This window comes from Coenobita brevimanus, chromosome 8 (genome assembly GCF_032717465.1).
Source record: "Coenobita brevimanus isolate Jiangsu-jjx chromosome 8, ASM3271746v2, whole genome shotgun sequence".
Lineage (NCBI taxonomy): Eukaryota > Metazoa > Arthropoda > Malacostraca > Decapoda > Coenobitidae > Coenobita > Coenobita brevimanus.
The window spans coordinates 5,525,915-5,598,003 of NC_136961.1; the positions used below are offsets into that span (position 1 = coordinate 5,525,915).

The 72,089-nt window shown below is 41.3% G+C and overlaps 1 protein-coding gene across 1 annotated transcript; it reads right to left on the reverse strand.

Moving 5' to 3' along the window:
* Positions 1-3,931: 3,931 nt before the first annotated feature.
* LOC145406304 (putative glutamate receptor) lies at positions 3,932-43,737 on the reverse strand. Its single transcript, XM_080277468.1, has 10 exons — positions 43,652-43,737; positions 40,544-40,634; positions 33,705-33,794; positions 33,228-33,296; positions 30,310-30,457; positions 29,276-29,493; positions 15,675-15,826; positions 13,893-14,000; positions 5,011-5,171; positions 3,932-3,999 (listed from the first exon to the last, which is right to left on the reverse strand). Exons 1-10 carry the CDS (start codon positions 43,735-43,737, stop codon positions 3,932-3,934), a joined length of 1,191 nt encoding a protein of 396 aa, XP_080133594.1.
* Positions 43,738-72,089: the final 28,352 nt, after the last annotated feature.

Below are 72,089 nucleotides of genomic sequence, written 5' to 3' on the forward strand. Positions count from 1 at the left end.
CCCTGCCACACCCTGCCTCACTCTGCCACCTTCCTCAAAAACTGCAACCAATTGTTATAAAGGATTTTACTGTAGACTTGGCCACTTATTTTTGCAACAGTGTTTTGGACAGATACAGTATAGTATTTTTTATCCAAACTTTTACCAGATTTCGTACCATTTTGGCATATTTCGCGTACATCACTGAGAGAAAAAGACAATGTTTCGGCTCTACCTCCTTCCCATACAACTATTTCGTGATGAACACAAGTTTTTAATGCTAATCTTTTAGCATAGTTCAGCATCAGCATGAAGAGTTGACAGTGTTATGCCTCGTTAAGATAAAAAGAGTATAGTAAGAAATATACTTATTTGCTATTAAACGTATGCATTGCTGACTAGGTATCGGGTCATATCAACACACATTTCCGCCTAGACTTGCAAGACTCCACATCCCTGTACTATTACGTACACACGATCCTGTCCCTAACACTACTGTTACCCACATTCCCCCCCCCCCGTCCCAAACACTATTGTTGCCCACATTTCCCTCTGTCCCTAACACTACTGTTGCCCACATTTCCCTCTGTCCCAAACGCTACTGTTACCCACATTCCCCCCTGTCCCTAACACTACTGTTACCCACATTCCCCCCTGCCCTTAACACTACTGTTACTTGTTACTCACACTCCACGTGTCGCTAACACTACTGCTACTCACATTCCACCTTGTTCCTAACACTACTGCTACCCACACTCCACCAACTTCTTCACAACTACTGCAATCTACACTCCATCCTGTCCCAACACTACTGTTACCCACAACTCCACCTCTCCCTCTCACTGATATCCACACTCCATCCAGTCCCTAACACTACTACTACCCACACTTCATCCTTTCTCTAAACCCATTTTACACGCACATACTCTTTCTTATTCATGGACTCTCATGTTTACTTTCACCCACACTTTTCCACCCGTTCATTCACTCTTCGTCATTGCCTTACACTTCAGTTCACATACATTCACCCATTTTACTTTCCCTAACAGAATATACAGTACATATATATATATATATATATATATATATATATATATATATATATATATATATATATATATATATATATATATATATATATATATATATATATATATATGTATAGTACACACACACACACACACACACACACACACATATATATATATATATATATATATATATATATATAATGTTTCTGTCTCTCCGTCTCTGCCTGTGTGTGTGTGTGTGTGTATGTCTCTCTCTCTCTCTCTCTCTCTCTCTCTCTCCACGACAACAATAGCGACACAAATTAGGTATTATATCGGTGCATCGTTTCTAAAAACAATAAAATTATAGCAACGGTTCGACAAGGGATTGAGAAAATAATTTGTCGACATTAAAACGAGGTACTAAACGTGTGCTAGGAAATCCTTTATTGCAGTGAAAAGAACTGAATAGATATTTTATTAAGAATTATATATTTACCTAAAAGAAAACGAAAATAATCTTTTGAGCCAACAAACCAAATATCTTGTTAATCTGGATGTACTTCTATTTCTATGTTCAAGAGTCCTTCCGTATTTTAATTCCATAACTATGATGACATTTTTCTTATATTTCGTTCATGCTATGTGCAGAGTTTTATTCAGCTTAGGTGAGCCCTCTAGCAGAGAAGGATTTAATGAAAGTTATGTCTAACCACCCCGGTACGAAAGGTCTATCCTGATTAAATAAAATCGTATTGATATATGAACAATATAGTAAAGTAAATCGGTCATCGGAGTCAGTTGGGTAATACAATCACTAAGAGGCTGTGTTTATAATATTAAGCGATATTTCATTAACTTGAAATTGGCGGAGATATTTTTTGCACTCTTATTTCCCGCAGCTTAGTGGCAGAGTAAGGCAATACTAGGCTATGGTTGTACATCCTCTCTATGATACCGTACTTCTTCGTGACCAGCACCATCTCATAGTGTTAATCTCTTGCTACATCTCAGCATTCAAGATGGAGAGATGGAAAATCTACGTCTGGTTAATGTCAACAGAGAATATCTTCCTTCAGACGATTTTATTCGGACTGGAATAAACTTTTCGGGTTTGACGTGATAGATAAAGCCTAAGTTTATTCCTTCAGTGCTAGAGAGATTAACATCGCCCAAGAAAATCGTGCGGTGCTGCCTTGATTAAGAGAAATAGTACGGCATCGGCTCCAGTGGTTAATTCCTATTTTTATCTTGTCTTCTGGGACTGAGTATGACATGTAAGGGTTGTGTTTGTTAAGTGTACAAGGGAGTGAAAAGAAAGCAAACAACAACAGACCTACTGGTCCTTCCCAGGCTGTTTTTGTTATACAATACATTATAACAAACACAACTATAACGAATTGAACACAAGGATAGCAAGGCAGCGAGGTTACTCCCACCCCCGCACCCACCACACCCTCCAGCTGAAGCTGGTAGGAAACTGTGAGAAGGAGCACTACCACTGAGCATAGAAGAGCAGTCATGAAAATTTTATAGGAAAGAATGAGAGGAAATCATAGTCTACACTATCTTAACCTGGAAGAGAAAGTGAGAGCAGGGCAAGATTAGCCAGTAATTACTGATCTGGCTCTGCGGTTGTGTCCTTCATGTTGTGGTGTTACTCTGTGATGTAAGAATGAGGCAGGAAAGAGTGCGTTTTGATGGTTGGGACGGGGGAGGGGGTGCAGTAAACAGTAAGTGAAGTAAGTAGGGATGTGTTGTGTGAGGAGTGTCGTGTAGTGCTGAGATGTAGTGTTACTGTTTGTTGTTGGGGTTGATATATATATATATATATATATATATATATATATATATATATATATATATAGATATATATATATATATATATATATATATATATATATATATATATATAGCATCAGCGAAACCCTTCGAGACATGGCAATATGGTGCTAAGGTGTGTTAGAAAAGCGTGGTGTTACGTGGTGAGATTGAGTGGAGCTTCATGAAGGAATAGGGGTGTGAGGGGTGTGATTCTGAGGTGCGGTGTTACTATACGGTGTAAGGGTGTGGTGTTGTAAGCAGCTCCAGGGGTGTGAGAGGTGTTTTGCTAGGATGTAGTGTAAGTCTGGTATAAGACTGTGGTGTTGTATGATGGTCTACGGGATTGAGAGGGGTGGTGTTGGTGTGTACTAAGTGTGGTGTAAGGATGTAGTATTATATGAAGGCAGAAGAGTGTAAGGAGTGGTTTTAAGACGTGATCTGTCGGAGTGTGCTGTTATATTAAAGTATGACTGTGGGGTTGTGGTAATATACTGTGTGTTTTAGAGGTATGGTTGTATGGCAGGGGATGTGGAAGTTGTGATATGGGGTTGTGGTCGAAAGGTGTAAGGATGGAATAGAGAGATGTAGGGCCTTGACATGATGGTGTATGATAGCCCGAGGTGTGAAAATTGTACTTTGAATTTTGGTGGTGATGTGTGGAGATGTGAAGTTGAAATTTAGTGATGGAAATTTTATGTGCGGGTTTATGGTTTCAAGTGTGTGTGTCAATGTGGCCTGAGGCGTGTTTCATTTAGTGGGGGATGTTATAGCATCAATGTGTGGTGTGGCATTGAGGAATGATGTGGCACTGAGGTGTGGTGAGGTAGTCAAGTGTGGTGTGGCACTGAGGCACTGAGGTGTGGTGTAGAAATGAGGTGTGGTTTTCTTCTGAAGAATATGCCTGTTTTACTGTGATCTGAGATATATATAGTAGTGTTGTGTGGCATGTATCCTTGTGGCGAAATGTGTGTGATTGTGGGGTATTGTTGTATGAGAAGCAGTATAGAATAATTGTGTATGGTTGAGGCACTGAGATATAGTATGTGTGAAGGTATAACGACGAACGTAGAAGGGGTGCGTCAATCTGTGGCCGTGGGACTGGTGTGACTGTTCTTGGGTCACTTGGCAGAGGTGTGAGCGCTGATCATACACTCAAGCATCAGAACCACCAAAGCCACCAACCAACCTGAAGAGGTATATGGTTTTATCATTATAAATGAGTAGGCTATAGTGTGGTCAGGCCCATTACTTTTGTAAATCAGATTTTTAAAACTTTGGGGATATGAAATAGTTAGGTCGCACTTTAATTATCTTAATGTAATTAGAAATTAAGTGGACTGGTCAGACATGGGCTACATTTCTGTGAAATTTTTAAGAAAAGAAGTCAGTGTGAGTTTGGTTATCCATTCTTAATTTCAAGCCTTATAATAAAATGCAAAATGTCAAAAAATGGACCATGCTGCCATTCTGAGCCCAAATCATCCCTGCTCGTCATGACCTAACCTGTGCTGGATATATCAGTCCAAGCTTGTCGGACTTAGTGTTAGGTTATAATAGGCCAGAATAGCTTACGTTAGGTTGATGTGGAGACAAGTCTGAAATATTCATCGGGATTTTAACTTACCCTCTCCTTTCCACCTTCATTCTTTTAAAAGCATTGTGTCCATGCATGAATACATGAACATATATTTATTACAGCAGGCTTTTCTATAACCTTTGGGTAGGCCAAATGCTTCAAACTTTATGTATATTAACCTAAATTCACACACACACACACACACACACACACACACACACACACACACACACACACACACACACACACACACACACACACACACACACACACACACTTAACGAACCAATCACCAACCTTCAACTCAATAGAAAGAATCATATAAAAGACCAGTATATTCAGAACGTATGTTTGTGAGATTCTCTCTCTCTCCCCCTCCATCTCTCTCTCTCTCTCTCTCTCTCTCTCTCTCTCTCTCTCTTAAACACACTCATACACACGCACAAATCTTTAACTCTTTACAAAATAATATGAAATACAGATACACTCGGAATAGAGCATGTGTTTATAAGAATTTCTCTCTCTCTCTTCGTCTTATCTGTGTAATTCTGCCTTCCTGTCTTGGTATAGACGAATATAACTTTCTCTCTCTCTCTCTCTCTCTCTCTCTCTCTCACTCACCTGTCAACACCATAAAAACAGGTCCCATGAAGGCCCCTAGAGACAGTGGCTGTGTGGCCTGGCTTCGGTCTGCTGTCGGAGGCTTCAGGCACTCTGAGGTGTTACCCAGCTCATTATTTAACCACTGACTCAAGATGCCCGTATCAAGTAGATGCTGGATGCTGTGGGGGAAGGGAGGAAGTAAGTGTGCGAGGGGGAGTGAATATGAGAGAGGGCGAATTTAGAAGAATGACAGGAAGGATGAATAAGGGACAGGCAGAGAAAAGAAGCGATAGGAGCGTGAGAAGTTGGCAGCAGGAGAGGATGTGTGACAGACAGGGGTAGAGGAATGGAGAAGAAAGAAAATGAAATGGGAGAAAAACGACGAGTGAGTCTGAAGGGATATGAAAGTGTGTGTGAATGGGGAGAGAGAGTGAGAGAGAGAGAGAGAGATCACATTCAGCCGTGAGCCCTAATTCAGTAGGTCTCGTTAAAAAACAGTTTTGCCCACAAGAACAAGGAAAGATAATTACAGTATGTGGAAAGTAATGGTACAGTCCTTCCCGTTTTTTGGAATGAGTTCCGAAGCATTACAACTTGTCCATACACTTGGTATTGTAAGGTGAGCTAACTGGCAAAATATTACAACAAGTAGCAATGGAACTTTGATAGGCAAATCTTTTGTAATTTACTTTGAACTTAATTGCAGGGCAGAACAAAAAAATGATGGTAACTATGATGGTAACTTATAACTAGGACCTGAACCCAGTGTATGATTGTGAACATAATTATGTAGTTGTCAATACCTATCTGTCTACATATCTATACACATACAAATACATAAACACACACACACACACACACACACACACACACACACACACACACATATATATATATATATATATATACACACACTATTTCATTGCGTCTACTTCATACTAAGGACATGTAACATTTTCTGCATTACGCATCTTATAAACGAGTATCATCTGTAGCCAGAGGAACACACCGACTGCTTTGGCTTATATATGTCAACCAGCAAAAACGTTGGGTGGTGAAAAGAAAAGAAAGGTAGGAGGAAGCATTTCCTGCAAGAACAGAAAGGCTGCAGGAAGATGGCAAGATGGCGTAATATAAGAGAGAAGCAGAGGAGCGACTGGGTAGTTAATATGTTGAGTAGACAAAAAAAGGTGGAGGGTGAATCCCCCGTGCTAGGACCAATGGACCATATAGCTCTGCAGGGCAAGGAGAGATCTTAGGAGGGACCGCTACATCCCTCACCAGATATACGTTACCCCGGCGAAGGCTCGAACTGCCAACCCTACGGTTGTGAAGCGCGAACTCTACTACTGAGCTGTTCTGGTCCCTGGAGGAGGTGTAAGGCATGTAAAAGATATTCACAAAAGAGTTCTGTGCAGTATGTGAGGTAGTATGTGTGAGGATGAGGAGATATTAAGAGGTGCAAGGAACAGCATGATGGAATGCTGTGATGCGAGCTGTGGCAGAGAAGGCATATAAGGATGATAATATAACTAAGGACGTTGTGGAGAATGGGGAGAGAGAGTTATATGTAGAGCACGGGAGAGAGGTGAGAAGACTAGGATGAGAGAGTAAGACACGAGAAAATGAAAAGTTTGAACGAAATCTGAGAGCAAAATGAAGGGAATACAAGAAAATGTGTTGGAAGCCAAGAAGGTAAGACAGGGTGATAAGGGAAGCAGTTGAGAAGTTTTAAAGTGAAAATGGTTGAATACTGATTGAGACGGGAGAAAAAGTTAGCAGATGGAGAGAACACTTTAATGAATTGTTGGATCTAGAGAAAAGAGTGTAAATATCAGTGGCTTGGAGAAGAGAGGCGAGTTAGAAGAAAGAGATAAGTAGAACTGAAATATTGGAAGCAATAAATAAAGTCAAAATAGGGAAAGCCAATGGAAGTGAATGAGTGTGAGATAAAATGATGAAATAAGAGGGAGACTTAATAACGGAATAAATATGGAAGATGTATACAGTAGATTGGCCTGTGAGGAAGGCAGCGTCCTTGATTGGGACTCAAGTATGATTGTTCAGCTATATCAGTGTCTCTCAGATTTTTCCTCTTCATTCCCCACTTGTGGGGATCTTAACATCCTCGTGGCCCCCTTTCAGTTTTCACTCAAGCCCCTCACAAAATAATGATGATAAAAAACTTTGGTGCTTTCCGTTTATATTAATGCTTACAACCATCAGTCAGAATGCATATTTGTTACATATCAATGGGATGGATGACAATATTTGCTTTACTGATAACGCACATCTCGGATTTGGGTCCACATCCAACCGATTTCGGCTTTAACCCGTCATGTGCCAGCAGACTTTGGACCCTCATGGAGCCGTGGTGCCGGCCAATTTTCGACCTTTTTTTTTTTTTTTTGCTAGATAGGTTAGAAATTATGAGAAAACATGGAAAACAACCATAAAAGTACTCACAGAAGCCATTTAGGTCGATTTTGAGGTCGGTTCTCCCTGAGCAGACTGCTGAAAACTTCAGAGTAACCCCTATAAACTTTATCGGCCGCCGCCGACACCCATTTAGTTGAGGGAGGAGATCTTCGTTTTCTTCATCAGTAACTACGCTATTCGAGCCAAGGACACTATTGTTCTGTACACGTACGGCTCCGGCACTGTCCACAGACGTTGACACTGCCGTACAAGTACAGTTCCTACACTCGGCGGGTTAATTTATGTGCAAATGAGTGGAGAAACCAGATTCGCATAAATATGTGGAAATTGGCAAGACGACTCTTAGTGCGATTTCCTTAAGTTTTGGATTTGACTGATACAAGGAGCCCCAGAACACAGTCAGATATTTTTCTTCATAAAAGTCTTTGGCAGCAGAATCATTCTTAAGGTCAAAGTATTCATCCTGAACATCATCAAGAATGTCAGAGAAAGGAATCCTCACCAATTTCTCTTATTTCTCCTTGAATTTTGGGAGAAGGGGGTGTGAGTTGGGAGCAGGGCAGTGAAATGGCGGGGGACAGGGCGACGTGGAGGCGATTTGTTTGTGGCCACCCCGTACGGGATTGAGGCGTCAGGCAATAGATAGATAGATTGATCTTTTGGGCGCACACTCCAAGGATTTCAGGTGCTCATTTATTTCACTTTTGAGTTATGGGTCAAGCAGGTGATCCTCTTCAATCTCTTCAAGAACAGTGGAATAATTCTCAAATATGACAACATTTTCTGCACTCAGTTTTCTTGGAAACTTCGTGTACTATTGTTTACAGATGATCCTGTATGGTTAATAAAGACGAAGGGGAACTGCAAGGCTTCGAGAATGTGTCTGGGAGAGTGTTTTAAAACGAACTCTAAAGGTGATTCCATGGAAGAGTAAAGTTATGGTCTATGAGAGAAATGAAGTCACTGAATGTACAGTGAGGTTGGATGATGAAATGGAAAATGTGAGTGCATGTAAGCACTTGGATAATGTGATGAGTAGGGATGGAAGTTTGGTGGAGGAAGTGGTTCAAAGGGTACAACAAGGGAGAAAAGGTGCTGGTTCTTTGAATGCAGTGATAAGAAATTGGGAAGTGAGAATGGAAGTAAAAATGTCGCAGCGTGATAGTATTGTGATGCCAACCCTAACTTATGGAAATGAAGCTTGAATCTTGATGGAAGGGCACAAGTCAAGGGTGAAGGCAGTGGAAATGAGTTATCTTAGAAGTGCATGCGGAGTTACGTGGGGGGAAAGAGTGACTAATGAGGACGTGAAGGAGCTTTGTGGTGACTATGTGGATGTGACAGAAAGCGTTAGGAGAAATACACTTAGACTGTTTGACCATGTGGAGAGAATGGAGTGCTAGAGACTAGCAAGGAGAGTGTATGTGAGTGAGGTGGAGGGGGAAGAGAGGGAGCGGGAGGCCGAGGATGAGGTGAAGGGATGGAGTAGAGAGGAATATGAGAAAGGGGTGTGTGAGCTAGTGGGAGAGCAGTGAAATGGCGGGTGACAGGGCGACATGGAGGCGACTTGTTTGTGGCCAGCTCTTTCGGCATTACGGTGTCTGACAACAGATAAATAGACTTTCCTTTGCCGGTTCTTAAGTTTAGCAAGAAACTCACGCATTCAGTCCATGAGGGGAAATATGTTTCTTTCCTTGTCTTGTAGCTTGAGATTCAGCCTGTTTGGATGTCGGCAAGTTTGCAAGGCCTGACTCCCAAAACGCTCGGTTCAAAAGACTTAATAGATTATCCCTCCCTTTCATTTCCAGAAAAAGTTTTAGTTCTCTCCAAAGCTCACATACTCTGTTCACAATATTGCCCTCTGATAGTCATCGCCTTTACTGACGCAAAGATTATGTTAAATCATGGTAACACTGTAAGAAAACAATGTGCATATCGTGTGCAATTGCCAAATGCAGCACTACACTTTGAACAATCATGTTTAATAATTACTATATAATTTTCACACTTTCAGACATTTTGGTAGTAAACAGTAAATGTTCATGCAAGTTATAGACAAAAAGGTGTCAGACACAACAAAAGAAACATAAAATACCACATATGACTGCGTAATCATTGAAAAACATCGATAATTATAAGAAAGTAGCAAAACATAAATTCTGTTTTAAATTTTTAGCCGACTCTACCCAGCATTACAATTTCACATTGTTTGTCATAAATTTCAAGTCAGTGCTGCTAAATCTGCTTTGAAATTGGGTTTGGTGAAAGCCATTTGATTTAAAATCAATTTTACAAGGTGATTTTTTTCAGCATTGATTTTAATTCGGATCGTTTGGTGAAAGTGAATTAGTTGAATGTCATCAAATGTTTTAAATCATTTTTTTTCCTGGGTGCTGGGCCAATGATAAAATAAAATGAATAAATGAGAAAATGAATAGAAAATAGTTTATAAAGAGCATATGTGAGAGCTATATCAAAGGTAGAGGTGTGTTAAGGAAACCACTAGTGAGCTCGGAAGGCAAAGTGGAGGAACATATAAGCTATAAAATTATATTTATATTTGTCTACAGGTAGAGAGGTAGAAAAAACATGTGAATATCAGGTACACAATGCTAATATTAATTTAATATCTCTAAGTAACAACAAAATACTGTACAGAAAGCAGTAGATATTTCTAACAAATTTATATCTGTGAGCGCAAACTGGTGTAGTGGTCGAGAGGGAGGTTACAACAAGCAGCAAGGGAGACACACTTGCACCCTGTACGCAGTCGTAAGTTTGCTGGAAGAATCTCTTCTATAGAGGCAAATAGGACTTAATATATGGTTTTCTTGAAAGTTCAGTCCTGCATATTTCATAGAGAGTGTTGCCATTTAGCCATGTTTTATCTTCCCTGTTCATTGGTCCATCAGTGTCGAAACGTAGCAACTATATGCTGAAGTGAGAGGGAACAAGGCGGCAGGCTAAGGCGTATGGGCCTGATGGGGTCCCTTCTGTTGTTCTCAAGAACTGTGCCTGTGTGCTTACACCCTGCCTAGGCAAACTCTTTCGCCTTTGTCTGTCAACTTGTACCTTTCCTTCTTGCTGGAAGTTTGCTTTCATTCAGCCAGTCCCAAAAAGAGTGACCATAACCAACCCTCTAACTATCGTCCAATCGCTTTAACATCCTGTATCTCAAAAGTTTTCGAGTCAATACTTAATAGAAAAATTTCAAAGCCTCTTTCCTATCACAACCTTCTTTCTGATCGTCAGTATGGGTTCCGTCAGGGACGCTCCACTGGCGATCTTCTCACCTACCTTTCAGACTCCAGGTCATCCTCCTTTCGGGACATTGGCGAAAGCTTTACCATTGCACTTGACATCTCAAAGGCTTTCAATCGAGTCTGGCATAACTCTTTAATTTCCACACTGCCCTCTTACGGTTTTGATCCTTCTATCTGTGCCTTAATCTCTAGCTTCCTTTCTAGTAGTTCTATAGCCGCTGTTGTAGACGGCCATCGTTCTTCCCCTAGATCTATTTACAGTGGTGTTCCTCAGGGCTCTGTCCTATCACCAACTCTCTTCCTTTTATTCATCAATGACCTTCTAAACTGTACATCTAACCATATCCACTCATACGCTGATGACTCAACCCTTCACTTTTCCATTCGGCTCCCGCAACGTCCATCTCAGCAGTTACTTCAACAAACAAGGGATGAGGCTATGGCACGCCTAATGTCTGACTTGGCTCGTATCTCTGACTGGGGTAAAAATAATCTGGTTGTTTTTAATGCATCAAAGACTCAATTTTTACATCTATCAACCCTACAAAATCTTCCACAGGTACACCCACTAATGTTTAATAATATTCAGCTTAATCCTGCATCATCCTTGAACATGCTTGGGGTTTCATTTACCCGGGACTTATCTTGGAAAGATCATATTACATCTCTTGTAAAATCTGCCTCCAAGAAATTGGGTGAGCTAAGCCGACTCCGTTCCTTCTTTACCCCAGCACAATTGTTGACTCAGTACAGGGGTTTTATCTGCCCTTGTGTGGAGTACAACTCTCACGTGTGGGGAGGCTCCCCACATACAGCTCTTCTCAATAGGGTGGAGTCAAAGGCTTTTCATCTCATTAACTCTCCTCCTCTTACTGACTCCCTTCAACCTATGTCTCTTCGCCGCACTGTTGCATCTTTATCTCCTTTCTATCGCTACTTCAATGGTCACTGCTCCTCTGAGCTGTCTGTTTGCATTCCTCCTCCTCTATGACGGCGCGTAGCACCCGTCTAGCAGCAAACTCTCATCCCTTTTCTGTCCAACTCTAATGCAAGAGTTAACCGTTACTCCCAGTCTTTCATTTATGCAACAGGTCAACTTTGGAACTTTCCCCCTCTGTCTGTACTTCCTGCTTCCTATGATCTCCAGTCTTTCAAACGCAGTGTGTCCAGGCATCTCGAAATGATCGGATCTTGAATTTGGCTCTCTCTTGTATTTTGTTTTTCTCTTGGATGGAACAATTTTGCGGGCTCGCGACCTTTGGTTCCTTCTTCCTCACACACACAAAAAAAATTAAACACGTGGTCGCCCTCACCGGAGTGTAAGGCAAACACACTCTGGTTTACTACTTACACTAGCCCCCCATTGCCCTCCTAAAATCCTGCCGCGGCCCCCTTGAGGGCCATGGCTCCCAGTTTGAGAACCAGTGCACTATACGAAGGAAAAGGGGAAAAAGAAGTGTATGTGGTAGTCATAGGTATATCTGTCTTCACAGAGTACTAGAAAAAAAAATATCGTAAAAAGCTTATCGAGTATGGGAAATAATCGGGGAATTAGTTGGAGAAGAAAAATGATTTTGGGAAGGGAAGAGGCCACTGGAATAAAATATTCGTTCAAAGATGTTTAGTGGAAAAGCATATACAGAAGAGAGAGATGTTGTATGCTGCCTTCATGGATGTGGAGAAATCATATGACAGAATGGGTAGACAGGGGACGTGGAAGGCCTTAAGGATAGATGACGGCGATGGGATATTGCTGAATGCTATGGTTTGTATGTATGATGGCGTTAGGGCTTGAACAGTAAATTAAGTGAGTTGTTCGATCTGAGTGTTGAATTGATGCAGGTGTGTGTCATGTCTCTGTGGCTGCTCAGTTAGCATATAGATAGAGTTATGAAAGAGATACTAGGCAGGGAATTGGATATTTCAGTGTCTCCAGTGACAGAAAGTAGGGTGTGGAATCTTCCTGCGCTGTTGCTTGCTGAGAATACTGGGTTACTAAATAATGATAAATATGCGCTACAAAGTTTGGTGAATAAAATGGGAGTGTATGTAGGAAATGGACGCTTAAGGTGAATGTAGATAAAGGTGAAGTTATGGTCTCACAGCATGATGTACATGAGGTTGGATGGTGTGGAAGTGGATAGTACATTGAAGTACTAAGGTAGTGTAGTGCGGAAAGATAAAGTTAAGAGGATGAAGTGCTTGAAAGGACAGAACAGGGTAGAAAGGTTGCTGATTCATTGAAAGAAGTTATAAGGAATAGGGAAGTAAGCACTGAGGCAAAAAAAAAAAAAAGTCGTTGCATGGCAGTACTGTGATCCCTAATCTATAATATGTAAGCGGAGCTTGGACCCTGTTGAAAGGACACAAGTCAGTACTGAGAGAATTGAAAATGACATATCCGAGAGGAGCCTGTGTAGTTACGTAGAGGGCCTGACGGGCAAATGAGAAAGTAAAGGAGTGTTGTGGTGTTGATGTTAATGTGACTGTAAGTGCTAGATAGATGGTTTGGCCATGTGGATAGACTTAAGAATGAGAGACCGACAAGAGGAGTGTAAATGAGTTAGGCGGAGGGAGACTAAGGTTGATATGGTGGGATAGAGTTGAGAGATTTATAAGAGATGGGGGTGTGAGTTGGAGGGGGGTGGCCAAATGACGAGGAACAGAGAGACATGAAGATGATTTGATGTGGCTATCCCTTACAGAATTAGAGTGTCTGGCAGTAGATAGGTAGATAGATTGATTGATAGACAAACAGACAGCCAAATAGTAAACAATAGTGAGACGTAGGAAAGGTGAAATATTAGAACTTTTGTTCCCTGCTGAACAGTCTTGAATATACTCACACATGCCATTCCTGATATCAAGCTATGTTTCATATGTGTGTGTGTCTACGTGTACAGCAGGTATGTACGTGTACTCATGTTTATCTCAGTATGCATTTGTATGTCCGTATGCATGTGTGTGTTTCTATCTGTGCTTATCAAAGGAGTGGAGTTATACGTCTTTAATCATACTCGCAAAGACTTGCATGCCATTGGTATAAGTGTGTGTGTGTGTGTGTGTGTGTGTGTGTGTGTGTGTGTGTGTGTGTGTGTGTGTGTGTGTGTGTGTGTGTGTGTGTGTGTGTGTGTGTGTGTGTGTGTGTGTGTGTGTGTGTGTGTGTGTGTGTGTGTGTGTGTGTGCTGATACCCTCACATGTTATTGGTGGGCTCAAGGTAGGGCGAGTTACGCTGGAATGCAATGGAAACCATGCTGGTGTACACCTTCTCTTGCGCCAAATACAAATGACACTGCCCCGTTGTACTGTGGGAGAACATTATTATCATTATTGTTATTATTATTATTATTATTATTATTATTATTATCATCATCATCATCATCATCATCATCATCATCATCATCATCATCATCATCATCATCATCATCATCATCATCATCATCATCATCATCATCATCATCATCATCATCCGGCCCTCCTTTCCCACCCTAGGGAAAGGTGAGGAGTAGCAACGTCCAGACAACCCAAAGTTGCCCAGTCCAATAGGCCACTCTTCCATTCACTCACCATTCAAGCCCCCGGAATCCTGGCTCTATCTGATACGCCAAAAACATTCACCACGTTCTGTACCTTCACATAAACATATCCAGTAGAATCAATAATTATTTTTGTTATCTTTATTATTATTATTATTATTAGCAGCAGCAGCAGCGATAGCAAAGCTGGTATTGTTTTCAATCTGTGTGTGTGTGTGTGTGTGTGTGTGTGTGTGTGTGTGTGTGTGTGTGTGTGTGTGTGTGTGTGTGTGTGTGTGTGTGTGTGTGTTAGCACGATAACTTCGCAACCGCTCAAGATATCATCAAAAATTTTTACAGGTGTGTAGTAGGGATGAAAATCTCCTACGACTTGAAATTGGTGAAAGTAGGTCAAGTTCATATTCCGAGCAGCGCTAGATATGTATCGGCTCGCGGCAGGTGTGATTTCCCAGCTTGGGGGGGGCCACAGGTTATAATTATTATTATTATTATTATTATTATTATTATTATTGTCACATCAACAACAGCGTCGTAATCATGGTCATTGTTATTATCACTCTCCTCATCGTATCCATCATCTTTAACATAATAATCACAACAGGCAGTCAACATCGTCAATTACATTTTCATATCATACACATTATCACTTCTATTGCATACATAACATCCGATATAACCAAGTTGCGTCGATGACATATTTCGTATTCTATTAGTGATACCATTTAATACTTATACTCGCCTTTGAGGAGATTTACCAAACTTCAGGAGTTAGATACAGCGCTCATTAACCCCTTCACAGTTTGAGGGCTTTCATAAGTTCAATTAGTCGTTAGGGGGTAAGAAAATTATAAATACGCCATGGGACTGAAGGGGTTAATGTAGCATAACCTAACTTCACCCTAATCATCCTTCACTCTGACCTCTTCTAAAGTCCCATGATATCACTTTCATCTGCATGGTCTCGTCATATTCCGCTGTTTTATTGGTAAAAACCAATTATCTACCATACCTCTGAGCATAAGTCAATTTCAGGAATATAAAATCACCTGACATTTATGCACATATATGATCAATCCCTTGCTGGGACTAAAATTTGTTTGTACATAAAGGCCCAGGAAAGGAGAATGCAGCGTCTTCCTTTGTCGCCTTTTCCTTCCACACAAAGTAAATATTATACGTAGTTTTTTTTTTTTTTTTCTGAAGGGAAAAAGAAACAAAAACAATGGCAAGTGGAGTGCATAATCTTTCCATGGTTCAAGTAAAAAAAAATAATAATAATAATAATCCAAGTTATGGCAGGGAACTGGCTACATTTATGTCGGAGAAAGCCATCATGGGGAAGAATATTGCATTTCTTCCGAAAATGGGAATGATAACGTACGCCAGTTAAATAAATCTGACCTACCCTAACCGAACCCAAGGAACCGCTAGACATGACCTCACCTGAAGTCCCATGACATCACCTTCTTCTGCGTGGTCTTGTCACACACCGCGGCAAACTGCGCCTGTACTAGCCCGTGCCTCGCCGTCCAGCAGTCAGGAATAGTGCCGGAGTGCCCAGTGAAGGCTCTCCGCTTAAAGTCTTCCTCTGATTCCTTAAAAGCAGTTATTGATTATGAATATCCAAACACTAGTTAGCCCTTCACTAAGATGAAGTATTTTTCACTTTAAATAGCAACTACTAGATTATTTAATTGAACATAAGAAGGACCCTTGGCTGTCTCCCCCAAGTTGTATGAAATTGCCTGAAGACAGCACCAATAAAATATCTATGATGTACTCAGAGTGAAGGGTTAAGCCCTATGTGGTGGTGACATCCTTATTATATTTTTGAAACTAAAAGATGGGTAGTTATATCTTTCAGGTTAGTTTTAATCCACCAAGGTCAGACTGCTCAGAGACAGTTAGGTTTATTACCTGCGCCAAGGAGGTTACCTTATGTTTTATCCCAGGTTGGTTTGTTTGTCCGTTTGTCTGCCTGTCTGTTAGCAGGATTACTCAAAAAGTTATGAGCGGATTTTGATGAAATTTTGTGGAATGGTGGGCCATGGGCCCTGGGCCGGATCCGGAACCGCAGTATCCCGCACATCATCTCCAAAAGTCCTCAATGAATATCAATGAAATTTTGTGGAATGGTGAGCCATGGACAAAGAAAGAACTAATTATACTGTGTTTGGGGGGGGGGCCAGATCCGGATTCTATATCCACCAATCCGGATCCGGATCCTTTTTAATGGTAGTGGCAACGACGGAAAGCTGCTCTTTCTGAGCAATTTCTAGCTCAAGTAATTTAATGATCAGTCATATCATTCACATCCTATTCGACTCAGCTCCATTTAGAGCCGTTCACGACCAGCTAAGTCCAATTAGGTTTATTAATGTCACTTTAAGTTCATTGTGTCCCATCAAAATCCATTTCGGCTCTGTCAGGTGATTTGGTATCTGTTTAAGACAATGCATATCCATTTAATTCATTCAGTACCAGTTAGGCCCATTCAGTTATATTACGGTAAGGTCACTTTTGATCCTTCACACCTAGTCCTGCACAGTCATATCGTCAGGTTCATTCAGGAAACTCTGAGCCAGTTATGTCTAGGCAGGTTCATCAGCTCCATTTCAGACCTATTCAGTCTCATCACATGAAAACTTGCTTAGTTAAATCATTTCAAACCATTTTAAGATCATTCAGATTCAGTTTTTTTTTTTTTTTTTTTTTTTTAATAACAGAACGGAGGAAGGAAAAACAAATGGAGAAAAAAAATAATCCATACACCAGATTACTGGTGTCCTCTGTTCATAAAATATCTGTAACAGTTAGACTTGAACAGTTGTAGGTTGAAATTTGGAGGAAAACAACTCTGGGGAAGAGAGTTCCAGAGAGATGCAGTTCGGGGAATGAAAGAATTCTGATAGGCAGAAGTTCTGCAATATGGTTGAGTGACATTCCAGTCATGAGCGCTACCAGATGCCCGTGTAGCACAAGGGAAGGCATGGAGAGGTGGCACCATGGACGCAACTTCGTCTGAGCATTTGCCAAAAAAATATCTGTAAAATAATGCAAGGGAGGCAACATTCCTTCTTACTTGCAGGGGAGGTAGTTTATATGTAATGGCAGGGTTGTTAATGATTCTAACAGCTTTATTCTGAATTTTGTCTAGTTGTCTTAATGCAACCTCTCCACAACCATTCCACAAGGGTGAGCAATATTCAAGCTGAGAGCGCACATGACTCTTATAAATTATAGCTAACTGCTCATCGGCGAAGAAGTTACGGACTCTGTACAATAATCCAAGTTTCTTTGAGGTGGTTTTAGCAAGTGATCTGACATGAGAGGTCCAGCTGAGGGCACTGTTAAGTGAGACACCAAGAATTTCAATACTTTTGGAGATGGGAATATTAGTAGCACTGAAGGTAATGTACGAATCTGGCAATATCTGTCTATTAGTAAACTGTATATATTTAGTTTTACTAGCATTAAAAGAGACAAGGTTGTTTTGTCCCCATTCACTGATTGTAGATAGATCATGATTTATGGAGATGGCTGTATTGAGTTGAGAGGTAGAGATATTAGACTTTGTAAATGGATGTCTGAGTGTGAATGAACTATGTAGTGTTGAGTCATCTGCATATGAGTGAATGGGATTGTGAGTGACAGATAAGAGATCATTAATATGAACCAGAAATAGGGTTGGCGCCAGAACTGATCCCTGCGGCACGCCGGCATTAATTGAGTGGAAACTCGAATATACATCATCTACTTTTACTCTTATTTTCCTGTCACTAAGATAAGAAGAAATCAAAGGAACAAAAGACGTTAGTCCATAGCAAGGGAGTTTGGACAGCAGGGAACGGTGCCATACTCTGTCGAAAGCTTTAGAGATATCAAGAGCTACTGCATGAGTTTCTCCAAAAAGATCAATTGATTGATGGATGGTATGAGTTAAGAGATTGAGTATGTCAATGGTGGATCTTTCGTGGCGAAAACCGTATTGTCTATCATTAATTAAGTTGTTGGATTCAAGATGTTTAACAATATGCTTATTAATTAAAGTTTCAAATACCTTACCAAGAGAAGATGTGATAGCTATTGGTTTGTAATTGGAGGGGTCAGACGAACTTCCTTCCTTCGGAACTGGGTGGATATTGGCTTCTTTCCATGAATTTGGGAATAAAGAAGTACGTATGCATAGTCTGAATAATTTAGCTAGGACAGAGGCAAGTTCAGGGGAACACTTTTTCAAAACAATTAGCGGAATTCCATCTGGACCTGGAGCTTTGTTGGTAGGTAAATTGTCTAGGATGGATTTTACAAATCTTGTATGTATTTTAAGTGGGGCAATTTCGGGAGAATCAAGTTCCAGTACTGAGACATTCTGGCTGGTATCATCTATGGTGGAGTTTCTTGCAAAGGTACTAGCAAAGATATCTGCTTTCCCACGTGGGTCATTTGTAATATTGCCATCTGAAGATTTTAGTGGGGGAATGGAAGATGACTTGTTAAAGTTATTATTGAAAGAATTAAGAGTTGACCAGAATATTCTATTGTCATTAGGGTTGTTAAGTAGTTTTGATGCTTGCTTTTGAAGAAAGTTTGATTTAGATAGATTTAATACAGCTTTTGCATGATTTCTAGCAATTTTAAATTGGGAGAGTGATTCAGGTGTTTTTGATTTTAAGTAAGAGTTATATGCTAATGACTTTTGGGCTGTTGCTCTGGCACAATTGCCATCAAACCATTTTGGAGAGTTTGATCTTTTAGTGAATTGTTGACTTGGTATGAATAAATCCATACCAGCTAGTATTAAGTCACAAATGTAGGACTGGGTAGAATTGGGATCACTAGAGAAGAAAGACTGCCATGGAACATCAGCAAGATAATTTCTAAATCCATCCCAGTCTGCCCTGTCAAAGTGCCATCGGGTCACCCTGACAAGTTCGGAATGGGGAGGTGTAGGAGGGTTAACTAATGAGGCTTTGATGAGATTGTGGTCAGAGGATCCAAGTGGTGACAGTACCTCTATCCTGTATTGATCTGGATTATTTGTCAAGAATAAATCCAAGAGATGGGCATTATGGTCAGGATTATCAGGTATTCTGGTTGGTTGCTTTACCAACTGGGTGAGATTAAACGATTCCGCAAACAGCTCGCATTCTAGACCAGCGTCGTCAGTCCGGGCAGAATGCAATAACCATTCAACATTGTGTATGTTAAAATCACCCAAAATGGTAATTTCATTGCCAAGGGCAAGGTCAAGGTTACTCAACAGAGTGGATATGGAATCAAATACACTGGGTTCCGAAGAAGCATTGGGGGAACAATAAACTACACAGATATATTTGGTAATGTTTTGGCAATTTAATTTATATAATGAGTAATCAAAACTGGATGAAGTGAAGTTTAAAATAGTGTCAACTGCATATTGGGATTTGATATAACAACAGGTGCCGCCCTTGTTTCGAAAGTTTGTAAGGAGATGGTAACCGGGAAAACAAAATGGAGATATATCGGTAGAGGGTGAGATTTGTGGTTCTGTGAGGAAAAGGGCCAAAGGGGATATGGACTGAAGGAAAAAATGAACTGAGTTTAAATTTGTGGTAAGGCCACGGATGTTGGTAAAGAATAAGGCCGCACCGTCACCTCTTCGCCGACGAGCATTCCCGGAAATAGCAACAGTCGCTGCTGGCACAGTCGCTTGATAGCGACCGGGAGGACCCTGTGCCTCCAGCCCTACCCTGCCGGTGGTGGCAATCCGAGATACCACCTCATTTGATTGTGAGATTGCAGCGGCCATTACTAAAGATGTGAATGGAAGGTGTGATATGTTATGCGCATGTAGTGTGGTGTAGACAGTTGAAGGTAGAGGTATCATGAGAGCATGCTGGCCTACTCTCTGTGTAAATGAATGCACTGAAAATGTTCAGAAAAGGGAGATGGTCAGGATCAAGTCCTGAGGGCTGGTGAAACGGGAGCTCCAGCTCTCCCTGTCACCAGCTTGCCATCAACCTCGGGAGTACTGCCCTGTTCGACTGGTGCTACAGTCTACTCACTTAGGTCCAATTAGGCTCATGCAAGACGTTAAACCTTCCACTTTGGGTGCAGTATGGGTATGTCAGAGGTGGTAAAGAATAATGCCTCGGCTACTGCAAACACATCTTGTTTGTCTGTCTGTATGTTAGCTGGGTTACTCAAAAAGCCATGAAAGGATTCTGATGAAATTTCTTGGAAATGTCAACCATGAGTCAATGAATAAATGACTCGATTTTGGCCCGGATCGGGACCCGGATCCGGAGTAAATCGCACAATATCTCCGAAAGTTCTCAATGAATTTCAATGAAATTTGTGGAAAGGTGAGCCATGGACCAAGAAAGAAATTATTAAATTTGGGGGCTGATCCGGAGCGGATTGGGATCCTATATCCACGAATCCGGATCCGGATCCTTTTTAACGGCAATGGAATTTACGGAGGTATGAACTCTCTGAGTGCTTTTTAGTTATGCAATTATTATGCACTGGAGGCGATTAGGGAACGAAATTGCTGCTACTAGAAATCCGGTGTTATCATGAAGTCCTAAGAAAGAAGAAAACATTTGATATGGTAAGTGCATGTTCATGATCAGTATAATCGTCACCAACATGGACGGGTTAAGGTGCATTCAGGTCCCTCACATGCATTCAGACTCAGTTTTGTGAGTTCAGAACAGTTAGGCTTTATACAAGGTTAGTCACATCCGGCTGGGCTCATTGTGGTTCAGTTCGGTCCATTCACGTCAAATAGACGAGTTTCCCGTCAAAATTTTTATGAAGTAAGATACATGTATGGGTAAAAAATACGCAGAAAATAACAGTCAACCATTATTTCCAAAAAGAAAAATGTGCAGAAACATGAAAAAATAATAGATAAATTAGCTGAAAAATCATGTGACTCTAAAACTGCCTCTGATTGGTCGTGACGTCACTACTCACACTGAGGCAGCCTAGTCTACTTTGTTTACGTTTAGCCTGTATACATTCTGCTTAAATCTGACCTCTAAGAATGCCTAATGACAAGAGGAATAATTGCCAATGTTTCATTCCAATGTGTAAGTGCACAGACAAAAGCACACCAGGGAAATTCTTCCTCCGTGTACCATCCATAATAACCGAAAGCAGTGTGGCTCGCTGCTTGTCGGAAGTTCCCAGTGCTGGGTGCAGTCGTTACTGTGAAAATATTATATTCTTCACCATATAGGTTCATACACACCTAATTATCTGAAATTCGGTAAAAAAAAAAAAAAAAAAAAAAAACTATGCTTAATTTAACTGTTAATAGATTAGGATTCAGAGCGAAAACGTGCTAAAGTTAGCGCGTAAACTTGACATTGCCAACACGCCTTGCCAGACTTCTGTTTTGCACAAATACTGATTTAAAGTGCAAATAAATGCATTTATATGTTAAATTAATATTTATACAAAGCAAAAGTCTGCCAAGGCAAGCTGGTATGTTGAACTAAAGGAGAAACTCGCTAAGTTTAGCGTGCTTTCGCTGTGAATCCTGATTTTTTTTTTTTAAGTAGAATTCAATACAAAAATTGGACCTGATTTCAGATAATTAGGTGAGTCTGAAACTATATGGTGATAAAATCTACAACCGATTCGGTATTGATTTGGTAAATGACCGCCGATTCGGTATTTCGTCGCACTCTCCTGAAGGTACTTTAGGCTACAATCAGTCACTCACTGAAACTGTTCTTTCAGAAAACTACTAATGATGAGGTCAAATATTAAATATTCACGAGCAAAATACCATGATAAACTCACACAACTGATACTGTATGCCATACATCAAACACTTTCCACCTCATGAGGTGGGAGCACCGCTCGGGAATGGTGTACTGTACCTGTAAGGTACTTCTAGTCGATTTCACCACAATTAACTTACCTAACAGGTACCACCCATTTACACCATGAAAAGTATTCCTTCACAACATACATAAAGGGGGTAGTTTGGATCTACGGTGGCCATGTAGGTACAACTATTATTGCTGTTACTGGTAAACTATTGTGTGATGTATCAGAGCGTCGTCTGCAGTATGAATACTGACGTCATCGCCAACATAGCGGCTGCTTCAATCCAGCCACAAAGAATTAAAGTTATCACGTCTTGATCAGTGCAACTGATAAATTACATTAAACGATACATATACCGTAAGCTTCTAAGTACTATTGCGGACAGGAGTTCTTAGCCACCCTCGTCCAGCCAACCCGTGTATGTGGCAGCATCGCATTCACGAGCACAGAAGTTGCCTTCGATGCATATCTGTCGAAAAATATCCCTTCAGCTTTGGGCTTGTACTAATGGATAAAGCAATAGTAATATTTAATTTGAAGGTTTGACTCTGATAATACGAATACATCATAATGATTATTTAATAACTTGTTTCTCGTATAGAGCCAAGCAAGTGACAAATATATATATTTGGTTCCACTCCAAGACTTCCTATAGGTTTGAACCAGCGAACACAGAGTGAACAAGTTCGAAACATTCATTTGTTAACAAGAGAGAGAGAGAGAGAGAGAGAGAGAGAGAGAGAGAGAGAGAGAGAGAGAGAGAGCGTGTATGGTGGGCGCCTGTGAATTTTGGAATAATGAGTTGGAGGCAGACTGGCGCAGGGAAATGCAAGGGATGAGAAACCCTGGATTTCTGTGATCCATTGAAAACAGGCCGCAGTGTGAATATTTCTTCCATCAGTCACTAGAACTTGTATTGCTTTGTGAAATTTTTTTTTTAGGATTGCTTTCGTTAAAGTAATGAATTAGGAGGTAAATGCTGTTGGTTTAACAAAAAACTGTGCTTAAGAAAGTAATTTGCCTCTCTGTCCAGAGAGAGATATCCAGTTAATGAGAAAAATACTCATGAGTTTACCAAAAATCACTAGGTGCCAACCACCAGAGAGAGAAAACAATGCGAACATAAGGCATTTAACAGAAGTTACGCGGCCTGCCAAATTATTTGACAAAGTCAACTGGCGTTACCCAGAATAAAACCCATCTTTCATTATGTCCGACGAGACGTTATCCTGGGATTAAACTCCTTCGTCAGCCAAAGGAAAAATTCCCTGTTTAGCTCGAGCACGTTATTTACTCGTATAGCATAAAATCATGTGTCTGTAGCCGGAATGAAGCCCCTTATCTACGGCCTGGCAAACTCCCTGTAAAGACTACCAGGTACTATTTTCTACCTACAGACTGAGTTAAGCGGTGAGACTCATCTTTCGTGTAGGGAAATCCACCCCGCCTATGTGTGTGTGTGTGTGTTGCATTGAGAGTCATCTGACTTGTGGAGCATGGTATGCGGGTTGGTCGGTTGGTGACTGGGTGAGTGGATTGGTTAGTGTAGGCTGGTTGTTTCACAGGCGGATTAGGTGGAGTGGGTGGGGGAGAGGGAGGGGAAAGGGATGTTGGGCTGGTTAAGTGGGGTGGAGTGGGGTTCGTGCATTGTTTAAAAGTGGGGTGGGTTGTGGAGCTAATAGTAGGACAAGGCAAGAGACGGGTTTGTGTCGTCCTACTTTTGAGACATTCTGTATTGAGTAAGGTTGTGGGTATGTGCGTTGATGGGTGGGTGTGTAGGTGGATGGACGGATTGTGGGAAAACAGGCCACTGGGACTAGGTGATATGAGTTAATGTCCGAGTTGGGAAGAGTTTAGTGTCCGGAAAATCGGTCCACAGGGGATATTATTCTGGAATTATGCTGAAGTAGGTATATATATATATATATCCAGTGGGTTACAACAGGTCCATCGTGCAATACGTCTGTTGGTTAAGAGGTCTGTGTTTCAACTGCATTCATCAGTGGGTGATATAACCACGTCGGATAACAGGTTTATGGGGAAAATAGGTTCATTTATGAAAAAATACATCCATGGGTATACGACCATGTAGGAAACCTGTATCCATGGAGAGATTCAAGGTCGACGGAAAAATTGGTCCGTGGGGAGGAACTACATCAATGGGGAAAATTAGTTCGTGGGAAAATAGGTTACGTAGAAAAGTAGGCGTCTTTGAAAAAAAAAAAAAAAAAAAAGCCATTAAAGAAAATAGATCCATGGGGGATTGTGCTCCGAGTGGTGAAAATGTCCATTGCTAAAAATATTCATGGGGTGAAAATAGGTCCATAGGGGCATACACGTACTGTAAACATACATGGAATATTTAAAATAAGTGGGACCTAAAACATCCAACTTTTAACAGCGACCGTTGCCTGGAATTAGGCTTACCACTGCACACCTTGGACCCAACAACCATTAGCCAGACCCTATTACCACTTCGTCATCCAGTTATTATATTTCATAATTTACCTTCATTTAGTCATTTAGGCATATAAAGCCAACCGAAACGAAAGGAAAAATTCCTGTTTAACTGTGCTGAGCACCTCATTTCTCCACCTCATTCCTCTAAAATTCACAGGCACCCGCTACTCTCTCTCTCTCTCTCTCTCTCTCTCTCTCTCTTCTGTTAACAAATGAATGCTTCGAATTTGTTCACTCTATATTCGCTGGTTCAGACCTACAGGAAGTCGTGGAGTGGAACCAAATATACATATTTATCACTTGCTTGGCTCTATACGAGAAACAAGTTATTAAATAATCAGTATGATTTATTCGTGATATCAGAGTCAAACATTCAGTGTAAATATTACTATTGCTTTATCCATTAGTATAAGCCCAAAGCTGAAGGGATATTTTTCGACAGAAATGCATCGAAGGCAACTTCTGTGCTCGTGAATGCGATGCTGCCACATACACGGCTTGGCTGGACGAGGGTGGCTAAGAACTCCTGACCGCAATAGTACATGGCAGACTGCACTGGTCATGTTTACCCAGAACCGGCAACACGTCTTTTATGCTCATTCAACCTAATCATGTTAGATCAGTTTAGGGCAGTTAAAGACCATTTTGGTATATTCAGATTCAGGTAAATCCTTTAGGGTCAACTGAGGTTCATTGAGGCTCAGGTGGTTTCAGGAACATTTCTGGTCTGTTCACGGACTTTCAGAGCCCAGCAGGCCTCTAAGGTCCATTTAGGTCCATTTAAGACATTGTCATGCAGTGAAGCCTAATCAAATCGATTCGGGTCTAGTCACAGACATTCAGGTCAACTTAGATCCATTCCAATTATTCGAGTTCATTTCAGTTATATTTGTACACAGGTAAGTCAGCCTAAGAGTAGCCTACTTCAATCAGTTTAGGTCTTTTCACATAACTTCTGATCCATGAGACCGATTTAAGTCAGTAACAATCAGTTCAGGTCATGCTTATCAAGATATGTGATGTGACTTAGCTCAGGCATTCAAGTGACTTTTAAGATATGGTAATTCAGGTCTTTTAGGCTGAGTTAGTTCATTAAGGTCATACTGCTCACTTTAAATCATTGCAGATCGTATCACATCATTCATATGGTGGAGTGTGCCAAAAGCAAACCTAGTCAGTACTATGGTTTTTAAGATATGTTCATTCAGGTACTTTAGGAAAGGTTGCTGTGGGTGAAGACAAGTGGTTGGGACGGAGATGAGTGACTCTAATTATGGGCGTTTTTTTTATGTGAAAAAAAAAAAAGATCCAAAGGTCAGAAGCCCACAAGATGGTTCCCTCCGAGAAAAAACAACAACAGGATAACAGAAAGCCAGTTTCAAGATCCGTTCTTTTTGAGAAGCCTGGACACTGCATTTGAAAGACTGGAGATCATAGGCAGTAGGTAATACCAACAGAGGAAGATAGTTCCTGAGTTGACCTGTTGCATACATGAAAGAATGGGAGTAACAGTTAATTCTTGCATTTGAGAGCTGGACATAAAAGGGGTGAGAGTTTGTAGCCAGACAGGTGCCACATGCCCACCATAGTGGTGGAGGGATCCAAGCAGATAGTTCAGAGGAGGAGTGGCCACTGAAATAGTGATAGAAAAGTGATAAAGATGCAACAAACGGCGAAGAGACAGAGGTTGAAGGGAGCCAGTAGGAGGAGGAGGAGAGTTAATGAGACGAAAAGCCTTTGACTCCACCTTCTTGAGAAGAGCTGTATGTGGGGAACCTCTCCACACATGACAGTTGCACTCTACACAGGGGCAAATAAAACCCGTGTATAATGTCAAGAACTGTGCACGAAGTCTTCTTAGCACATCTAATCTCCTGCAAACAGATTTTACAAGAGAGGTAATATGATCTCTCCAAGAAAAATCCCGAGAGAATGAAACTCCAAGAGTTTTTAAAGATGATGCGAGATTGAGCTAGATATTGTTAAAAAGTATAGGATACTCCTGCAGAAGGCTTAGTTGGGTTCAAAGATGTAAGAACTCAGGTTTTGATGCATAAAAAAACAGCAATATTGCTTTTACCTCAATCATAAATATGAGGCAGGTCAGATATTAGGTGTGCAATACCCTCATCCTTTGTAGGTTGAAGTAACTGATGAGATGGACACTGCAGGAAGAGAACAGAAAGGCGAATGGTGGAGTCATCAGCATATGAGTGGAATGGGTTAGAACTGTACAGCTCAGAAGGTCAATGAGGAAAAGAAGAAAGAGAGCTGATGATAAGAGAGAGCCCTGAGGAACACCATTTTTCATAACTAGGAAAAGAACAGTGTCTGTCTACCACAGCAGTTATAGAACGACTGGATAGGAAACTAGAGATAATGGCACAGATAGAAGGATAGAAACCGTAAGGGGGCAGTTGGGAAATCAAAGGTGTATGCCAAGTTCGATCGAAAGCCTTTGAGATGAAAAGTGCAATACCACAGCCTTCGCTAAACCCCGAAAGAAGGATGACAAGGAATTTGAAAGGGAGGTGAGACTGCCAGTGGAGCATCCTTGGTGGAACGCATATTGACGAAAGTAGGTTGTGATAGGAAAGGTGCTTTAATATTTGTTTTGTTGAGAAAAGACTAAAAAAATCCTTGATATTCTGAATGTAAATAAATGAGCAATTTAGAGGGTTAGGAATGGTCGAACTTTTCTGGGACATGCAATGAGATCAAGCTTTTAGCAAGAAGGAAAGGTAAAAATTGACAGAAGATGTGAAAGAGCTGACTTGGGCAGGGTGTAAGCACAGAAGCACAGGTCGTGAGGACAACAAGAGTAACCCCATATTCTGCTTTGTTAGTACTAGGGCCAGTGATGGTAGAAAATACATCAAATGAAGAAATTTCAGTGTCAGCGATGATGAAATCAAAGGGGTGAAGTGATGGAGGAACAGCACCGGAATCGTCTAAGGTGGAAAAGGAGGAGAAAGTCTGAGTGAAGAGTTCTGCAATGAGTAGAAGAAATAACAACAGAGCCATCAGAATAGAAAAGAAGAGGGAAAGATGATGAGGTCAAGTTGTTAGAAAGGATTTTGGGAAGGTGCCAGAAGGAGCGTGAAGAATATGAGTTGGAGAGTTCAGAACATTTAGTACGAATGTAATTGTTTTTTGCAGGGCGAAGAACAGATTAAGCACGATTCCGGCCAGAAACATAAAAGAAATGAGAATCAGGGGTGGGTTTGCTCCGGTACCTTTTGTAAGCCTTCTCCTTGTTGTGGACATCATTAAAATAAGCATGATTAAACCAAGTTTTTTTTTTTTTTTTTTTTTCATTAATCACAGGATATAAGAAAGGAATGGATGTTTCCATGCCCAAGAGAATAACCTCCGTAATGCAGAAGGCACACTCAGATGGCTTTCGGCTATGGAAACAATACTAATTTCATCGAAAATCAAAGAAGAACTGGCTGAGGGCCTCCCAGTCAGTAGCTCCAAAGCGTCACAGGTGTCCTGGAGCGATAGGACAGGTTAAAGTAATAAGATTTTGATCAGAGGAGTCCAATGAAGAGAAGATATTAACAGTGTAAGCAGGAGGAGTAGTTGTAAGGATGAGGTCATGTATGTTGAAACTCTCTCCAAGGCAGTGAGGGATATGGGTAGGGTGCTCTACAAACTGCTCTAGGTCATTAAGGATAGAAAGAAATTAGGCTTCTTCACCATGTGGATCAGCGAAAGGAGAGGAGAGCCAGAGGTGGTGATAAACACTGAAATCACCTAGAATGAAGATCTCAGATAAATGAGTAAATGATGGAATATGTTCCATCGTAGAAGTAAGATAGTCGAAGAGTTTTTCTTATTCAGGATATTTAGGGGATAAGTTAATAGCACAGATATACCTGTATTTATTCAGAGAATGACAGAATAGCTGAAGCCAGAGAGTAGTGAATTCAGAAGATTCTAGCTCAGGAACACAAGAGCAAGATATGTTGTTGCGCACATATACAGTATACAACAATCACCTTTGACCTTGGAATGAGTATGGAGATAGTAGAAGGATACAGAGAAGGATTTGCTATCATTTGCCTCAAACAGCTGAGTCTCATTGAGGAAGAGAAGGTTTTGAGGGGAAGAGATGGTGTTCAACGGCGCAAAATTTAGAGGAAAGACCGCAAATGTTACAGAAATGAAGTGAGTCAGGCAGTGGTTCCAGGCACTTTGATTGGTCGTCACAAGAAAAGGGGTAGCTTGGTTATTAAGGCAGTCATTGTTGTTATGTTACTGATCATATCAGAGATCTGCAATATAGGTTGGGATGATGGTGGGAAGGAATGTAGACTGGAGAGACTATATAATGTGAAACTCGCTGTTATAGATCGGCTGATATGATGCAAGTCAGCAATGGAGGGGTAAATTCTTGGTCGGGTGGTTGGAAAGATTCGTCTTATTGGCTATAGTGGTGATGAGTGGTGAGGCATTAGTGACAGCATACTGGGAATAGAGGCACTGTCTGAGGGTCATTAATGGTGATGGTAACACTGTATTAGCTTCATATATCCACAGGAATCGAAAGCACACACTGTCCACGGTTTAGAGAAGGCAGGTTCATTTTACCGGCCGACTACGAGATCTTTGGCCAGAATCTGTTTACTCCACTTCGTTTACACCTAGAACTGAAACAAGGACAGAAATTGCTAAGCAAAAGTTATATAGTGTAGTCAGAGGAAGTGTTTGTTTAATGCTCCCTTGGCAGTTAGACTCCTTTTTATACTCACGTTAAGATACGTCATCATTAAGGCCCCCTTCTCAAGCCTCCATGGCATGTCTGACTGTGCTACTAGGTCCCGGAGTGAGTCTATGGGGATGGTCACCCGAGGCACTGTGAGCATGGCGGTCAGGATGCCACTGTATGACGACATGAACACTAGCGATGCCACCAGCCACGTGGCCACCAACAAACGACCACTGTTATGCACAGGCATCCACCAAGAGCCTGTCCAGAATGATACACAGAGGGTAGATGGGTAGATAGGTAGACAGTGACAACATGAACATCTGTGATGCCACCAGTCACCTGGCCACCAACATACGACCATGGTCATGCACTGGGAGCCACTAATAACCTGACCAGCGAGGTAGGGAGAGGACAGATAGGTAAACAAGGAGAGGGTTGATATGTAAAGAGGAAAACAAACACCAATACACAACCACCACTATGCACCGGTCGCCAAACAAAGTTCAAGGACGGATGTAAAGGCAAAATTAAACTAAATTAATCACAGTACTTGCTGGGATTCATCCCAGACCCTGCACACACATTGATCACTGTGACAGGATAAGTATCCCATATGGCTGGCGGCTATGTGGATATTTATATACCCCATCACAGGAAATGACCTGGTGAGAAACAAGGAGGTAGGGAGGGAAAAGTTAGGGAAACATTACGCTATTTTGGAGAAGGCAGGTAACAAGTGAGTAAGGAAGCAATCAGAAATGCACAAAGGATAGTCTTGCTAGGATGGGAGAGCCTAGGCAGACAAGCAGGGATTTTGAATTAAAACTGACCCCTAAAACTGCATTTGCCCAGGGTGGTCCATAAATAGCACTCCCTTAGAAACGAGCTTGGCAGTATAACGTGTGCTATGGAGATGGCTCAGTCTGCTGATATGGGTGTGGATGGGAGAGATGGAGGTTAGGTATTGATAAAACTGATTGATCTGTCCCTGCAACACGCAAAAATTTGCCTGGCAGAGTGTAAGGTTAGCACTGTATATAGACCACCCTGTGTAGTAAGAGTTCAACCACTCACTCTCCTGTGCAAGGGTCTGCAGTACCCACAGTCCAGCCTTGCTAGTGATGTGACGGGTGGTGTCGTTGAAGATGCGACCTTCACCCACCTCCAGCACCATCATCACACCAGCCACACATACCACAGACACCAGGACCAAAAACCACAACTGCACTACCAATAAAACACAAACAGACGTTTGTGGATGGGGACACTGAGATGGTAACTGACTTAATATAATTACTTGTACATATTAATGAAATTGGTTACGAATTACAATATAATCTAGTGTAGTAGCTGTATCTGTAAGCACAATAACTGAACCACTCACTGTACTTTAATGATGTTCAGCCACGTCTGCCAATAGACATAACAGCTTATGTATTCTGTATCCTATTTACTGAGCCATCTTTGGTTGGGCAACTTTATTCACACACTAAGTTAATGGTGAGGCTCAGTGTATTGACTCTGTAGCTTCTAGCATTACCTTCCCCCCTCACCTAAATATCCATTCGTGTATCTTCTTGTCTATCTATCTATTTATCAACCTATCTTCCTATCTATCTGGGAATCGAACCTTAGACCTCATAGATAGAAGTCAGACACTGATAGCAATCGACCACGGCTTGAAATAGCTGTGACGCCTGATTTTTTTTTTTTTTTGTTGTTGTTGACGATCCAGGTAAATCCATTATGGAAGGATATACTTCAGTCACGCCGTGGTCGAGTGGTATAAGTGCCTTACTTCTATCTACGAGGTCTAGGGTTCGATTCCCAGTCAGCTGCGTACAAATATATCTGTACACACTTGTGTAATGTGTCTCTTCAACAGCTGAAGACGCTCGTGTTGTGTCTGGGATAGATTAAAACCGCTCTGTCACTTGCCCAGTTGTGTGGGGCTGTGATATAATCCTAATGTGTTGTGATTGAAATATATCCTTCCATAATGGATTTACCTGGTTCGTCAAAAAAATCAGGTTTCACAGCTATTATCATGCCGTGGTCGAGTGGTATCAGTGCCTGACTTCTATCTAAGAGGTCCAGGGTTCGATTCCCAGTCAGGAGCATACCAATACACTTGTACACACGCGTGTATTGTGTGTCTCTCCAATATATATATATATATATATTGTGCGTGTGTGTGCGTGCGATGAGGAAAAAGAAGGAGGTAAATGAATGCAAATTACTGTGAAAATAGGAACTTATTCTGGAAAGAGGTGAGGAAATGTAGAAGTGACAGCAGAAAGAAATGTGAAAGTGTGAAGTATGAAAGTGGTAGATTATTAACCCATAGGCATGAAGTATGGACCAGATGGAAAGAATATTTTGAAAGCCTGATGAATGGGTTTTGGCGGTGTGCAAAGAAGAAATGTAGTGCCAGGAAAAAGTGACACTAAAACAGGTGAAGAATGCTGTGAAGCGGCTGAAAAATGGGAAAGCAGCTGGGATTGATAAGGTGTATGCAAATATGCTTAAGTGTAGTGGAGAGAGCGGAATGAAGTGCTTGTTGGAGATATGTAAGAAGGCATGGATGAGTGAAACTGTGCCAGCAGAGTGGAAAAAGGCTGTGATTGTACCCCTGTACAAAAACAATGGTGAGCGAAATGAGTGCAAGAATTATCGTGGTATAAGTTTATTGAGTTTTGTAGGGAAGATATATGGAAGAATTATTTTAGAGAAAGTAAAGGGGATATCAGAAGTCCTAGTGATTGATGAACACGGTCTCTTTAGGAGTGGCAGAGGATATGTAGATCAGATATATGCAGTGCGACTGATAGTGGAGAAGTCTTTTGAGAAGGAATATAAGGTGTTTATAGCATTTATGAATCTGGAAAAAACATACGGCAAAGTAGGCAGAGAAGGATTGTGGAAGGTTTTGCACATGTACGGTGTACAGTAGATGGTACGCTGCTATGTGCCGTCAAGAGTTTTTATGATGGTAGTGAAGCATGTGTAAGGATAAATAGGCACCTAAGTGAATGGTTCACGATCAATGTGGGCGTGTGTCAAGGTTGTGTGATGTCCCCATGGTTGTTCATTTTACACACACACACACACACACACACACACACACACACACACATATATATATATATATATATATAGATAGATAGATAGATAGATAGATAGATAGATAGATAGATAGATATAGATATAGATATAGATATAGATAGATAGATAGATAGATTATAGATAGATAGATAGATAGATACAGTATATACCGGTATATATATATATATATATATATAGAGAGAGAGAGAGAGAGAGAGAGAGAGAGAGAGAGAGAGAGTACATTCATGACCCACTACTTTACTGTTCCATTAAGAGCATAAGTTCTACCTTGTCCAGGCACGCAAATGGGAAGTGACCAATTGTCAATACCTGAACGGCAGCATGTGAGGAATAACCCCAGCCATACCTCGAATGAAAATCTTTATAAGAAACATCCAGGTGAAGCTTCTTCACCAAAAAACACCAGGTGTTCTCTTTAGTTTCATGGTTACCAGACAGCATAGCAGATGGTTTTCTGGGTTACAGTAAGTCATTAACTAAAGTTGAAGAAAGGTCAAAGACCTTTGACTGTCCTTCTGTCATCCTTAATGTAGCGTCTTTCAGCTGCATCTGTACTGGAGACGTGGTCCGGGTTATAACAGTCTCTGTTCGATGAGGAAAATTAGATTTTTCTTGGGAACTCTGCCTGATTTGTGTTTGAGTGCTTTGGCCTTGGGTGTTTCTGCTGGACTCAGCATCATGCAGTCTAACCTACAATGTCCCAACTAAATTAACCTAACTTAACCCAATTCCTTAAGTTTTACCTACCCTAATCCAGCCTAATCAGACCTAATACAGCTTAGCCTGGTAAACCTCAATCCAGCCAAACCAAACCTAACAATCCGATCCACCCTAACCTACTCAAACTTGACCTGAGTTCGCCTGACCTGGAGAGTGAAGGGTTTAAGGAAGCCGGAGAGGTCATTCTCGAGTGTGGGTCTGGAGGTGATGACGCCCTGGGAAAGCATTCAGAAAGGACAATAACTAATACCTATGATCAATGAGCCATAGGGTATTATCATAAAGTATTTCCTTTGGATCTTTACTAAATCATATGATAAATAAGCAGTAAGCAAGTATCAAAATGTACTTAGTGTGGATCATAACTAATTTTCATGATAAAGAAGCCGTAGATTATTATGGTAATTAACTGTATTTGGATATTGACTAAATTTCATGATAAACAGTAGCAGGGAGTTACTGACAGAAAGTATTTGATTTGACTGTGTGCATTCACTTCAATATTCTCTTCAGTTTTGTTATGAAGTGTTTGGTAGACGGATATGTGAGGATATGAGTAAAAATGAGCAAGCACATACCCATCTCAGGCTGATGAAAGCTTGTGAATATGGTGAAGTACGTACCTGAGCATCGGTGTGGATGGCCACGGTGAAGTCGGCAATCTCTGCCCTCTGGGCTGACACAAAGAAGGGACCTAGGGCAAACTCCACCTCCTGCAGATTAATTGGTAGATGGATAGGACCATATCTTCAACACTCAAATTGCAAACAGGACAAGGAACTCATTTTTTGATGATCATTTATGGGATGCATTTGATTATTAGACAAAGTCATGTTCCTGCAACACCATGCAGAGGTTAATCCTCACCCACCTATTTCTCCTGAAGGACCTGTTCCTGCATTGACTATCATTCCCCAGTGACCTATTTATCTTACTGGATGTATTTTCCGTTGTAGCATTAGAGGCATTTTTCCCATAGACCAATTTGCCCCGATGGACCTATTTTCATTATAGATATTTTGTTCTCCACAGAACTCTTTTCCCATGAACTTATTTCCCCTTATAAACATATTTTCCTCTTGGACTCATTTCCTCCATGAACGTGGAGAAAGTTAGACCTTCAGAATGTGAGTGTTATAATTATGTAGCTTACACAAGTGACGAAGGGAGGATGTGCTTAGTGATGTAGGGAGTGTGGGGAGGATAGGAATAGATGAACGAGTATGGATGAGGATGAAAAGAGCTGTGTTAGGGATCTGTACAGCTCAGCAAGAGTGTTGCCTGGTGGTGGATAAGTGCGCATGAGTGACCAGTTTGTGTGTGGATCAGTACTGTGTTTGTTCATTCGAGTCATTTTCATCTAGGAGACGAGGGAGTTCATGGCGGAGTACCAGTATCAAGATCCCAGTGCTGTGTAACATGACCCACTGAACCGATGTCAAATGTTTTGGTCCAGAGGGAAAGGCACTTTTTAACCATGTTCGTTACTATTGCCTGGCTGGCTGTGACAGATATATCACAGCCCAATTGGTGATGGAGAGGGACACCTTTAAATGGTGGTACTGATAAGGCGAGGCGGTGGGACCTCCAAGTTTAGTAAATGCCCTTCAATCCTCTCCCGGTTCCCCCGAATATATGTTGGCGGAGGGCAACATGTGGAGGTGTGCGGTATGCAGGAGGGCTACTGGGCCTTGGAAGCAGGCTGTGAAGCCTATGCCCAGAGTCGGACACATTAAAAAAAAAAAAAAAAAAAAATGTCGTTTGCCAGGTTTTCAGTCAAATGAGCTTGGAATTGCAATTACAGTCACTACCTCTATACTGTTTTCATTCTAACTTGGCTTAAACTTGTCATCATTCATCTTGGTAGATGAGTTGTAGCAATAGATTATCATCAGATTATGATGGTAGTCATGATGAAATGTTACGGATAGGATATAAAACCTTAGTATTGTCTTCTGACACTTAGCTTACCTAAGCTTCAAAAGGATGAATTCTGGCCCAAGATGAGGTGAAAGAACTATACTGCAGCCCAGTTGGCCATTTAATGGGAGATGAATAAAAAAGAAGATGATATCGTGCCTGAGAAATCTGACTCTCTCCTCATCAAACCCTAGGTGTGAATACTCTGCTGCATATGTGGCCTGTGATTTAGATGATAAAAGCCTACACTCTGTTCGATTTAACTAGGCATAACATTGCCATTGCCCCATTTTCAGTGCTGACATAGAATTATTACTAGAACATGGTGCTGGCCACGAAAAAGTGCTGTGGAAAGGATGCAGGGTCTTATTTACGGAGCTACAGAAAATACTGTAGACAATAAAAAGGAAGAAAATCTTCACCAAATTAAGATGAATAAATTGCAAAACTACTGGAAAATGGGATTTTCCAGGTGTGATTTTTGGGAAATAGACTTGGAAAGTAGACTGCAAAATGGATGAAAATTTCGACCATGATAGGGTTAATAAACTTTATTTTAGATCCTATGAAAAATGGTACCTTTCCAGGGAAACAATACCCGGGAGACATGTCGTGTGGCTTTTGAATATCCGGACATTCGTTCTCGCCGCTGCACTTACAAGAAGGTGGTGATGATGAGTTTTTTTTTTTTCTTTAACATAACGGAGGAAGAGAAGACAAATGAATTAAAAAAAAAAAAAATCCATACACCAGATTGCTGGTGTTCTCTGTTCATAAAATATCTGTAACAGTTAGACTTGAACAGCTGTGGGTTGAAATTTGGAGTGAAACAACTCCAGGGAACCGAGTTCCAGAGAGATGCAGTTCGGGGAATGAAAGAATTCTGATAGGCAGAAGTTCTGCAATATGACTGAGTGACATTCCAGTCATGAGCGTTACCAGATGCCCGTGTAGCACGATGGAAGGCATGGAGAGGTGGCACCATGAACGAAACTTCGTCTGAGCGTTTGCCATAAAAATATCTGTAAAATAATGCAAGGGAGGCAACATTGCTTCTTACTTGCAGGGGAGGTAGTTTATTTGCAATGGCAGGGTTGTTAATAATTCTAACAGCTTTGTTCTGAAAATTGTCTGGTTGTTTTAATGCAACCTCTCCACATCCATTCCACAAGGGTGAGCAATATTCAAGTTGAGAGCACACATGACTTTTGTAAATTATAGCTAACTGCTTATCAGCGAAGAAGTTACGGACTCTGTACAATAATCCAAGTTTCTTTGAGGCGGTTTTAGCAAGTGATCTGATATGAGAGGTCCAGCTGAGGGCATTGTTAAGTGAGACGCCGAGAATTTCAATACTTTTGGAGATGGGAATATTAGTAGCACTGAAGGTAATGTACGAATCTGGCAATATCTATTAGTAAATTGTATATAGTTAGTTTTACTTGCATTAAAAGAGACAAGGTTGTTTTGTCCCCATTCACTGATCGTAGATAGGTCTTGATTTATCGAGATGGCTGTACTGGGTTGAAAGGTAGAGATAATAGACTTTGTAAATGGGTGTCTGAGTGTGAATGAACTATGTGGTGTTGAGTCATCTGCATATGAGTGAATGGGATTGTGGGTGACAGATAAGAGATCATTAATATGAACTAGGAATAGGGTTGGCACCAGAACTGATCCCTGCAGCACGCCGGCATTAACTGAGTGGAAATTAAAATATACATCATCTACCTTTACTCTTATTATCCTGTCACTAAAATATGAAGAAATCAAATGAACAAAAGACGTTCGTCCATAGCAAGGGAGTTTGGACAGCAGGGAACGGTGCTATAGTCTGTCGAAAGCTTTAGAAATATCAAGAGCTACTGCATGAGTTTCTCCATGTACATCCATTGATTGATGGATTATATGAGTTAGGAGATTGAGTATGTCAATGGTGGACGACCTACTAAGAGTAACTTCAAGCTTTCATAGCCAGAGAAGGGACTCATTGACGGTGATTTATTCTGAAGACCAAAAATAATTTCACTAATATCGTTCTTAATGACTGATGTTGCTGAAATTTAATACAATTTTTCACATCATTATAATATTATAATTTGATCCACAGTAACATCACCTTATGAAACCAGTCTCCTGCAACAACTCCCCCGTGGCCGTGTCTTTGGAAAGTGATGGGCCCCCCGGGCCAGCGTCGTGACCATTTTCTTCAGGTCTCGAAAATAATTTTTTTCTTTCTTTTCCAACGTGAATAGAATCGTCTGACGCACCTGCCAGTATAAATTTTAGTTTCCTAAACCCATCCTGTGATTCAAAATGAATTGTGGAAAATATGCAAAATTACTGTGGACACACCAGAAAAAATTTAGCAAATGTGCCACACAAAGAAATATCCATATTTTCGCCCCTCCCCCTATATCTTTAATGTTCCTGAAATAATCTAGAATTACAAGAAATATTTCATACGAAATAATCATTACATAATATGGGATATTGTATAAAAAATATTATGAATTTTTTCACTCTTATTTTATGTATATTGTGTTTATGCAAATATGCAGTTGGTGTTGTAGAGTGGATGGTGTAATGTGTGTCTAAAGAGAGGCAAAAAATGCATTTTTTAGTCTGTTACCAAATAAGGTGCTGCTCTATGTGTATAAGCCGAAATGCCACAGCCAAAATTCGTTATGACCCGAGATTAGCACCTCGCTCGAGGGAATTAAAGTAAGGGGAAGGGAAGGTTTTACATCCATTTATACGCCACGAGAACAACTCATATGATGCTTAAATGCCTGTGCAAAACAAGAAATCTTAAAAATTAACAAATTCAGTACATAATATGTGTACATATAAGTATAAATATTATAATTATTAATGTTTTCCCTCTTTTTTATATTTAAAATGCTTATTCCTATATGTTTTTTTTTTTTTTTTTTTTTCTGTGGATGGTATAGAGCATGTGGAATGAGAGGCGAAAGATGCTATTTTTAGTCTGTTTCAAGCCAATGGGTGCAGCTGTGTGTGTTTAGCGACAACCCTTGCGTTCAAAAAACGATAAAGCCAGTGATTAGCATGATGGGCTGATGAAGAAGGAGTAAGGAATGGTAAGGTTATGAATTGTAGTTGTAAGTACAATAACCCTTCATACGCGAGGTGAAAAAATGTAACCCCAGAATGCCATGTGGGGTCTTGAAAGACCCCAAGCTAAATTTTTGGATTTCTTTCTTATGCACAAAATTAAAAATATAAAATTTTGTATGGCACATGTAGCCAATCCACCATGTGTCCCTTGTGTTTTTGTTTTTGTGTGTACTTTTGTGTGTTTTAATGAAAGTATAAGTTTAAGTTTGCACTTGTAGTGAATAATGTGGCATATAGTTTTATGTTCCATCATTTATCATTCAACATGCTCTTAACATATTATACTAAATGTATTATTAGCTGTAATACCATAGAAAAAAAAAAACAATATCATGTAAATAAAATGAAGCAAAAAAATTGATTGAATCTATGTTCAGAACATAAACAAGATTGACATTAATATTATCAGAAAACTCCTGAACGATTTACAAATCAAAGAGACATAAACATAAACAAGATTGACATATTTATAATCAGAAAACCCCTGAATGATTTTTAACTTAAGATAAACCACTGCAGGTGTCGTTATCAGCATCAGAAATGGGAGGATCTTCTACGATTCTTCCACGCTGACTGTAGTACATCCCAGTATTCAGGAACATAGCCAATAATATATAGAATCTAAAAAAAAAAAAGGTACATGGAATGTTAGGTGGGGGTATCGGCCATCCCCTAAACAAGTTTGTGCCCTTTCGACTCAAATGTTGTGTTCATACACTGTCTAAAGAGAAACAAAATCATGGTTTGCCAGATCCCTAAAACCTTAAGTGGTTGAATTACATCATTTTAAAAATGTGTTTGGGCCATTCTGACCCGTCACGGCGTACGAAGGAATAAACAAGGAATATCAATATTTTTCCCGCAAAAAAAAAAAAAAAAAAAAACAGGAAAGCAATACAATAAAAGAAATAATGACACAAATAAAATGAATAAAAGAAGAAAACAGATTACCTTTTACACTTGTAGAGTTATGGGGTGTAGAGTGGGCAAAGAGAGCAAGCGAGTGAGAGGGATGCCTCTCTCTCTCCCCTCCCTTCCCAGGTCAAAAGCAAACATTGATAAGCGGTCACTGTCTGGGAAACACTCTTTCTTTTCTTGACTTACCTGCTTTCTTATTCTTAATTACACTAACACTTGAGGGATGCGAAAGACGGATGTCTACTCATGACTGATTTATGAGATGGACTGACCGCCTGAGAAGTTTGGAGGGTAGAGTAGCTCTGTGTCATCATCTCCCAGACCTTCGATACCCTCCCAGAATTGGTTGCAGTTATTTTTTTCGGTACCGCCTTAGTGACGTATATCTACTTCCCCCTCTACAACGCCAGTGATGTAGATCTACGTCCTGCAGTACGAGAAGTCATTGTAAGCAACCAAAGTAATCCTTCCATCCATCCATTGGAAGGTAACATCGTATCTCACTAACTTCAGACATTTCTCCGCTATGCTTACAACACTGATTTAGGAGCGAGTGACAGTCTTCACAGGCTCACAGCCGTTCTGCTTTCTCAGCAACCTTGAAGATTTCAGAGGTCAAGTGGCACTAACCTGACTTTATTCAGTCATTTTTCTGGCTTTGGTGATTACTTTTATTAGTGCCAGGGATCTTATAGTGACGTATTAAGCACATATAGCTAGAAAAAAATAAATCCAAAATTGGCTGGCGTAGAGGGGTATTTTTTTTTTTTCTTTTTTTTTTGTCCAGCTCAGTACGGGTTACAGTCCACGCCGCATTGACGCAATGCCGCCGACTGCAGCCACGCTACAGTAAAATGTCCATCGATGCTGGTGGTCATTTAAGGGTTAAGCATAATTCTGGCTGTTGTTTTAAACTAGCACATGTTTTCTGAAACATGTCCACTGAGATGGCTGCATTCTCCCTAATTATGTATTTTTAGAGTTAATGAAGTGCAAGAGAAGCATTTAAATCCATTACCGAAGAGGTGACATCTTCACGAGCAAAAAAAGTGAGAGATAAGGCAGGACAGCAAAAATACAAGGTCATTTAACTAGAACAGTTGATCAACTGTTCTACAAAGTTCTATGTTGGCGGGAGAGCAGCATTTCTCTTTGAGCGTATGTCACATAAGTTCATAATATGTCCGGGAGTTTCACAAATGCAGTACGACCGACACAAGCTGTTGTTTTGTAGTATGCAACTTCTTTTAAATCCCTTCATTAAATAATGGATAAATTGGCATTATTCTTAGGCCCCAGACTAGTGAATCACCCCATATGACCTCGATATGCAGTGCTGGTGAGAAGTGAGGGCACAGAGGAAATGTGGAGTTGTGTTTGAGGCACTGCTGAGAGAGAGAGAGAGAGAGAGAGAGAGAGAGAGAGAGAGAGAGAGAGAGAGAGAGAGAGAGAGAGAGAGAGAGAGAGAGAGAGAGAGTTTAACCTTGCTTATGATCATTCCCAACAGGCCACTCCAGTTGCCATCAGGCTGTGCCACACCCCACTGGCCGTCAACAGGGCGAACCAGCTCGTACCTGAAGTAGAAATAGTGGCAGTAGTAGCAGTGGTAGTAGTAATGGTGGTGGTGGTGGCAGAAGTAGTAGTAGTATAGTAGCAGTAGCAGTAGTAGAGGTAGAGGTGGTGGTGGTGGCAGTAGTAGTAGTAGTAGTAGTAGCAGTTGTTGTTGTTATTACCTCGCCCACACAGAGTGTGAGGTATTGTTTTTGGTTCTTTCTTTGTTTGATTGTTTGTTAGCAACATTACAGAAAAGCGGTTGAATGAAAATACATGAAACTTTCAGGATATGTGGGCACTGGTACCAAAAGATGATTACATTATGGAGGTAATTGAGTGATCTTGAAAGGTCAGAGGGCCTTAACTTGAAAACGGTCGAAGATAGAGATACTTACTATTAGGTGCATACCGGAACTCATAATACTGACTTTCATTTGGCACCAAGACGTTTGACCTTGAATGGCCTTGAAAGGTCAAACTCATAGTCACGGATATTCAGGGACTATAAACTCGAAACGGGTTGAAAATTGAGATATATGCTATTATCAATATACAGGAAATCCCATATGGGTTTTTAATTGGTACTTTGACTTTTGACCATAAGTGACCTTGAAAGGTCAAACTGAAGGTCATGCATATTCAGGGGATTATAACTCGAAACACACTGAAGACAGAGATACTACAATATTACCGAGATATAGGAAGTCCCATATGGGCTTTCATTTGGCAGCACGAGCTTTGACCTTGAGTGACCTTGAAAGGTCAAACGCATGGTCACGGATTTTCAGGGGGAGTAACTTGAATATATGTGCACCATTATCTTAGACTTTTATTATGCACTGATCCTAAATGGCAGAAACGAGTCAGTATTTAATAGCAATACAATAACTGATGTTGGGCAAGGTTTGTTGTGCCTGGCACCACTTGTTGCTGTTGTTGTTGTTGTAGGAGTAGCGCTGGTATCAGAAGTAGTGCAGTAGTAATGTATTTATATCAAAGTAATTGTGATTTTTATTGTTGTTATTTCTGATGTTATTGTTGTTTTTGTTGTTTTATTAGTAGTGGTAATAGTAGTAGTTGTAGTTGTAGTTCTGTAACAGTAATGTGTTTTCTTATACTAGAAGTAGTAATAGTACTGTAGTATATATCCTTGTATGTTAAGCAGTAACACTACTTTATTATACTCATGCTCGCAAAGCGAATTCGGGTATTGCAATTTACTGGACAAGAGAGAGAGAGAGAGAGAGAGAGAGAGAGAGAGAGAGAGAGAGAGAGAGAGAGAGAGAGAGAGAGAACACTTTTATAATTATATCCAGTTTAGAGGGAGAGCCAAGGGTTTTTTTGTTTATTTTTTCAAACAATAGGCCAGAGGTTAGATCACAGCACTGAGTCACATTTCACATCGCAACGTCTTCTTGAGTAGTTTATATTTTATTTAAAGGAAACGTGGACAAAGTCTTGAAGATAAGGGAAGAAAGAATTGGGTCATTTTGTGAAGACTTAGTCAAAGGTGAAGGTGACAGGGCAGGGTGTTTCTGTGTATTAAGAGTACGTTGCTTCTGTGAATCAAGAAAATGACTAAAATATTTTTGATGTGATCTGAGCCAAACTTAGTGTCAGGGTTGAGGATTAGCCAAGGCGTTGATCCACAATATTTGTGAATAAGAGATCAAAGGTCAAGGTCATATGGCAAGACTAACGTAAAAAGATTTTATCGGACTTGCCCCCATCTTCTTAGAAGGGTTCTGGGAAGGCAAGAATAAGGAGACTCTATGGTACCTTGGAAATAAGTCAAAGGTCAAGGACACAAGGAAAGGTCATATATCAAGGTCACAGAACAGGTCAACATAGACAGTTTTTATCTCATTTGGACCAAACCAAGTGAACTAGCTGTGGGTCAGGGAAGAATGAACCAATTAGCTTGCCCGGACGGAGTTCGGGAAGGTATTGTTTTTGGTCATTTGTTTCTTTTTTTGTTAGCTTCATTAAGGAAAAACATCTGAATGAAATTACATGAAACTTTCAGGACATGTGCGCACTGGTCCCAGAAGAAAGTGACTGAAATTTGGAGGTAAATGAGTGACCCTGAAAGATCAAAATCAGGTTCACGGTTTTTCAGAGGGCTAACTTGGAACCGGTTGAAGATGAAGATATTTACTACTATGAACATATAGGAACTCGTAACATGTTCTTTCATTTAGCAGCAAGGCCTTTGACCTTGAGTGGCCATGAATGGTCAAACTCAAGGTCATGATATGCAGGGGGCTATGACTCGAAACTGGATGAAGATAAAGATATATACTATTGTCAACATATAGGAAGTCTCATGTAGGTTTTGAACTGGTACCATGACCTTTGACTGTAAGTGACCTTGAAAGGTCAAACTCAAGGTCACCGATGTTCAGGGGGTTATAACTCGAAACTCGCTGAAGATAGACATTTACTATTATCAAGATATAGAAAGTCTCAGATGGGCTTTTATTTGGCACCATGGCCTTTCACCGTGAATAACCTTGAAAGGTCAAATGCAAGATCAAGGATTTTCCGAGGGCGTAACTTGTAAACATTTGTGCCATTAAATTAAATTATAATTGTGCACTACACTGACGCTACATGGTAGTACCTTTTCAGTATATAACAGCAATAAAACAGCTGCTGTCGGGCGAGGTTTGTTGTGCCTGGCACCACTTGTTCGACTTTGCGAACAATCAGTCATAGATCAAGGTCACAGGAAAATGTCAAATGATGGGCCCTTCGTCCAACTGGTGGGAGCAGGTGTTGCACCCTCTCAGTGCTCCTTCTAGTTTTATAATTATTGTTAGACTAGAGAGCCGTAGCGCGTAGATCACAACACATTCCAACCCGAGAACTCTACCAACATGTATGGTGATAATATTTTTAATAAAAGCTGCATATAAAATTTCAGCAAAATAAGATGACAATATAATTCAGCATCTGACTGAACACACACACACACACACACACACACACACACACACACACACACTTACACACACGCACACACACACACACGCACCTGAACTTAAGCTTCTGTGCCAGTGTGTGCAGCAGGTTGCCAATGGGTCCGGTTACGTCGTAGGTGCCATCATCGCGTGCTGACATGTAGGTCCAAGGCACCCACTGCAAGGGAGGGGAGAGGGAGAGAAGGAAGGGGGAGAAAGGAAGGGGTAAAGAGGGACAAGGTAAGGGGAACATGGACAGATGAAAGGGGAAAGGGAAACAGGGAGTGTAAAAAGGGAAGCGGGAGAAAGAAATGATGGGGAGGGGGGAAAATGTGAAAGGGAAAATGGAAGGGGATGGGGAGGGGAAAGATCGGGAGGGGGAGAAGGGAGGGGGAAGAAAGGGAGGGAGAGAAGGGAGGGGGATAAAGAAGGTCAGGAAGGGGTGAGAGAAAAGGGAGAGGGATAAGGAAGGTCAAGAAGGGAATGGTGAGGGGGAAGAAGGGGAGGGGGAGTAGGAAAGGGGGATAAAGAAAGGGAAGAAGGGAGTGAGTAGGAGAAGGGAAAGGGGAGTGGGAGATGGAAGCAGGGGACGAGAAGGGAAGGAAGATAAAGATGAAGAAGAGAGAGGAGTATTGGGAGGAAAGAAAGGGGAAAGGGGGCAGGGAGGAAGGAGAGGAGGAGAAGAGAAGTAGACAGGTGGCAGGGATGGAGGAAGGAGGGGAGGGATAAGGAGATGAGTATAAGGGAAGAAGTGATGGGGAGAGAGTGAGAGAGGGGGAAGGAAAAAGGGGAGAGAAGAATGGAAGGAGGGAGGGAAGGAAGAGACGAGGGTGGGGAAGGGCAGGAGGGAGATGGAGGATGAATTCATTGGATATGTTTACCATTCGATTTCATTCACTGTTATCCTCAGGAGAATTGTTTTCAATATTTGAACGTTGATGCAGCTGGCCTCGTGGAAGTAATGAACGTGTTATCTCAAGAGGGTTTCTACCACTTCTTCCTTGATGGTTTCTTGTGCATGTTAATAAGTTGTTCACCTGTATATTAGTTATGTCTTTTGCATTTTGTACCCATTTTCTTGTATGTGGTCATATAATTTTTTGTCTACACACAATTATATGTGAATAAAATATTAGTCATACTAAATAAACTGTAAGGAAAAGGTGCTGGACAGCATCCTGATTCCATAAGAAAAAGAATCTGTCTCTGAATATCAATGAATTATATCACTAAACTTATACATATTATATATTCTCACTGATCCCTGCAAGGTGAGAAATCTGAATAAAACTGTCGAGCATTAGAGAGAATGTATCAATATAGTAGTCGTCAGGTTGAGGGCATTAATGTGGTGACAGCTTCAATTTCTTACAAGCAGAGGGATGGCTATTAACCTTCAGCCCTTGTGCGGTTTCCCAGTGGCGGGTACAACCATTTGGCATTTGTCACGGTAAAATTAATGTCTTTCTTCGGGATTTAGGAATTTATGCTGTATGTTTCATTATATTCTTGCTTCCTACAGACGATAATTCAGATAATGAAGATTTCATTTAGTGAGGAGATTAATGAAAGCTATATCCTTCCACAGTGGCTGGAAAAAACTTTCATTAGCTTTGTAAAAACTGCCAGAAGAAAGCAAGAATCATATATACATCATCGTACTGGATGGGTTAGTAGGGCATATGCCTTTCTCAGATTTTTAAATCTAGTTTTGAAATAAGTACAGTCGAGGTGAAACGTACAACTTTAACTTTTTATCGCCAGCCTTAAGGAATTAGGGCATCTGGCTATAGATGGACAGACTGATAGACAGATCGCCCACCTAGCAAGGCGATGATGTAGTCGCCTGCTGTTTTGTGTGTGTCCGTGTGTCTGTCTGGCTGGTCCCAAAATATCTGAAAATTGAGAGGGAAAATTGTGTCTAAACCATGTAGGCAATATTCTGTGATATGTGGTTTCTTGCTTTTTTTTTTTTTTTTTTTTTTTTTTTTTTTTTTTTGCGAAGCTCTAATGAAATCCCTCTGATTGGCAGAGACTTTGCAAGAAAGAATACTGTTTTACTTTTCCTTTATCGCTCACCATTTTTCACCGAACCCTCATAGAAGAGGACGGCTATTTAAAGTATAACTATTAGAAATTCTTCAAATGCCTGTTTTACTCAATGACCTTCACCAACATAATACCCCTGCCTTAGGGCTTACGAATGCAAGCGTGATACCTAACTTAGTAAGAGTAAACAGCGAAATCCCAAGACTTTTTTTTTTTCTGCTAAGCTGCGATGATATCTCTGACTTTCAGAGGATTACTGATTTTTTTTTTTTTGGGGGGGGGAGGGGTGATACGCAGTGGTGGGCGAATGCTTTGGTTTTTATTTCTTTTCTTTTCTTTTACATTCTTCCTCAGCCGAAGGATGTTTGTGGTGTTACGTTACCCTTCCATAATTTTCTTGTGTGACAGGGAGGAATGTAATGGATGCATTGGACTATAACAGTAGGTCAACTTTTGTCGCGGGGTGAACATTTACAGACAGTAATTTTGAATCATTTTTAAAATCAAGTAGGTATACATCTTTTACGTATGATCAAGAAAGTTCTGCTTGACTCCAAAAATGGCAACTCTGAGTTTGAAAGTAATTTTTCACTGCCTCGTTATGCATTGTAATGAAGTGGATCAATATTTATGTCCGCAGCAATCTATCTATCTATCTATTGCCAGACGCCTCAAACCCGTTCGGGATGGCCACAAACAAATCGCCTCCACTTTCCCTGCCCCCCGCCATTTCACTGCCCTGCTCCCAACTCACACCCCCCTCTCTCATATACCTCTCCACCCCATCCCTCCATCTTATCCTCGGCCTCCCCCTCCCTCTCCCCCCTCCACCTCACTCACATACACTCTCCTCGTCAGTCTCTCACCCTCCATCCTCTCCACGTGGCCAAACCACCTCAGTGTGTTCCTCCTAATGCTTCCTATCAAATCCACATCCACACCACAACGCTCCTTTATATCCTCATTTGTCAGCCTGTCTCTCCATGTGACTCCACAAGCTCGTCTTAAATAACTCATTTCCACTGCTCTCACTCTTGACTTGTGTCCTTCCAACAACGTCCAAGCTTCACTTCCATACGTTAGAGTTGGTATCACAATACTGTCATGTAGTAACTTTATGAATTCCGTGCTCACTTCCCTGTTTCTTATCAATGCTTTCAAGGAACCAGCAACTTTTCTCCCTTGATGTACCCTTTCAAGCACTTCACCCTCCAAACTTCGAACCTTACCCATCACACTACCCAAGTACTTAAACGTACTCACATTTTCCATTTCTTCACCATCCAACCTCATTATACATTCACTGACTTCACCTCTCTCAGTGACCATCACTTTACTCTTCCCTGCATTCACCTTTAGATTCCGTTTCTCAAACACTCTCCCAAACTCATCCACCAAGCCTTGCAGCTCCCCTTCGTCATCATTCAACAACACAGTATCATCTGCAAACAACAGTACAGGGAGTTTCCAAACACTACCCTCTCTCACCAGGACCACTCCAACATCCATTGCCCTACCTTCTACCTCTTTAATTACCCCATCCATGTACAGATTGAACAACCATGGAGACATGACACATCCCTGTTTCAACCCAACCTTCAAAGAGAAAAATTCACTCAGTTCACCATCCACACACACTGCAGCCTTAGCACCATCATACATACTCTCTACAGCATTCAACAACTTCCCATCTACTCCATATAGTCTTAATACTTTCCACAATCCTTGTCTATCCACTCTGTCATATGTTTTCTCCAAATCCATGAAAGCCGCATACAGGGTCTTTCCCTTATCTGGAAACTTTTCCACTAAAGATCTAAGAATGAATATCTGATCTACACAACCTCTCCCCTTCCTAAAGCCTCCCTGTTGTTCTCCAACTAATTCCTCTCTTCTTCCCCTAACTCTGTCAATAAGTATCCTACCATACACTTTTCCTATTACACTAAGAAGACAAATGCCCCTATGATTACCACACACTTCTTTTTCCCCTTTTCCTTTGTACAAGGGAATAATTATACCCGACTTCCAATCCTCCGGGACTCTACCTTCCTCCCAGGCCAATCTGCACATCTTCCACATCCATTCTACTACTATCTTTCCCCCATGCTTCAACATTTCACCACACACTTCATCAATTCCTGGGCTTTCCTCAATCTGACTTTCTTCATTGCTTCCACAACTTCTATCCTAAAGATTTCTTCCTGTCTTCTCACCTCCCTCCTTCTCCCAGCCATTCCCCAGCCACTTATACTCGCATTCCTTCTATCCTCTATGTTCAACAATTCCTTAAAGTGTTTTCTCCATCTGCTCACTTTTTCTCCCTTCTCCACTAGTAATCTACTATTTTTATCTTTCACTTCCCTGCTAACTTCACTGCCACCCTGTCTTACTCTCTTCACCTCTTTCCAGAACATTTTCTTACAGTCCCTCCACTTTACACTCAAATTCCTTCCAAAATCCTCATCCACTCTCTTCTTACTCTCTCTTACTAATCTTTTCACCACTCTCTTCATTTCTACATATAACTCTCTCTTCCGCCATTCAACTTCTTCCACGCCCCTATTTCTCATCCATTCATTGTATGCCTTCTTCTTTTGTGCCACAGCCTGTCTCACCTCGTCATTCCACCATGCTGTTCCTTGCACCCCCCTTTCGTCTTCTCTTCACCCCATACACCACATCACATACTGCACATATGTCCGCAGCTGAGGAGAATAAAGGGTAATCAGTCATCATACCTGTTCTCCCGCAATCTTGATGAGGGGCAGCAAGTTATCCATTCTTTGCTCGCTGGGCCTGGGGGAAGGGGACAAAAAAAAAAAAAAAAAAAATAGACATTAATTCCTGTCAAGTACATGTGGGTCATTAAAGCAAACAGTCAGTTTCTAAGCCCCAAACTTCCACTTGAATATGACACAATAGTCGATGTCATGTCCAAGTCCTCAGCTGTACAGCTTGTTAAACAAGGATTATGGAAATAAACGTTGTCAACGACTCAGCAGGTCTGACTGGCCCGAGAAGCGGGAAAACACACACACACACACAAACACACACACATGAGAGTAAAGGAAAGCAAATTGCAACATCCCTATTGATCATTTCATTCTAATGACATTTAAAATAATTGTCAGTACCACCAGATAATGTTATTCAAACTACGAGATATTTCCTAGGTCCGAATGCAAGAATGAGACTTGAACCGGACTTGGGGCTTGAGTCGGCCTTGAGACAAGCGCGCCAAAAATCTACGTGCAGAAACACGGCTTAGGCCTCTCACAGGCTGAGCCGGTGCTCTCAAGTTCAAGCCGCCTCTGAGTGGGCTTGAGTCTGGTTTGAATGTTAAGGACCTGTTAATGAAAGGTTTTGTGGTGTACTTTGCTTTTAACACAGTGAATAATTTATTAAATACCCTCAGCGCAACAAAAGACCGTCACTGCATAAGGTTCTTAGGAAAATGAATATGATATCTACACTAATTACTTGCCTTTCAAAGAGATTCATAGCCCACGTTTTGTACATTGTCAAAATTTTGCTTGATTAATTTTCCTTTGTTTGATATTACAAATGATGCCGCCAATGACTTGTGATGTTCATATTTTGTATTTTGACAGGATCAATTGCTGTACCATAAGCTACTGGACAGGCTACTAGTCTGACGTACCTTTCCTATGTGACTGTAGTTTATAAGTAACCCCAGTATGCATTTTTTTTTATTTTTTTATTTTTTCCAACACCTTGTTCTGGGAAGATGATGTAGTCCTCTGTGGGTAATAATTCTTTGTTCTTTATCACCACTTTCAAAATTATATCGCTGGCTGCACACGTTGGCCACTGATATATATAATTACCATCGCATTTTCAACTCTTATTATGTAAGCTAGTTCCTTTTTACAGCTCTTATTCCATCCACTATGATTTGGATTGCATAAAGAATACTGACTTTATTATCGGCCGCCTTTAAAAGGCAGAGCGATAATATTTTTGCCCATCTGTGTGTGTGTGTGTGTGTGTGTGTGTGTGTGTGTGTGTGTGTGTGTGTATACCTGTTCTCATTATATCTCATGAACGGTTTGAGCTATTAACATGAAGCCTTCAGGGTATCAAGATAAGGCCAAAGTCTTGAAGTTGGTCAACAGCATATTTTGGCGAGCGGTTAACATTCGGCTTCCAAATGCTTTTCTTTTATTTTTATCTGCTCTTCACTGCTGCACTGAGGATGATAATGTAGGCTATGGCTACGCTATACAGTTCAATACTAGGCTTGTTAATAGTGTGAAGATTAAACTGAAGGCTGTTCTTACAAGTGTCCATTATTACTAAAATGATATTGTAGAGCAGGAGCTTATTATGCAAATCTTGCACAACACTTTGCAAGTTGTATAATTAACAGTCACTCCCTGTTGGAAAATCAAAATACATGCTCTTCTCCAGTTGTCATGCAAACCATATTTACGCTGATTTGCATCTCTCCGGACTGCTCTTTCTTCGTAAAAACTAACGTAACCTTTACCATATACGCTATAGTAATGCTCGTATAATTTTTGAATATTAGGATGTGACCTAACCAAACCTTAGTACAGAAAACATCCATGGAAATGATGATAAATGATTACAGAAGTCAGTTTTGTAGTAATAATATTAACAATAAACAACAGCAACAATAATAATAATAATAATAATAATAATTGTGGTATGCAACATCAAACTGCGAGGAGTGAGGTGGATCAGGAGAGAGAGGAGCAGTCAGGGAGTAAGACTGAAAGCTGAGAAGCTGAGGATCAAAGAAATGGCAGATGATTACAGAACCACAGTAGAGGAGGAGTTAGAATCAGTGAACTGGAATGAAATGGATCTGGACAGCCTGTGGAATATACCTGTACAGTATATAGGGATTGCTTAGGAATGCTAAAGTGGTGGGTGATGTGGCAAGAGTAACAACAAAGAGGAAAGGTACGACATGGTGGGATGATGAGGATAAGAAAGCAGTGGAGGAAAAGAGGAAGAAGTGTCTAAAGCGGTTGCAGGACAGGGGTTCAGTTGAAATAAGAATTGAATATATTGACAGCAAGAAGCAAGTAAAGAGACTAGTGAAGAGGAAAAAGGAGGTGAATGATGATCTAGGAAGAAAAATGAATGCAAACTACTCTGAAAATAGAAAGTTATTCTGGAAAGAGGTGTGGGAATGTAGAAGTGAAAGTGGAAAGAAATGTGGTGGTGTGAAGGATGTAGGTGGTAGATTATTAACCCATGGGGATGAAGTAAGGACCAGATGGACAGAATATTTTGAAAGCCTGATGAATGGGAATAGAGACAACAGAGCAGCTGATAGCATGATTGGATTTGTGGGTGTCCGGAGAAGGAATGCAGTGCCAGGAGACGTGACACTCGCACAGGTGGAGAGTGCTGTGAGGTGCTGAAAAATGGGAAAACAGCTGGGGTTGATGAGGGGTATGCAGAGATGATTAACTGTAGTGGAGAGAGTGGAATGAAGTGCCTGTTGGAGATATGTAAGAAGGCATGGATGAGTGAAACTGCCAGCGGAGTGGAAAAAGGCTGTGATTGTAATCCTGTACAAAAATAAAGGTGAGCGACGTGAGTGCAAGAATTATCGTGGCATAAGTTTATTGAGTGTGGTAAGGAAGGTGTATGGAAGAATTATTATAAAGTAAGTTGAGATATCAGAAGTCTTAGTGAGTGATGAACAGGGTGACTTTAGGAATGGCAGAGGATGTGTGAATCAAATATTTGCAGAGACAGATAGCAGAGACGGCTTGTGAGAAGGATCATAAAGTGTTTATGTCATTCATGGATCTGTAAAAAGCATACGACAAAGTGGACAGAGAAGGATTGCGGAAATTTTTGCCCATGTACGGTCTATATAGAGAGCTGCTAGGTGCCGTCAAGAGTTTCTATGATGGTAGTGAAGCATGTGTAAGGGTTAATGGGCATCTAAGTGAATGGTTCACGATCGGTGTGGGCGTGTGACAAAGTTGTGTGATGCACCCATGGTTGTTCGATATATATATATATATATATATATATATATATATATATATATATATATATGTGGATTGGATGATGAGAAAAGTAAAAACACGAGTAATGATGAGGGGCATGGCGTTGGTAATGAATGGTGACGGATGGAATATCTCAAATTTGTTGTATGCCGATGATGCAGTACTGCTTGCAAATACAGGACAAGAACTTGGTACTCGTAGGCACGTGTAGAGTTTTGCTGATGTCTGTGCTCGTCGTGCCTTGAGAATAAATGTAGAAAAGAGTAAAGTTATGGTTATCAAGAGAGAAGGTGACTCCCAGTGCGATGTTACAGTGAATGGGGAGAGACTGGAATTGGTGAGAGCTCTAATATCTGGGTACAGTGACAGAAAAGAGAGGAAAATGTGTAAAAAAAGTGGAAAGTAGAGTGACACAAGGAAGAGAAGTAGCTGGTGCAATGAAGGCCTTGATAAGAAACAGAGGCTTGAGTGTTGCAGCTGCACGAGGCTTACATGAAGGAGTGTTAGTACCAACATTAACATATGGATGTGAGACTATGGTGTGGCATGAAAATGAAAAGTTAAGAGTAAGAGCAGTGGAGACGGGACTGCTGAAGAATGTATGTGGAGTTCAGAGCGTGGATAGGGTACGAAATAATGTGATTCGTGAAAGATGTGGAGTGAGAGTCTGTAGACACCCGAATCGAAGAGAGTGTACTGAGGTGGTATGGTCATGTGGAGAGAATGGAAAAAAATAGATTGGTGAAAAAGGTATATATGAGCGAAACTGAAGGAGGGAGGAGGCGAGGTAGGCCAAAGAGAAGGTGGAGAGATATGGTGGATGAGTGTGTGAGGAAGAGAGGTTTGGAAGTCGGTGAGGCTAGGGAGCTGACAAGAGTTCGAGCTGGGTGGATGAATGTTGTGAGGAGAAGTGCATGATCAGGGATTTGGCACCCCCTTCTAACGTGGCAGCGTCCGGATTGTCTCCTTTGGATATGTTTATGTAAAGCTACAGAAGGTGGTGAATGTTTGTGGCGCATCTGAAAGAGCCAGGATTCCGGGAGCTTGAATGATGATGGAATGGAAGCATGGCCCATTGAATTGGACAATTTTGGACTGTCTGGGCAGTGCTACTCCTCACCCTGCCTTAGGGTGGGAAAGGAGGTCCGGAATGATGATGATGATGATGATGATAATCATCATCATCATCATCATCATCATCATAAAAACAAGAAAAAAAATATAATAATGATCTGAGCCAGACTTTGTGGAGTCAGGCTTGAACTTCGCATCTGCCAATGGCCAAGTCAGCTGGCGGAGCCCAACCTGGGTAAGCCGCGAGCCTGGGCTTGGAACCGTCCCAAGCCCGACATACAAGTTTTGTCTAAGCCTTGTTCTGGCATTTGGCCCATAGAAATAAAGAGTTAGGATATGGCCTTGTCTTTTAATGTTTTAGATGCTGGAGGGAGTCGCCCTCACGTGGTGGCACAGGCATGACTGGACGGAGGAGCTGCTTGGTTATACAAACGTATACATCAGTTCCCTTATTCGTCACCCGATAGGAGGATGGTTGGCTCAGGAAGACCAACATCATCCTACAGCTCACAGGATTCGCGTTTCAGAGACGTTGTTCTTTTTTTTTAATGCGAGGAAGAAGGAACCAAAGGCCATGAGCCCGCAGTAACAGTTCTCTCCAAGAGAAAAACAAAATACAATATAGAGCCAAATTCAAGATCCGATCATTTTGAGATGCCTGGACACACTGCGTTTGAAAGACTGGAGATCATAGGCAGCAGGAAATACAGACAGAGGGAGACAGTTCCAGAGCTGACCTGTTGCATAAATGAAAGACTGGGAGTAACGGTTAACTCTTGCATTAGAGAGTTGGACAGAAAAAGGATGAGAGTTTGCTGCCAGACGGGTGCTACGCGCCCGTCGTAGAGGTGGAGGAATGCAAGCAGACAGTTCAGAGGAGCAGTGACCATTAAAGTAGCGATAGAAAAGAGATAAAGATGCAACAGTGCGGCGAAGAGACAGAGGTTGAAGGGAGTCAGTAAGAGGAGGAGAGTTAATGAGATGAAAAGCCTTTGACTCCACCCTATTGAGAAGAGCTGTATGTGGGGAGCCTCCCCACTCATGAGAGTTGTACTCCACACAGGGGCGGATAAAACCCCTGTATAGAGTCAACAATTGCGCAGGGGTAAAGAAAGAGCGGAGTCGGCTTAGCACACCCAATCTCTTGGAAGCAGATCTTACAAGAGATGTAATATGATCTTTCCAAGACAAGTCCCGAGTAAATGAAACCCCAAGCATGTTCAAGGATGATGCGGATTAAGCTGAATATTATTAAACATTAGTGGGTATACCTGTGGAAGATTTTGTCGGGTTGATACGTGGAAGAACTGAGTCTTAGATGCATTAAAGACAACCATATTATTTTTACCCCAGTCAGAGATACGAGCCAAATCAGACATTAGGTGTGCCACAGCCTCATCCCTTGCTTGTTGAAGTAACTGTTGAGATGGGCGTTGCGGGAACCGAATGGAAAGGTGAAGGGTGGAGTCATCAGCGTATGAGTGGATAGGGTTAGATGTACAGCTTAGAAGATCATTGATGAATAAAAGGAAGAGAGTTGGTGATAGGACAGAGCCCTGAGGAACACCACTGTTGATAGATCTAGGAGAAGAACGATGGCCGTCTACAACAGCGGCTATAGAACGACTAGAAAGGAAGCTAGCGATGAAGGCACAGATAGAAGGATAGAAACCGTAGGAGGGCAGTTTGGAAATTAAAGATTTATGCCAGACTCGATCAAAAGCCTTTGAGATGTCAAGTGCAATGGCAAAGATTTCGCCAAAGTCCCGAAAGGAGGATGACCAGGAGTCTGAAAGGTAGGTGAGAAGATCGCCAGTGGAGCGTCCCTGACGGAACCCATACTGACGATCGGAAAGAAGGTTGTGATAGGAAAGATGCCTTAAAATTTTTCTATTAAGAATTGACTCGAAAACTTTTGAAATACAGGACGTTAAAGCAATTGGACGATAGTTGGAGGGTTGGGAGTGGTCACCCTTCTTTGGGACTGGCTGAATGAGAGCAAACTTCCAGCAAGAAGGAAAGGTACAAGTTGACAGACAAAGGCGAAAGAGTTTGCCTAGGCAGGGTGTAAGCACAGAAGCACAGTTCTTGAGAACAACAGGAGGGACCCCAACAGGCCCATATGCCTTGTTAGTACTGAGGCCAGTGATGGCAGAAAATACATCAACTGAAGAAATTTTAATGTCAGCCATAAGGAAGTCAGAGGGGGGAAGTGATGGAGGAACAGCACCGGAATCGTCTAAGGTAGAATTGGAGGAGAAAGTCTGTGCGAAGAGATCTGCTTTATCAGTAGAAGAAATAGCTACAGAACCATCAGAGTAGAAAAGAGGAGGGAAGGATGATGAGGTAAAGTTGTTAGAAAGATTTTTGGCAAGATGCCAGAAGGAGCGGGAAGAATTCGAGTCGGAGAGTTGAGAGCATTTAGTATGGATAAAATTATTTTTAGTAGAGCGAAGAACAGACTTAGCACGATTCCAGGCAGAAACGTAAAGATGATGTGATTCAGGGGTGGGTTGGCTCCGGTACCTTTTGAAGGCCTTCTCCTTGTTGCGGACAGCATTAGAACAAGCGTGATTAAACCAAGGCTTTCTTGCATTAGTCAAAGGATATGCATTAGAACAAGCGTGATTAAACCAAGGCTTTCTTGCATTAGTCAAAGGATATGAGAAAGGAATGTATGCTTCCATGCCCGAGAGAATAACCTCTGTAATGCGCAAGGCACACTCAGATGGCTCACGGCCATGAAAGCAGTAATCATTCCAGGGAAAATCAAAGTAATGCCTGAGGGCCTCCCACTCCGCGGCTCCAAAATGCCACAGACGACGTTTCCCTGGAGGGTCCACAGGCCGTACCGGAGTGATAGGACAGGTTAAGGTAATAAGGTTGTGATCGGAGGAGCCCAACGGAGAGAAAAGATTAACAGAGTAAGCAGAAGGATCAGTTGTGAGGAAGAGGTCAAGTATGTTGGAGCTCTCTCCAAGGCGGTCAGGGATACGGGTAGGGTGCTGTACAAGCTGCTCTAGGTCATTAAGGATAGAAATGATGTAGGCTTGTTCACCAGGTGGATCTGTGAAAGGAGAGGAGAGCCAAAGGTGGTGGTGAACACTGAAATCTCCAAGAATGGAGATTTCAAAGAAAGGAGAAATGGATAGAATGTGTTCCATCGTAGAAGTAAGATAGTCGAAGAATTTTTGATAGTCAGTAGAATTAGGGGATAAGTAAACAGCACAGATATATTTAGTCAGAGAATGACAGGAAAGCCGAAGCCAGAGTGTGGAGAATTCAGAAGAATCAAGTTCAGGAACACGAGAGCAAGATAAGTCGTTGCATATATATACACAACAGCCACCTTTGACTTTGAAATGAGTATAGAGAAAGTAGGAGGATACAGAAAAGGGTTTGCTGTCAGTTGCCTCAGACAGCTGAGTCTCCGTTAGAAAATGAAGGTGAGGTGTAGAGGAGGAGAGGTGGTGCTCAACAGAGCGAAAGTTAGAGGAAAGGCCGCGAATGTTGCAGAAATGAAGAAGAAGAGAGTCAGACCGTGGTTCCAGGCACCTCGAGTCGTCACCGGGAGAGGGGCAGATGGTGGGGGCATTTATGGTCCCCCCCCCCTGGGGACTCCGAGGCTTGATAAGACGACGCTATTTTTGGTAAATTTTGAATAGGAAGTGTAGTGTGTACTGTGCATGTAGTTTGGTGAAGATAGTTAGAGAAATTTGTACTGGAGAGCATGCTGGCCTACTCTCTGTGTAACTGAGACACTGAAAAAGTTCAGCAAAGGGGGATAGTCAGGAACTAGTCCTGAGGGCTGATGAAACGGGAGCTCCAGCACTCCCTGTCATCAGCTTTCCATCCACCTCGGGAGTACTGCCCTGCTCGACTGGTGCTACAGTCTACTCCTCTTGAGGTTACAACACATCAAACAACTATTACAAATATTATTTTAGGTCCTTCCTATGGATAATAATATTAATAATAATAATAATAATAATGATACTAATAACCAGTAAAGTGCGCTCTGTGAGCGCGTGATGAGCGAGCGTGCGTTCGTACACCCGAAAGCACTAATTCCTCCCTCCCCCCCCGTCCCCTGGTAGCCGGAGTTGCAGCCAGTGAGCGACCGGGCAATCGAACACCACACACCCACCGCCCCTACATCAACCCCAGTTTAAACGTTGTTGGAGATATGTGAAACAGCCAAAGCTGGTGATGTTACAATGTGTCATGATTGTTTTTACAGACAATCAGAACCAGTAGGGGTAGTATATAAAGGTATTTAATCTGTAATACTGTGCTGTTATCCAAATCCTATGAGAAAGGGACGAAAATGAAATATCTACAGTGTCTTGTGTGTTATTGTCGTATATAATACTAACGTCTTATATTATAAAGTTACAAATAAGTATAGTATACTGGATAACGTCTGTTCAAAGATATGATGTCTTTTCTCATCCATTCTGGTTCCCACCTCCACCATCATACTCTCTGGGATCCTGTCTCTACAAAAAGTCTCTTTTACCCTCTCGTCCCCCAGTCCCGCCTTTTGTTAACTAACATAAACTAAGATAATGATGAAATGATCCGTCAGGCATTGATCGAATTAATAATATCATACACTTCCATTTAAAGCACCAACAAATCAATAACATTCAATACTTCGGTATACCTGCCAAATGTTTCAGCCTGTTGTAAGTTGTTACGTGACACACACTGCAAGTTGGACCTTGTGTTACATGGACTTACGGCTGTTTATCGTTAACACAGGTTGTGTGTGGTTTTGGACGTCCATTAATTCATATTAACGTGACAATTTAAGCCTTACATCATAAACACGTAAGGTTTATGTTCCTGTCATTATAGGATGAACGAACCACAAACACTGCTTAAACGAAAATATTCCGACCTCTTGTCACAACAATGACACAATGTCGTTATGTATATGATTGAATGTGAGTCAGTCGTATACATAATGACACTGTGTCACTGTTTTGACAAGAGGTCGGCATATTTTCGTTAAGGAAGAGAGTTTGCGGTTCATCAAAACCGATCCCTAGTTCGTTTGGTTGATCGAATAATGGCAAGAACATAAACCTGACGTGTTTATATGTAAGGCTTAAATTGCCACGCTAATATGAATTAATGGACGTCCAAAACCACACATAACCTGTGTTAACGATACCCAGCGGTATGTCTTCGTAACACAAGGTCCAACTTTTGTAACATTATAATATAGAACGCAAGTATCTAGACAATAACACATAATACATTGTAGGTCTTCTTTTATTTTCGTACCTTTCTCGTATATTGTGAATAACAGCACAGTATTACACATTAAATACTTTATATACTTACCCCTACTGGTTCTGATTGTCTATAAAAACACTCATGACATTGTAACATCACCAGCTTTGGCCGTTCGAGATCTATCCAACAACGCTTACACTGGGTTGGGGTAGGGGCGGTGGGTGTGGGGTGCTCGATCGCCCGGTCGCTCACTGGCCGCAACCCCGGGTACCAGGGGGGTAGGGACTAGTGCTTCCGGGTGTACATACGCCTGTCATCCTAATTTCATCTTGGTGCAAACTTTCAACATTTCTTGTGAGGTAGTTGAGCAATAACAGAAGAATAATTGGACTAAAATGTTTACTTTCTCTCTCTCTGGATGTGCATACACCAAGGCGCCGTAGCATTTACTCGTATCACACGCGCAATGTTCACTTCTCTGCTCCCGACTTGCCATGTCAATCAACGAACTGCGTCGGTAAACGCCTGGCTATTGATCGAACGGTAAAACTAAGAAATGGGGCGATTACCCTTGCTGATTTCATCCTCTAAACAGAGAAAAAGGTTCATGTAAAATTATGAGAGTAATATCAGATATTTAGTTGTTAGGAGTCATGCTAGAAAACTGTTAGAACAAGAAATATTTTTTTAATTCGATTTCATAGTGGAGCATGTCAACTGAAGCCTCTGGTACATTCCCTTGGAAAGCTGGGATTCCAAAGGGTTTCTTTGGTCTCAAGAGTAAATATATAGCTAGAAACAAAATTAATTGAATGTGTCTGCTACCTGCTGAAAGAATCCATTATCTATCCCACATAGAAAAGTTAATAGCCTCTGAAAACCATCACGCTCGGGCCGTGTCGTGTCGGACAGCTTATTTCATAGTAAACATTTGCTACGCTATGCTTGGTCACTTTGTTCGCTGCTCTCGCTCGCTCGTAATAATAATAATAATAATAATAATAATAATAATAATAATGATAATAATAATCTCCAGGTATTAACTAAAAACACGCCATCCAGTTGATGGTGTTAATCCCTTTGGGGCTAATAATTATCATAGGGCAGGGTATAACTATGGCATCTGTTCTGTAATTCAATGACAAGGGTAGCACCGCAGGGAGGAACGCGGGAAGACGCACATGAGTATGACACACACACGAGTACAAAGCAGCATAGGAGTACAAAGACAATGAAGTACAAAGACACGGAGAAAAACAAACACAATGGGTACAAAGACATGCAGGAGTACAAAGACAAAAAGTACAGATACAAAATTGTACAAAGGCAAGTAGGAGTCCACATAGGAGTACAAGGATACTTAGGAATACAAAGGTAAATAAGAGTACTGAGATGTAGCAAACATATAGCAGTAAAATGACACTTAAAGAGTATGACACTTATGAGTACAAAGGCATGCATATAGGAGCAGAAAGACACAAGAGTACACATAATAGTACAAAGACACTCAAGAGTACAAAGGCACTTAAGAGTACAAAGGCACTTAAGAGTACAAATACATAAGAGTAAATATAGAAACAAAGATACTGAAGTACACATAAAAGAACAAAGTCACATAGGAATACATAGACATTTAAGAGTACAAAGAAATATTGGAGTAAACATAAGAGTACATATAAGAGTACAAATAGACATAAGAATACATATGTAAATACAAAGACATAAGTGTACAAACCATACTGTGGTACACAAAGACGTACAAAAAGATGTAGTATCCCTAAGTAAAAATACACAGGGTACAAAGAAAAATAGCAGTACACATAAGGAACAAAGACACGGAGTACGTATATAAGTACAGAGACACAAGAGTACCATAGGAGTACAAAGACCTATATGAGTACGACGAGATATGGGATTACATATGGGAGTACAAACACACATAGGCGTACGAAGTGATATGTAAGGACACAGGAGTACAAACATACATACTAATGCAAAGAAGCACAGGGGTACAAACAGGAGATACAAGAGCCATATGAGTACAAGATATACCGGATGAAAACCCTGCCAAACACCATCTCTTCCCGTTTACTTGATGTGACAGAAACTAATCGTCTCTTGGTAACGTCTCCTCTGCTATTCTATTCCAGCCAACACCAGCTTTAATCCAGCTGTGAGTGACTCAAACATTAACTCCATTTACTTTCTCATGGTCCGCACAATTCTAATATTTTATTCCAGCTTTTGTAAGTGAATTTTAAATAGCTGAGAGTAAGTCCAGGAGCCTGAGGATATTAGTACCGCCACCAAGAACACTCTCATAGTCGTAACAACTCCATTATTCCACTCCAGGCAATGTCGCACGACTTTATTCAGCTACCAGTGAGGACAGAAGCCTGAGACCGTTAATACTGTCCACAATAAATCTAATATCATCGGTACAATGTACAATGTAGTGATCTGTTCCTACTAACACCAGACGTCAGTAGCAATGGTATCATGATCCCTAAATGGGCCAGACAGCTCTACTCTTCTGTTCCAGCTAATGTATGATGAGAGTGAGTCACGGGAGTCTGAGAGTGTTAAAAGCATATCACTATCATATTCGGATTTACGATCTACACCACTTTGAGTAGCTGGCATGCCACGCTTGGTAGTTCTTGTAACATCTTACGTTCTCTTGTACGTTATTAATATTTGCTGAGCATCAACATACTTTGCACCAATAACTTACGGAAGAACTGCATGGTCCATAAGGCAAAATAAATCGCAATGGACGAAGTGTTACGAATTCTCCAATATGAACCTTTGTTATCTGGCGGCAAATTTCGCCTGAATTTCGCAGTCCAATAACTTGTGTCACGCCATATTGTCTACCGGAACGACTGCCAGTAACGTTAACCCATTTAGAGTTACCTTAAAATTCTCTAAAACAGTTCTTTCATTGCAGCTTGGCCAAATTTTTCGTCGTGTGACACCTTATTTTTCGTAGTTCAGCTACGGACGCAGATCGTGCTACGCCTTTACACTTTTTTTTTTTTTACACAACACTTATTATTCTATTTATTTATCTTTTTTTTTTGACTGGCATCGTAAGACCGTTAATGTATTATTGCAGCTCAGCATCAAAGATGAGATGGCTACTTTTGGGCAAGTACAACTAAATAAAGCATAGCGTCCAAACGTCTTTTGTTAACACTGTTGGGAAGTACTGTACTAGGACGAAGTTTACAAACAAACGCACGGCCAATACCCTCTGGCAAAGGTGATATTCACGGTGGTTCATATCTACCGCTTCTCTTCCGTTTTTAGTGCGCTGTGGGAAGGACTAAGTCAGCGTTATTAGTGTCTACCGTGCATCATTACCTCAGCCATCGAAGTTGAAGGAGGTTATGTATTCACCTGTTTCTCTGTTTGCTGTTTGTCCACACGATATCTCCAAAAGTTCTCAATGAATTTCAATAAAATTTTGTGTGAGAGTTGGCCATGGGTCAAGTAACAATGTATTAAAATTGGGGGAGGATCTGGATCCGATGTATATTCATACAATATCTCCAAGGATCCGGAACCTTTTTAATGATAATGGCACTGGCGGAGGTATGCGCGCTCTGAGTACTTTCTAGTTTGTTCTTTTTCTGCTCCCACAACCACATCTACGCTCACACTAGCAGACTGAGCCGTCCCCGCAACACATTACATACCGCCGAGTGAATTTCTAGTGTCGCCCTATTTAGGGAACACCCTGCAGTTTTAGGCATTAATTTGTGGAGCCTGCAGTCGATTATTACTGAGTGCTGTAGCACCGTAAGTAACCATGGCCCAGGTTCAGAGTGGCGTCCTCTCGCAACGTTTCTCAGCCGAGGTTCCCGGGAACCCTAGTGTTCCGCGAGAGGTCGCTAGGGGTTCCGAGAGAATTAATGATAAATAGGCTAATCATATGTAAACCCATTTTTGAGTCATTTTTGTGTTAAATTTCATATACGTAATTTTACTAGACACGTACGGCATATTCTTGGATAATTCTTGGGTATTGTCTTAAAGTCTTAACCTGTTATATCATTTAAAAGTATAATAACTATAGGGCATATACTTACCGACGTCTTTACGGCGCCAGTGTGAAACCACCTTTAGTGGTCAGCAGGCAGGAGCTATACGTGACGGATTCATGTGTCGTAGTGACTCACTGGAGTACAGGACACATGCACGGTGTCCATCAGTCCCGTATGTACTTCTGGTGTGCTGGTACAGTCCCTCATTCACCCACGTTATTTAGTAAATGTTACCCAACATTTAGGGATTTTATATGAATCTTAACAGTTTAAGTACGTTTATGATTTTTTTTTTTAGTTTATGAGAAGTCTGTCTGTCTGTCTGTCTGTCTGTCTGTCTGTCTCTCTTTCTCTGTCTCTGTCTCTGTCTCTCTCTTCTGTTTGCCTTCTTCTTCTGTTTGCCTTAATTTGCTTCAGTTTTATTTGTTAAAGTTTTATTTATCAAATTATTGTAGTAGTACTAGTAGTTATTATGTTTTCGTTCTGTGTATAATTGTGTTATTTATGATATATATTGGTTATTTATGTTTATATTTTTGTGTGAATGAAAACCTCCGTATGAGATCTCATGAGCAAGCAGTTTGATTCCAGTTACATATTTTGTAATATTTATCAGTATTTTTCTTTTTGTATTGTCAATAAACTTGGGATAGCCTTAAGTTATTTTTTGCTTAAACCAGTTACCAGAAAAAATATATTATGTTCTCCCTATGGACTTTAGGTTTATACAGGGGAAAGAAAGATATTAATAATGATATAAAATAATTTTTATGTAAGGGTTCCTTGAGACATGAAATTTTTTTCAAGGGTTCCATAAGGGTAAAAAGGTTGAGAAACACTGGGCCGCTAGAGGAACATTTGCGGGAAAACGGCCGCAAAGCTTAGTTCTAAGCTTATAAGGTAAAAAACTTTCGCTTTTCTAGTACAAAACTACTTGCAAAGTCTTGCTAACTTCGTAGGAGTCGCAAAATTAAACCGGAATAATATCGATTCTTCTTTCTTCTTCACCAGTCATAACTCCAAAACAAAAAAGGCCCACGCGAGCGTACTATACACCAAAATGCTGCTTGTCAAGTGTAGATGTTTCTTTTCATGTTTAGAAAAGTATTCAGACTACGGGTCGCGAGTTACGGCCTGAAAACCGCATGTACGCCATTTTGCACAATACTGGCTAGGTACAGCTTGCCTGCAGTTAAAGAACGTACCTAAACCCTTCTCACGTTTTAGTCTTTCTGTATGCCATGCATGTAAAAATCCAAATCTAACACTTGCTTTATGCATAATTATACTTTCCCAAAAAGATCATAAACAAGAGAACAAAAATCTTCTACAATGACTTAAGAAGTAGGAATGGCAAAAGTGCACATGTAAGAGATGAAAAAAACAGAAACAAGTGAGCATTCAGGACGAGAGGAGATTTGGAGACTTATACCCATTTCTATATTCCACCAGCTACAAGTCTGTGGCTAGTGTGGAATGTTCTAATGGGTATAGGTCTCCAGATCTCCTCCCATCCTGAATGCTCTCTTGTTTCTGTGTTTTTTTCATCGCTTATCTGTGCACTTTTGCCATTCCTACTTCTTAACAATCATTTTAGAAGAGAATTTTTGTTTTCTAGTAACTATTCAGCTTGGGAGAGATTTCCAACTGGAGGGGGCAGATATAGCCTTTAGAGTCTCTTTATTGCCACATGTATCCCTTAATCTGAATCAGATCGTCCGAGGATACTACGAGTATAGCAACAAACACATCCACGGACTGAAAGGGTTCAGCAAGGTTTGAGCATCCTCCATCCACTCACCTAATGTAGTGCTACCTTCAAGTGACATATCTACACTGAGTGACAAGCAAGTGGTTTCTTGTACCTAAAGAAACAATATCCTACTTTGGGGGGTAACCATATAACCAAACAGATTCCAGGTGGTCTACTTAAGGCACTCCAGCCAGATGTGACCCATAAGCATTTTCATCCAATGTGTTGGTTGGTGTTGATTGCTTATTCTCGCCCTAAATGGAAACTCTCAAATGCTACATAGAAAAAGATACTGGGAGATGTTTTACTGATTGTGTCTTGTTCGTGTAGCATATAGAAAGCCGACGTGTGGAGTCAGGTAGCCATAACAACCATGTGATGATTCTAAAACACTGCACAAACGCGAATCAATTGCAAGGTCCCTAATTTGCACCATTTTCAATTTTCGCGAGTGATTTTTGGCACGTATACATGGGACACCTTCCTCTACAAGATGCCAGGCAGGGACAATGCCTTACCCAGCATGACCTCCTCCCCCCCCCCCTGCATATCCTTTTCTCAGCAATTCACCTGTTATCAGTGACCTGCCCAGGAAAGCCATGTCATGCCACGATACGAAATTCAGGGCCATAGTGATTCCCCAATCGATGACAATGTGGAGGACAAACATTAGAAGAAGAAACAGTCAGAAATGATGATCAGGTAATGTGGCAAAAAAAGGTCAGGTATGGTGACGAGTTAGTGAGTGAAACAATGCTTATAATGCCTATATTACTGTTTGAAAACCAATATACTCTCGTACTACATATAAATTCGTACCAAATAAATAAATAAATACCGTTTATGAGTGGTGTGGAATAGTCATCCTCCCATAGTACTCGTTTTCTTTGCAGCCAGCCTGAGAGAAAACCCTGTAAGGTAAGGAGGTAGTCCTACCTGGATCGAGTATTTTAAACCTCAGGTGAGCGATCTCTCTATGAATTTTCGATGTTTCTCACCAAGAGCGGAGGTTTGAGCAAAAAAAAAAAAAAAAAATCCAAAAATGGTCAGGACTGGGGGGAGTCAGTGGTGGAAAAGTGGTCGGGATGGGGTGGGTTAAATTTCACAAAACTGAAATGATATATGAAGAACACTATGTTGCCAAATTCAACCAGGATGTGATGGTACAGAGGTACAGTTTATTGTGACTTTATATCCAGTAAAATATAACTGCCCTATATCGCTATATATTTTCTGGTACATGCTGTAAGTTGAATCAGTCACTTTAGGAGACTGAATTTTTGTAACGCTGATGAAAATCCACCAGGATTAAACTAACCCTCACTTGGCCAAATGCATTCACTGTAGTAAATGTGAAATATTGTACATGTTCTCCAAAATCTGCTATATGAAGATCATGAGGGTATTCACTACAAGAGAAGAACCAAGCACTTTTTCAGGGAATGGGGTGTTCTTTCGATTTTGTACAATAGTTTTAGACTGCATAGGCACGGAAACTGATATTTTATCCAAAGTCTCTGACTAAAAGGGAACATATTCAGCATATACATTTATAATATTATTGTTTTGCTAGGTGTTTTTAGGTCGACTACTCGTCTTAGAAACGCTAACTGTTGAGGCGGGGTTCTCTTTCGAGACCGGAACTAGAATACGCTACGAAAGGAGCAGGGCATAAAAACTCTTGGGCAACAACCTTACACGTGTATTATCTCAATTTCAGAAACAAACAGATACAATGCAAATATGACAAAGACACAATACACTGTCGGGGTATAAAGTCAATCATAGGACAGGAGGGTTTATACAATAACAGGGACACAATACACTGTCCAAAGTACATTGTCGGGAGTTAATCTTGGGACAAGATGGTTAACACAGGACTGCTGAAGTCCTGGGCTCTTACAGGTGTCGGCCAGGCGTGGGAGGGGTCCCATCAGATGTGTCTTCCCTCAGAGGGCATGGGACCGCCCTCAGGGTCTGCATCGTCTGGAGTGGGCCGCTGGACAGCGTGGAGGGAAGTCCTTCTCTATTAAGGCCTCGGTGGGGCGTTCAGTCCTTAGGGCAGGGACCAAATTGGAAGAGCAGGTGCGCTTGTCTGCGTCTGCCCTGGAGAAAGGGGCCGTTGTCCTTTGGGGCCTGGGGAGGTCATGCCCGGGGACCTGAGGGGCGTCTCGGGGAAACTGAGGACTGCAGTCTCCCTCAAAGTGGGTCGCCATCAGGTATGGGTTGCGGCATGGGTCGCCGTCAGGTGTGGGCTGCGGCACCCTTCCCTCCGGGAATCCAGCAGCGAGTGGTCTCACCCGGAACCGCTCTCACTCCCGGGGTCACGATGGGACCTTGCCAGACCTCCAGAGTGGATAGTTCCTCATGGGGGCTGCTTCTGTGGGGAGAACAAGAGGGGTGTCCCACTCGGCTCCAGGAAGGGTGGGCTGAGCAAGGGATGTCCTCCCAGGGAGTGAGAGACAGGTGGTGGGCGGTCTCTCCCTGATGTGGCTAATGGCCGTTGTCGAGGTCCCAAGGGCAACAGGGGTAGGGCGGTTAGTGGCCGTCCCTCTTCTGTCGGTGCAGCTAATGGCCGTCACAGGGTTCGACTTCTTGGCAGGTCTGAAGGCGAGGTGCGGCTGATGGCCGTCACCTGTCCACAGGTGCAGCTAATGGCCATCACCGAGGTCCTGTGAGGGGAGGAGAGGCTAATGGCCATCGCCTGTCCTCCGGCGTGGCTAGTGGCCATTGCCAGGGCCCGGTTCTCCTGGTGGACTGTGAACTAAGTGCAGCTTATGGCAATCAATTGTTCACTGGTGTGGCTAATGGCTGTCACCGAGGTCTCACTCCCTGTAGCAGCTGTAGGAGGGGAGTGGCTAGTGGCCGTCTCTCCACAGGTGCGGCTGATGGCCATCACTAGTCCCTGCAGAGGGGGGAGGGGATGAAGCTAGCGAGTGGCTAGTGGCCATCTCTACACAGGTGCCGCTAATGGCCATCACGTAGGTGCTGTCTGGGACTGGAGAATTAGTCCCACCCCTAACCTGGTGAGGGCTGGTTCGGCTGGAGGGTAATGCCCTCGCACTGCATACTCCTGGTTGGATCCATTGCGGGGAATAAGGGCGCAAGGTAGTCGGGGACATAGGCCCATACTGCCTGGGTAGTGCTCACGCCTTCAGAGCCCCTCCTTTGTCTCCCTCTGGAATGGGGGTCACGAAGTTCCTGTGGTGTGTTGTCGCGGGTGGTATTTCAATTATTATTGCCATTAAATGCATTCAAAACTTCTGGTATGTGTTGCACCAAAAGCTGTGTTCAGCTATGTTAGTCCTAATTGCCCTGGATCAATATGTAGGAAAGTTGTGGAAAGATTAGGGTTGTCATATTTCTTTCTTCATCTATCTATCTATCTATCTATCTACTGCCAGAAGCCGCAATCCCATAGGGAGTGGCTACAAACAAATCGCCTCCATGTTACACTGTCCCTTGCCATGTTGCTGCCTTCCCTCCAGCTCACATCCCCCATCTCATATACCTCTCCACTCCATCCTTCCATCTCATCATCGGCCTCCCCCTCCCTCTCCCCCCCTCCACCACACTCACATACACTCTCCTCGTTAGTCTGTCTCTCTTCATCCTCTCCACATAGCCAAACAGCCTCAGTGTATTTCTCCTAACACTTTCTATCACATCCACATCCACACCACAACGCTTCTCCACTTCTTCATTTCTCAGTCTGTCTCTCCATGCAACTCCACATGCTCCTTTCAGTTAACTCATTTCAACTTTTTCTCATTCTTGACCTGTGTCCTTCCAACAATGTCCAAGCTTCACTTTCATAAGTCGGAGTTGGTATCACAATATTACTGTATTATGCAGTGGCTCGTTTACTTCCTTGCGCACTTCCCTACTTCTTATCATTGCTTTCAAAGAACCTGCAACCTTTCTTCCCTGTTGCACCCTTTCATGCACTTTATCCTCCAAACCTCCTTCCTTACTCATCATACTACCCAAGTACTTATATGAAGTCACATTTTCCATTTCCTCACCATCCAACTTCGTTGTGCATTCAGTGGCTTCATTTCTCTCGAAGACCATAAATCTCTCCCTACATTTTCCATTAGATTCCATTTCGTACACAAATACCATACTCTTCCACCAAGCCTTGTAGCTCCCCTTAATCTTCACTGAACAATACAGTATCATCTGCAAACAACAGAACCGAAAGTTTCCAAACCCTCATCCACTGCCCTACCTTGTATCTCATTTACAACCCCATCTATATACAGATTGAACAACCATGGAGACATGACACATCCCTGTTTCAGTCCAACATTATGACAAAAAAAATTCAATTAGTTCACCACTCACATGCACCGCAGCCTTAGCACCGTGATACATACTCTCTACATCAATCAACAGCTTCCCATTTAGTCCATGTTTTCTTAATATTATCCACATTCCATGTCTATCCACTCTGTCATATGCTTGCTCCAAGTCCATTAAGGCTGTATACAACATCGTTTCCTTCTCTAGAAGCTTTTCCACTAAAGACCTAAGGATGAATATCTGATTCACACAACCTTTTCCCTTTCTAAAACCTTCCTGTTCATTTCCTACTAATTCCTCTGTTATTTCCCTCAATAAGAATCATACCATATATTTTCCCTATTACACTAAGAAGATAAATGCTCCTATGATTACCACACACTGTTTTTTCTCCTTTTCCTTTGTACAGAGGAATAATTATACTTGACTTTCAATCCTCTGAGACTCTACCTTCCTCCCAGGCCAATCTGCGTATCTTCCATATCCATTCTACTACTATCTCTCCACTATGCTTCAGGATTTCACCACACACTTCATCAATTCCTGGGGATTTTCCAAGTATGACTTTTTTCATTGCTTCCTCTACTTCTGTCCTACTGATCCCTTCCTCCCTTCTCACCTCCATCTTCTCCAAGACATTTCCCAGACACCTATACACGCATTACTTTCAATCTCTGTGTTTAACGATTCATTAAAATGTTCTCTACAACTGTTAACTCTTCTATCTTCTACATTATCATTGTACCATTTTAACCTTTCACTCCCCTACTAACTTCTTTATCACCCTGTCTAGCTCTCTTCACCTCCTTCAAGAATTACAGAGTTTTTCTTACATTACCTCACCTTGCACTCAGATTCCTTCCAAATTCCTCATCCACTCTCTTCTTAGTCTCTCTTACTATTCTTTTCCCTTCTTCTTCTCTGCATGTAAGTCTTTCTTACTCTTCCTTTCACCTGTATCTTACTCTTTACATATACCTTTCTCTTCCGTCTCTTAACTTCCTCCATGCCTCTGCTTCTCATCCACTCACTATATGCTTTCTTCTTTTGCTCCAAAGCATGTCTCACCTCTTCATTCCACCATGCTATTCCTTGCACCCACTTTCATTTTCTCTTAGTCGCACGCAACACCTCACATCCTGCATAATTTTCTTCTGTGAAAATCTTGCACGCACCTTCCACCTCCCCCATCTCCTCCAAATCAAATTTACTCAGTCGCTCCGCCACTTCTCCCTTATATTTTGCCTTTTTTTTATTCCATCCTTTTGCAACTTTTCTACTCTCCTTGTTTGGAGTACTTCCTCCTGTCCTTCTCCCCATGTATTCATCCATCGCATTTATATCTTGACTTTCATCACCACCAAGTGGTGGTCAGAAAGTCCACCTACCCCCCAACCTCTGTATGCTCTTGCATCCATTACATACCTTCTCATTCTCTCATCCACTCATACATAATCAATAATTGCCTTCCGTTCATTTACTTTACCACCCACCCTTCTCATCATTCATCACGTACACATGTCGATCAATTTGTGCCTAAAACAGGTATTGGTTATCTCCAACCGCCTCCATCCACAAAGTCCACTAGATCACTGCCATTCTCATCCACTTCTGCAGGCACACACCCACCCACCAAAAACTCCATCGACCTTCACATTCCGTACTTTTCCATTTATATCTCCAATAATAAACACTTTCTCACTCCTCTCAGACTTTTCCATGCACGCTTCCACGGTCGCACAGAACTCTTCTTTTACTCTTCTTGCTCGGTCTTCCGTAGGCACATATACACACACAATCGCCCATGTTCGTAATCCTAGTTTCAATCTTATTCACGCAATCCTTGGCGCAGCCAACCCATGCTTTCCTATATTCTCCATCCATCTGTTGCACACAACAATACATACACCTCCCTTTGCCCTCTCATTCTCATCTACTCCCGCACATATACCCCATCCATACTTCCGCTCTCTCACACTCTCATCTCACCATTTAGTCTCAGTCAAACTACATAATGGTCCAATTTTGCCTCTTCAAGCACCTGGACAGTCTCTTTCACATCATCATTCACATCCCTTACATTGGCGTTGCAATCTGTACCGTGTCCTTGGTCGTCAATTGTTGGTCTGTCCAGGTCCGAGGCATTCTCTTTGTCTTTATACTTAGTTGTTTTCTTTTGAGGGGACAGTACTCCCCGCCAACCTACTTGTTTTCATGTAAGGAACACGCACTGGTCGGTTATAAGGTTGCCACCCAGTATATTAAATGATTTCCTGGTTTACACGAACTCATTTGGTTTGTCACTCAGTGTAGAGTTATCCTGGTATAGAGTAACACTACACTTACTGAGTGGATGATGGGATCCCCCAACGAGTATTTTGTTCATTTAATTTTAAACTAATAAAGGGATTTTTTTTAAATACACAGCAGTGAAGAAATCTTACAATGGCCCATACTTTCCTAGCCAAGGAAAGTTTACTGTCGCTCTCAGTGATGTAATAGTGACAAAGAATATTCAGAATGAAGAAAACCTACTGAAAGGGGAAATGCATGCTTCAAGGTCTTAAGATAGTGAAATATTATACAAACATGTCTCAAATATTATCCAGAACTCCTGATAAAATTGCCCGCAAGAAAGTTTAACACCTTCTTACGAAAAGTACTCGTGGTAATCTTGCCTAGTTTAATCATTCATCTAGTATCGATTTCCATTAGGTGTAACATAACCAAATGAAATCTTGACCAGAATATCTTAGATTACCACTGGACCTGACCAATGCAAGGAAAATTTTGACCTGATTGTCAGAGACTATCATGCACTGGGGCTAACTCAACCTAACCAAATTTTTACCCAAACCAAATCTAACCATATAATATTTTGAGCTGACTAACACAGAGTGCAGTTAGACCTAATGTAACAAAACCAAACTTTTACCTGAATTCTATAGGTTGCCCCTAGACTTAAGCTAAACATACTCAAATTTGCCGTGAAATATAGCGATTATTATAGCGTGAATCAATAAAAATAGTGAACTGTAACTAAAAAATAATCAGAAAGCTGAAAGGATAACTAGTAAATATCACATTGTTAGCATGTCAGAGTAGTTCCTGAACTCTAACTTTTCAAATAAATGTTAGGTTCTACTGTACTGTTAGGTAATTCAAGAACAAAAGTACAGGTCGTGGTATCATGTGCTGCTAGATTTTCACTGAGTTCGTTATCATTCCGGAGAAAACACCCAATAGAAGGCTGCCTAAAGAAATTTAATTTCTGTCACCAAAAATGAATGAATACTAGAAAGGAATGAAATGATATTAACCTCTTTGTACCTCGCATCCCTGATATGGGACGGAACTGGGTAGTTTCATAATTTAATAAAGAAGGGAACCCCAGGGTAGGGACCTATGAGCTTCTCGACTATGAACCGACAAGTGGAGGGCGGTATGCCTAGCACCCTTCCAGCAAAATTCCTTGCACATGAGCTCTGGGCGCTAAGGGGTTAAAAGTTTGGAGCCAAACCTGACATAAAAACAACTTGACACCTTAGTTACTGAATCGCGGCTGAAGAGGTGTGATTCAGTAACTACAGTCACAAGATTCACTCGAAGTATCTTGAAAATGAAGAATATATCATAGTACCGTAATTTTTTGTGGAAAATTCTTAAAATGATTTGGATCTTGCATGCTACCATCATTTTTAGCGGAAATGAAATAAAAATGGATGTGATGATCCATATTACTATCATTTCCTGTGGAAAATTCTTCAAATAATTTGAATGTACCATCATATTTGTTGAAATTTGTAACATTGCCAAACTGTTACATGCTACCATCATTTTTTTTTTCTTTTTAAAGACTGACCACTTTGTTAATGTCCAACATCATTTATTTTAAAGACTGACCACTTTGTTACTATCTACCATCATTTTTGTTGGAAAATCTAAAAATGATTAAAATGTTATTTGCTACTATCAACTTCTGCTTTAGTTTTAAATTCTGATCAAATTCTAACTAGTT

What these genes read in the sequence shown, in the direction of transcription:
- LOC145406304 (XM_080277468.1), bottom strand. Translation starts at nt 43,737, where the DNA reads ATGTCAGCACGCGATGATGGCACCTACGACGTAACCGGACCCATTGGC. An exon ending in GCAGACCCTTGCACAGGAGA is followed by an intron (nt 29,494 to 30,309) that starts GTGAGTGGTTGA and finishes CATTCTGGACAG; the next exon opens with GCTCTTGGTGGATGCCTGTG. An exon ending in TGTTTTTATGGTGTTGACAG is followed by an intron (nt 4,000 to 5,010) that starts GTGAGTGAGAGA and finishes ATACCTCTTCAG; the next exon opens with GTTGGTTGGTGGCTTTGGTG.